Source organism: Numida meleagris, chromosome 2 (genome assembly GCF_002078875.1).
Source record: "Numida meleagris isolate 19003 breed g44 Domestic line chromosome 2, NumMel1.0, whole genome shotgun sequence".
Lineage (NCBI taxonomy): Eukaryota > Metazoa > Chordata > Aves > Galliformes > Numididae > Numida > Numida meleagris.
The window spans coordinates 117,173,016-117,245,104 of record NC_034410.1 but is presented as its reverse complement, the minus strand read 5'-3'; the positions used below and the strand labels follow the sequence as shown (position 1 = coordinate 117,245,104).

At 37.9% G+C, this 72,089-nt stretch overlaps 1 protein-coding gene and 1 long non-coding RNA gene across 3 annotated transcripts in view; one reads left to right on the top strand and one right to left on the bottom strand.

Moving 5' to 3' along the window:
• Positions 15,007 to 56,731, bottom strand: CRISPLD1 (cysteine rich secretory protein LCCL domain containing 1). 2 transcript variants are annotated; one of them, XM_021388464.1, is made up of 15 exons: positions 56,476 to 56,731; positions 55,267 to 55,589; positions 34,701 to 34,819; positions 34,439 to 34,571; positions 32,804 to 32,919; positions 32,103 to 32,203; positions 31,326 to 31,505; positions 31,173 to 31,233; positions 30,958 to 31,024; positions 30,218 to 30,348; positions 26,925 to 26,968; positions 26,762 to 26,834; positions 24,864 to 24,939; positions 18,342 to 18,472; positions 15,007 to 16,494 (listed from the first exon to the last, which is right to left on the bottom strand). In XM_021388464.1, the coding sequence occupies exons 2-15, from the start codon at positions 55,522 to 55,524 to the stop codon at positions 16,443 to 16,445; spliced, it is 1,542 nt and encodes a 513-aa protein (XP_021244139.1). In that variant the 5' UTR covers positions 55,525 to 55,589; positions 56,476 to 56,731; the 3' UTR covers positions 15,007 to 16,442. The 2 variants fall into 2 exon arrangements, with proteins under 2 accessions (XP_021244139.1, XP_021244140.1); XM_021388465.1 differs by lacking the exon at positions 56,476 to 56,731 and having other exon boundaries at positions 55,395 to 55,506.
• The window catches only part of LOC110394634, a 22,131-nt gene continuing 18,307 nt past the window's right edge, over positions 68,266 to 72,089 (top strand). Inside the window, exon 1 of the long non-coding RNA XR_002435764.1 lies at positions 68,266 to 68,714. This is a non-coding gene — a long non-coding RNA (uncharacterized LOC110394634). The remainder of the gene's footprint in view (positions 68,715 to 72,089) is intronic.

The following is a 72,089-nucleotide window of genomic DNA, read 5'->3' as shown; positions in this document are numbered from 1 at the left end:
AATAAAACCAACAAAGCAGAACAAACAAACAAAACAAAACAAAAAAAAAGCCAAAAAGTAAAAATAAAAGAAATCCAAATGAGTTTAATGAAAAATTTATTAAGGGTGTGGAGGCCATGGATAACGAACATGACAAAATTTCCTAGAGTGGTTACCACCAGTAGAGGCAGGAAAGTTCAGTGGGTTAATATGTACACATATTTTTGGTATTAAAGAGGGTCTTTTATCTCATTATGGAAGTACTGGGAAACTTTGAGCAATAAATGAAACAAGAAATAAAATCTTAAACAGTAAGGGGAAGGACAATTCTGTTAATAGCAAAGGACATTAAGAAAATATACAGCATTATTTTTCAAGTTAAAAAAGTCCATTTTTTTAGCTATGCCTCAAATAGAGAAAGTGAGGTATAAATTGGGTAAAAGTATCATAAATGTTGTATTTGTTTTGCCTTTAGATTTGAAAGTCTTATTTTTACATTGGCTTATGTCAGCTCTGTGACAGTCTTGGACTGATGCAGCTTACTTTATTACAGTTAGGAAAAAAATAAAGATTTTCTTTTAGTCTTTGGGAAACACAGAAGTTCATAGATAAGAGGTTGTTCATTAGAAATCCACTAGCAACTCAGAACGTTTTAGTCACTGTAATATTTTTCACTCTTTAAACTAGTATGGTCCTGTACACATTGCTTTCCACTGTATATTTGCATTAAATGACCAAGCACTGCCACAGGTTGCCCAGGAAGGCTGTGGTGACTCCTCATTAGAGATCTTCAAAAATCAACCAGTCATGGGCCTGGGCACCCTGCTCTGGGTGACCTGCCTGAGCAGGAGTTGGGCCAGATGGACCTTAGAGGTCCCTGCCAACCTCAGTTGTTCTGTGAAGGTGTGAAATGTGATGGGTAATAGAGCTTCTGTAAATTATAATATTCCATGTACAAAGTTTTAACCCAGATTTGAAACCACCTCAGCAGATGACAGTATAGCTTTCTACAGTGGACAGATGGTTTGGTTTCAAATAAATTAATGCCAGGCCAATTGTTGGCTTTTATTTACTGTTTGGATAGAAAATGTTTCTGCTTAACTGAGGAAAATCAATAATCCTTAGAAGTGTTAAGCTGCCTCAAGTATTAGGTTGCATGAATCAAAAAAAAATCTCTGCGGCTGAAGGGAAGGAATAAGAAAAATATCAGATGCCGAAGAGAAAGGGGAGACAGGTTCCCAGCTGCAAGCTTCATTCAGGAAAAGCAAAACTCGGAGGTAAAGTTTCACTGAATTAATGGACTGCCTCTTGGAACAAATCAAGTGTACAAAGAGCCATTATTTTCCCTCCCATTCAATTTTTGCATACCTGTCTCTAAATCTACCAATGACTTTGTTCACCTTTGTATTGTAGCATACATATTTCCTTGTGCCTTTAGTTCTACCTGGTGTTAAGGTTGACTGGCATAATCACAGAGATGCTGCTCCTGGATACGGAGGGACTTACAAAACTGGCCTACAGGCTACCCAGGCCTGTTTCACATACCAGTTCTTTTAAAGTTGTGGAGTGCTGTTTTCTTCTAGGCTACTCATGCCAGGTGTTATGATGCAGTGTGAGACAACACAATGACAATTGTTAGTTGGAATTTCACTGCTGTGTTGCATTTTCCTGACCTTGGTAAGTATAAGAAATAAAAATTCATCTCAGGTATCAGGTCAGCCTGCTGTGATTAATTAATATATGTACAGAAGTATTCAGGACTACTCACTATCACTGTCCTATTTTTCTGTTGTCTTGTTGAAAGACAGTTATAGAGTAAAAACCAAAGGGAAGGTTTGGAAATAACAGGAAGATCAACATTTGCTCACAAAACATTGGGGGAATTCCTGAGAGGAACAACCATGGTTACTGAAAATCATTAGTTTGTGGTCAGTTCACAAAAATAGAAAGTGCAACAATTATCAGACATTTTAAAATAGAAATAACGTTGTAAGTATATTAAAGATAGATTTTCTTTGTTTCTCCTTTTCTCCCTTATCCTCCCCCTTTCCCTCACCCCTAAATGTTTCCTGCCAGAATGTGTATATTTATATATATATATACTGGTTTGCTATTACCAGTAAAAATTGTACAGTCAATTAAGGCTGATGGAAATGAACAGGAAAGAATATGGCTACCACATTGTTCATTTTGTTTCTAAAATGTAAATGTGTTCATAATTTGGTAGGGCTATTTTCTTCCCAGAAGGATGAATTAAAATGACCAGGTTTTCAAAACGCTTCCGATCACATCTATTGCATGAACAAGGGAGAGGTTTTCCAATGAATTAGGTGTTCTTTTATTCTGATGTTATGTCCTGCAGTTTATAAACCTATAGTCCAAAAATTGGACTTTTTTAGAAAATCTCTCCCTAAATGTACAGGATGTGATCTATCAAGAAATATGTAGAGGTATCTATTTAAAACCAAAATAAAACAAAAAACACCATTGGTGATTGATTAAGGTTCCTTCAGGATCATTTGCATCACTGGATTTTGTTCTGTCTAATAGGAAACAATAAATGTATATTTTGTCTTCTTGAGTACTTCTGAAGCTGTGCTATAGATGAGAGGTTTAGATTTTTACAGTTTCATACATATCCATAGAATGTAATCTCTATTACACCTAATAATAGCAGAGAGTAAATCTACACAACTAATTTAAAGAAGTCCTTGTTCAGTCTCCATAAATATACATAAATAAATGCAGACGAAAAATCAGAGCATTCCTATGGGATCTGGGATGCTTTTGGGGCCAGGCAAAATATCATTGAAAACTGACTTAACAGAGTCCCTTATGTCTATAAAAACAAGTACCTATTAGTTTGTGTGAGACTGCTCTAAATGGCTGGCCTTTTACATTATCCATTATTTTTACTGTGCTTTGGCTACATTCTAGCTTTGCATTCAGCCCACATAAATAGCCCATGTGCTGGGGCTCTGCAGGGGTTTTTGAAACAACTCCACTCTCACCAGCAAAGAAAAGTAATGACAGTAAAATTGTTTCATGGTGCAGGGTAGAGTTTCCATCCCATCCATGAAGCAAATTCAATTCTCTCCTCCTTCGTTTCCTGAAATTCCCATCCTTGAAGAGGTATGCCCTATTGTATAACCAGATAGTATGAAATGTTTATTTCATTAGTAGTAAATCTTTTAAAATATCATCATTTTAAAGAGGGCCTGTTTTGCTTCCTGTGTTACCATTTTGTGTTGTTGGCCAGGAAATGAGTCTGGGAATGGAAAGTCATGCATGCTCTGTTTTTTAAGTTTATGGAGGTGACAGACTATGAATCCAAATTAATGCCCTTTGAAGAAACTTTGTCAAAGTTTATTTTCAGTTTGTTTTTGAAGAATGTAGACTACACCATCAGCTTGTATAAATTAGCAAATATCCCTTGAAGTCAAGTGATCTGGCCTGATTGACACCAGCTGAAAATCTGGCTGAGGTTTTAAAAATCACTATGATTAAATGCTGGTGCAATTTTTCTTGAGTAATATGTTTACCAAAGTGGAAAATGAAGCAAAACTTCAGGGATAGAAAAGTTTCAGCTATGCATCTTGAAAGCAGCTAGGACAGTGGGCCACTACGAGGAGTTACTTCTGCGTGACAGTAAAACCAGTAGATCTTATTTTCCTAAAATCGTGTCCCTTAAACCAAGAATCACAGAATCGTAGAATGGTTTGGGTTGGAAGGGATCATCTAGTTCCAACCCCCTGCTATAGGCAGGAACACCTCCCATTAGACCACTAGGTTGCTCAAAGTCCCATTCAGCCTGGTGTTGAATGCTTCTAGGGAGGGGGCATTCACAGCTTATCTGGGCAACTTGTTCCAGTGTCTCACTACCCTCACAACAAAGAATTCCTTCCTAATATCTAGTCTAAACCTACCCTCTTCCAGTTTAAAACCACTTCCCCTTGTTCTATTGCTGCATGCCCTTATAAAAAGTCCCTCCCCAGCTTTCCCTAGGCTCCCTTCAGGTACTGGAAGGCTGCTATAATGTGCCCTCAGAGCCTTCTCTTGTCTAGGCTGAGGAGTCCCAGCTCTCTCAGCCTGTCCTCATAAGAGAGTTGCTCCAGCCCTTTGATCATCTTTGGGGCCCTCCTCTGGACCCACTCTGATAGCCTGATGTTCTTCTTGTGGTGGGGGCCCAGAATTGGACACAATACTCCAGGTGGGGTCTCACGAGAGCAGAGTAGAGGGCAGAATCACCTCCCTCAACATGTTGGTCACACTTCTCCTGATCCAACCCAAGATACAGTTGGCCTTCTGAGCTGCAAGCGCACATTGCCAGTTCATGTTGAATCTCTCATCAACCAATGCCCCCAAATCCTTTTCCTCAGGACTGCTCTCAAGATATGCTCCCCCCAGCCTGTATTTCTGCTTGGGATTTCCCCAACCCAGGTGCAGGACCTTGCACTTGGCCTTGTTCAACTTTATGACAATGGCATGGGCCCACCTCTCAAGCCTGTCCAGATCCCTCTGGATGGCATCCCTTCCTTCTAGCATGTCAACTGCACCACTTAGCTTGGTGTCATCTGCAAACTTGCTGAGGATGCACTTGATCCCTCTGTCCACGTTGCCTACAAAGATGTTAAATAGTACTGGTCCCAGCACTGACCTGTGAGGAGTGCAACTCATCACCAGTCTCCACTTGGACCTTGAGCCATTGATCACAACTCTCTGAGTGCGACCATCCAGCCAGTTTCTTATCCAGCAAGAGGTCCATCCATGAAATCCATTTTTCTCCAATTTGGAGACCAGGGTGTCATGCAAGAAGAAACCCTACTCATTATAACAGAGCATTTCTGCTGGTCGAAAGAGATCAAGGGAGATATCAACTGTGTCAAGCACAAAGAGTGACTTAAAGTCAAAGAAACTGTAACTTCATCCCAAAAAGATTTGGCATAACAGGTTAGAGACCAGCCTACATAAGAGAAGGCAGGGAATGCCATGTTCAGTGAATATCCTGGGCAGAGAGGCAGTGAATTAATTCCCCTGTCTGCCTGTTCCTTTATGCAAAGTAAATTCAACCTTGTCTGGAAAATATTCTTGTGCCTTGGTGCACTAATGTTATTCACAGAAGTAGGAGGTACAGGATTAGTAAGGTTGCCATGTTAAAAAAGATGGTATCCAGAGGGCAATACATAGCACCTCAAGAAAAAGGTGTGGTGATAGCACTATCAAGAAAATGCGTCTAGTAGAGAGAATGGAGTAAAACTGAGAAGACTAAACCTACTTTTAGGATTATAAATAGTCCTGCTCAGTTTGTTCAAAGTAAAATGAGAGGCACTGTTATGTTAGACAGAAATGATTTGCTTCCAAAATAAGTATTTTGAATAATCTGTATACCTCTTTGTTACTTTTATTTTTTCTCTGAAAGAATCTCCCATTGTGTTGAATGATCTATAATTCATTCCACTTCCTGCAACATTTCTAACCCTGAATGCTTTACTTCCTCTGTTCCACACAGAACTGTTCCAGGGAAATCAGACAAAGAATATTTTCTTACATCAGTTCATTCATCACATTCAAATCTCTCTGACTTGTTTGTGGAGCTAATGTAGAAAGGATTTGCTTTTTGCAGAGTATTATCTCATCTCATTGTATTGCAAATGGCTTCACAATTTTACATTAAATCCTCTGAGTGGAGCCTTCAGCTGATGTACATTGGCATGAATAAACTGACAGAATACTTTAGGTCTGAAGAGGTCTGCCAGTAATTATGATTGAGATGGAATTACATCCATCCGAAAAGCAAAACTGGTCATCACATTCAGCAGACTGTTCCATTTTGTAAAGGACACGTACTCAGGTGGGATTTTTGAGTTCCTGACAGTGGAAATTGGAGATATTGTTTAGAGCTAGATGAAGGTCACAGGCATATATCCAGTTAGAAGAGTCAGATGATTAAACTGAAATCTTTATTTATGGAGAAAAATCTGGAAATACGATATTAGCAGAACATAATGAGTGTTGTTTGTCACTGCATATGTAGACTGCCTGCACTTACAGAATGAGAAACATCAAATAATTCCTACTAATCTCTGTGTGAAACTTCTGAATCTGTAGCCACTGTGTCCTGGTTTCAGCTGGGACAGAGTTCATTTTCTTCGTAGTGTTTGATATGATGTCATGTTTTGGCTTTAGGAGAAAAACAATGTTGATAACACAGTAATGTTTTAGTTTCAGTTTTTCAGCTTCTCGTACTCGCCTTCCAGTGAGGGGCCTGGGGGCACGAGGAGCTGGTAGAGGGCAGAACCAAGACAGCTGACCCAGACCAGCCAAAGGGATATTTCATACCATATGACACCATGTGAAAAAACTATAAAACTGAGGGGAGTTGGCCTAAGGGACAGCTGCTGCTCAGGGACTGGATGGGCATTGTTTGGCAGGTGGTGAGCAATTGTATTGTGCATCACTTCTTTTAAGTATATATACACATTTATGTAGAATTATCATTAACATTATTTCTCTCTTTCTTGTTAGTCTTACTAAATTTTTTTTATTTCAACCTATGAGTTCTACCTTTTTTTCCCAATTCTCTTCCCCCATACCAGTGGGAGTGAAGGGAGTGAGCGAAAGGCTGTGTGGTGTTTAGCTGCTTGCTGGGTTAAACCACAACACACTGATTGTGCAGATTACTTGCAGACTGGTAGGAAGCACTAGAGGCAAGGCATAAAGAGGACACCTCCTGTCAGTAGATCAAATCTGTCTCCCATAACATCATCACACAGAAGCTAGTATAGAGTAGGCTGGATAAGCAGGCACTGAGATGGATTGAAAACTGGCTGAATGGCCAGGCTCAGATTGTGGTGATCTGTGGCACAAAGTGTAGGAGGAGGCCAGTAACCATGGGTCAATACTGAGTCAAAATCTGTTTAACATCTTCATTAATCACTTGGATGACGGGGTAGAGTTCACCCTCAGCAAGTTTGCTCATAACAAAGGACTGTGAGGGGTGGCAGACACACCACATGGCCATGCTGCCATCCAGAGGGAAATGAGCTGATCAGAACCTCATGAAGTTCAACAAGGAGAAGCACAAAGTCCTGCACCTGGGGAGGAACAACTCCAGGCACCTGTACATGCTGGGGGGAATCTGGCTGGAAAGCAATTCTGCAGAAAAGAACCTGGTGGTCCAGGTCAGCACCAAATTGAATGTAAGTTAGTAATGTGCTCTTGACATGAAGAAGGCTAATGATATCCTGGGTTCCATTATGAAGAGCATTGTCAACAGGTTGAGCGAGGTGATCCTTTCCCTCCACTCAGCACTAGTGAAGCCACAGTTGGAGTACTGTGTCCAGTTCTGGGCTCCCCAGTACAGGAGAGACCTGGAAATGCTGGAGAGAATGCAATGAAGGGCCATGAAAATTATTAAGATACTGGAGCACCTCTCCTTTGAGGAAAGGCTGAGACAGTTGGCACTACTCAGCTTCGAGAAGAGGAGGCTCAGGGAGATCTCATCAATGTCTGTAAATACCTGAAGGGAGGGTGCAAAGAGGACAGAGCCAGGCTTTGTTCATTGGTGCCCAATGCCAGGACAAGAGGCTGTGGGCCCAAACTGAAACTCTCTCCCTGTGAGCATCAGGAAACACTTCACTGTGTGAGTGATTGAACACTGGCACAGGTTGCCCAGAGAGGTTCTGGAGTCTCCTCCTTGGAGATATTCGAAAGCCACCTGGACATGGGCCTAGGCACCCTGCTCTGTGTGTCCCTCCTTGAGCAGTAGTTGGACCAGATGATCTCCAGAAGTCCTTTCCAACCTTAACCACTGTATAATTCTGTGATCATCTAAGACTTGAATGTCCCAGTGAAATGGATTGGCTACCTTTTTATAAAGTTGCCTCCTTACTAAAGCATCTAGTACTGAGATAAGACATTCAGAATAGGCAATGCTGATCTTTCTTTGACAAAAATGCTTGAAACACTGACATAGGTAAAATTTTATCATGCTATAACAATCTGGTGAACACATTGCTTCTTTTAGAAGTATTCTTATAACTTGGAAAAGCAGAACTCTTCATATCCCTGTTTTTAAGGATCATCACAGGTATTTATGAGATTATTCTGTTAACTGATTTACAACAGTTTAACTGAAAAGATAACCCAAACTTGCATTTATCAAATTTTGAGCATTTTATCTAACAATAAACAGCTTGACTGCTGCATAATATGGTTTGTTAAATTGCATAGAGAACAAAAACTCTCTGTTAGAATTGTCACTGTGCTGAAGATGCCTTTATTACCATGCTTCCTCATACATGCTCATGTTCCTTCCTCCCTCCCTCTCCTCTCTGATTTCACATGAACATTTCCAGTGACAGAGCCCTGCAAGGAGTCTGCCATCCCTCTCACCCCGCTGTGCAGTGCAGTGCAATATCACCACAGACATCCTCTCAAGATTTTCTCTTTCTTTGTAACTCCTACCTTTTACTAGGAAGGAAAAGAGGCATTTATGCCTTGCTGAGGCTCAAAGCAGCTAGGTTATGTGGGAGGAGAGACACGACTTCTATTTCACAGTCACTTCTGTCACTAGGCATGAGTTGTGAGAGTGAGAGTTGGGTCGCAACTTCAACTGTGCAGATACTTTTAGTAACTACAGGGTCAGAACCAGAAGTTGTACTGCATAATAAGTATTTCAGCTAACTCATACCATTTTGTCAGTATCTGGAAGGAAAGAAGCTATATCCTTTACATCAGCTTTTAAGGCACACAAACTGTATTCCCTGTGTGCAGATTATCTTCCTTGCATTGTGAGGCTAATCCCCATATTACTGCATCCTTTCTAACTCTTTACCAATGTGTAATGCTCTGGATTTTCACTCCTAACACAATGGTGCCTGGGAATTTGTTTGACTGGGGAGTATTTTGTGATTTTATTGATCAATGATCTGGTGGAAATCAAGGAAAGGGAAGAGTTTTGAGCTGAACAGACTACAAGAATTTAACATCATTTTTAAGTTCTTCCTAATTCGTTGAAAATAAAATGACTGGTTTGTACCTTCATATCTCCAATCTTAAATAAAGATTAGTCCCAGAAATTATGAAAAACTTGATCACTGTTCATTTTAGAAAACGTCATAAATACTCGCAAACAAACCTAAGCAGTTTGAGAAGCCTTCTGTGACAGTACTATGGAACACACCCTCCATCTTGTCTTCTCCTTACTGAACATTTGTTCTGTTTTCTGTAGAATGTGACCTTATCTGAAGGTTATTTGATTTAGGATAGTAATCACACATTTTTAAAGTACTGAAAACAATCTTTATTAAGATTTATTCTTTGCATTCTCCTATGCAGGGATCACGTGCTAGGTACAGTCATCCAAGTTTATCTTCTAATACACCACAATACCCTGCTTTTCTGTAAAAGGCATTTCCCATATTCTCTGAGGCCTCAGGTGTTCCAGCCTCTAGCTGCAAGCTAGTCTCACTTTACTTGTTAAAGCCTAATTCTGTGACAGATTATGGATGTTATTTAGTATATTTTAAAGGATATTAAGTACTTTGCCTATGCTTTTGGTTAGTGCTAAATAAGAAGCTGAGTTAGATACTTGGCCTTCTAGGGAATCATAGATTTCAATTTATAAAGGAGTGGTTCTGGGTTATTCTGTTCTGTACCAATGTAAGAAAAATAACAGCTGAAAGTACTCTGAGAGATCATGGTAGAGATGGTGGTTTTCCTTAAGTGTATTTTAGTTGTTTTGACTGGACTGCACTTCTCCAGAGATAGTAATGAAAACTACAAACTGAACTGAAGCATTAGCAGAAAAGAAGTCTTAACCAAAGAACAATATGTATATTGTGTAACAGATGCAACAACACATCTCATTCTATGTATAACTTCCTAATTCCTAGGACAAATCTGTACATATTACAAAATAATTAAAAATTACAAAATAATTGCCTTGTAAATTATGGAAAATTGCTTTAAAATAACATGGGCTTTGAAGCTGCTGGAGAAGAAACTTCCAAATATGAATGAACATTAGTGCCAAGTTAAAAATGACTGTATCTGCACAATCTGCACATCAATGAATATGTGTGATATAACATGCGTAAACTCTCAACCGGTGGCAGAAGGGCAAGTCTTGATTAGCAGTCCACCAACCCTTCTGTGCAGTTATTCCTTTATTTTCGAAATGCAGACTGATCTAATTTACTCTGTGATTCTTACTGGATAAAAGAGTGGGGCTTAGCGCATTGCACAAAACTATTCCTCGTCTCAGTTACAGCCGTGCCAGAGTAGGACTATCACCTCCACTATAGCAAGCACTAAATCAACTCATACAATGTACTTCTTTGTGTATGGAACTGGGCTAAATCCAAAATCTGAGACTAAGTCCTTTTGCATAAAACGATTGCTCTGTTTCCGTGCTTAGCGCAGCCTGCAGCCCAAAGGTCTTGGAGTCGTTCTGACACAACAAAAGAAACGCTTATTCAGAAGACATGATCTTTCAATATGAATAAAGAAAACCGCCCACCACCAACAAGAAACAGATGGATTTTAACAGATAAATAAGGAATGGAGATTGAACTGACTACAGGGAGATTTATTTAGCAACTGTTTCCAATTTGTGTTTGGGATGTACAGTAGCAGTAATTTATGACACGTCAAAGCCAGCTTGCTATTTACATTGCATATAAACAAGCCTAAGTGAATAATTAAGCAACTGAAGTACTTGTTTTTCAAACTTTAGGTTAAGTTTAGGAGATTTGGTAGCTCCTAGCATTTTTTTGCTTCTTGAGAATAATAAAAATAATTTGCATTACTGCAAATCCTCTGGAGTCTCTGAGACTTTGGAAGTAATTGCAAATAGATGCAAGAGCAAATCTAATGCTAGTTCTTGCATTTATTCTATGCTGATACTCCTAATAAGGATATTGTCTTCATAAACAACATTCATTCAGAGATATCTGCAAACACACCAAATAAAGTTTGCTAAATGTCATCTAAAAGCCAATGCAGAGTGCATGTCTTATGTTCAACAAAATTTCAAGATTATTATTAATATTGTTGGTGTTTGTTACAGCAATTCCTGTTCAGGTGAAATGACTTTCTGAACAGCTTACTTAACTGTCGGCATACGGTGACATTTTTATTTCCTTATAATGCTTACACTTTAAATGAAATCATTGAATTTAAAAGCCCAGTTGTTACAGGCATTGAAAATTAAAGTATTTTCTGTGCAAAGAAATGGAGTACTGCAAACTTATTCTAATTGTTTGGCCAGTGTATCTCAGTTCTTAACCAACAATTTCACTGCTGGCCTTCAGACATTCACACCATTGTTAGTGAAGACAAAAACAATATTGGATAAATCACTGGGGCAGATACTGGATTGAGTAACTAGGGTCATTATTGCAGAAATCAGTGTGAGTGGTAAGACATGGAGCATCACTCCATGTGTGGCCACTTTGTTCACATGCTCTTTACTTTCCTCCCTTGGTCTCATATTTTACTGTACCTTGTCATACCGGCTGGTCTGACGTGGACTCTCAGGTACTGCTAGCTTCTGAACATTTAAGGCTCATTACTAGCACTTTGTGCAAAATGCTGTTATGGTTTTATGATTTGGACATCCGTCTCCCAGCAACCAGGCTAAGATGAACAAGACATTTAAGATGGATCATTGAATAGCTGATGGCAAATTTCAGGTGTCACATTATCATCCTGTGTTAACATGGAGCAGGAACCACATTCGATTGCATTTTCACAGTGCATGGCAAGGACCTCTGATTTAACGAGAACAGTGTCAATAATATCAATAGTGACCATATTTAAAATACAAGTTTAATCATTTATTCATGACAGTAAAGACAGGTGAGAGCTAAGGCTGACGGCATGGTTACTTTTCCCATATGAACAATTTATGTCTTTATAAAATCATATGCAATTTTCTGAACACTGAAGTATGCTCTCATCTGTACATCTAAAGCCCTGTAAGATGCATCTTATACAGTGAATAAAACAAAACTCTCCAGGCTCTTCATTCCTTTTTTAATTCCCTAGAGTTTCACAGATGCTATAAAAGGCCTTAAGATAGAAAGTGTGACAGTACAGCATTTCATGCAGTATTTATATAAATTTCCAAACAGAATTTTGCACTGTATGAATAATCTTCGTCACTTCCAAATATTTACATTTCTAAATCTGACCCTTTGTATTACTACAGAAATTGCAGGAAATAAACCTTCCGTTGTGTATTCACAGGAAGCTGGCTTATCTGAGCTTTAAGCCAAATTCAAAACATACTTCAGAAGCAAATGCCACACAGAAGATACTGCTTATGTGAGTAACTTAGTTACATCTCTGCTATATGAAATAAAGTGCCATGCATTTTCCTGAGCATATGCATCAATACAAGAAAAAAAAGCAGGTATTATTTTTCTTCTTTTATTATTATTATTATTTATTGTCTCCTGATAATCCATACAAAGCTGACAGTCGGGTATTTATGTAAAATTTGAGACTGGGTACTTCATCAGTTAAAAAAACCCCCACAAACTTACATACAAATTATCCTAACCCGTGTTTCAGGCTTAGTTCCAAAAATACTTTATGCATGATTTTTAGATCAGGCTGTCCCCTACACAGAAATGAGACACTGAGAAGTCTGTAAGCTCTCTAATATTCTTCAGTATTCACAAAGTGTAGGAACTGCTTCTCACGGTCCTTAGTTTATGTCTGGCTAGTACTGTGAGCAGTCTTCTGGCATAAATATGGGTCCCAAGTTCCCTAAAACTAAAGTATTCTCATACACTTATCAAAATGGTGAGACTCTCATTAAAGAATGATTTGTTTGTCTCTGACCTCTTTGCTTTCATACTAATTGCTGTTTAGTCATAAAATTAGCCACTCCATCTGGAAGCAATGCAGCACAGCAGAGAGACTACAGCTGATGTGTATTGCTTCATCAGGCAGGTGAACTATACTTGACAAATACTTGATCCCTATCCAAATGATTCATATGGTTTTCTTTTGAAAAGATTGCAAGTTGTAATTGGAAATACTCCACGATCGTAGGATGAGTTTCATAGTATTCTTCTGTACTTGAGATATGCTTTTAAGGGCCTATTGCATTCATTGGTTTGCATTTCTTAATGTTTAACCCTTTCAGGTTCATAAATGGCAGATATCAATGTACTAAAACAGCTTGGGTATTTTGGGGGGAGAGTGGTTTATGTATTTTGGAAGAGGATTATTATGGATCAGTGGTAATTATTCTTGGTAGCTATTCACTGGTGTTTTCTGGGAGGAAGCTAAAATTTTTGAATAGCATGAATTAAGCTTTCTTATTGCTTATGCTTTTTATTTCTTTTAATTTCATACCATCATTTTGTAACTTTCTGATTAACCAAGAAGTTCTTCAGAATTTGAAAACTTACTTTCTCCAGTACTTTTGGATTATGCTGTAACGTGCTCTTACTACTACTAGTTACTCATTCAAATTAGTTGTAACCATCTGGCATATAGTTGCTTTGTTGCAGACAAAAATAAAAATGCCTAGCTCTCACTCTACAACTGTTGGGAAACAGAAACTTATTGACTCATTCTTTGACAGTTCTCAAGAGGCTGAAATTAGCTGGGGATTTCTATTTTAATAGGTTAGAATCACTGCATGCAAAAAAGCAACCGGGCTCCCAAATTTGTGGAACAGATATGAGGAGAGTTACCTCCCTTTCTTCTTTTAACAGTGTTGGAGAGCTGCTCACAGTAACTCACTGGAGGTTGCCCCCAATTTTTTTTCCCACAAAACACACCTGACCCCTTGCACAGGAACTCCCAACAGACACAGATTGCACTTCAAAGATGAGAGAGAGGGCAGAAAGCAGACATGTAGAACAACAACAAAAAAAGACATCAAGAACAACAACAAAACTGTTCAAGAAAACAAATATAGGAAAAAGGCAGAAATTTGGTGTAGCAGCTGCATTTCCATCTAGGCCCCTCTTCACACAAGTAGTGAAAGGAAGGAAGGTGTGGTTATGACTGAAGGCTTGGCTGTGGTATCTCTCCCTCTACCTCAGGCTCTGCTCTACCCAAAGAAAGAGAGGTATGCTATTTGCCTGGTCAGAGAGCAGGGAGCTGATTCACCACCAAGGCTCTGCAGCACCAGTAACTCATGGCAACAAGGTTGCTGCTGGGTTGTATAGCCAAGCTGTAGGAAAGTCTCCTGTCTGTGAGGAAAAGGGCACTGTGTTTGCTTTCACACAGTGTTGTTTCAAATATCTTTACCTGGAGGTCTGCTTCTCCTTAATTTCAGAAATTGTCTTATTCCATTTTATGTTCTGATAACCTCAACTGTTTTTTTTATTTAAAGAATGGTGGTGCAAATCTGCCTCAAGCCTTGGAGTGATTTGGTGCCCCATCACAGTCAAAGTCTACTTGCACTATGGCATCATTTCTGAACAGTGGTTAGTGACGTTACTGCCCAATCTACATAAAGCTTCTTTCAATGCCGCCTCCCCTGCCAACACCACGTTTCGTCTCTCTCATCAGTTAAACAGATTTCCCAACTAGAACTTACTAGGAACATTTCTCACCAGAACCATTTACCAGAAGAGCAAAGGGTTGGATTGAGATGGAGAAAGGTGGCAGCTTTTGGTTTGCTTGTTTGTTTTTATAACATTGGCTTTTGACACAGTTCCCCTTTAAAATGACAAAACAGTCTGCTCCCAAATACCCTGACTAGAACTTGAAAAATGACTGCAAGGCTTATTCAGAGAACTCTGAATGTAATTAACAGAAGTTGTGTGCCTACATTGCCTCTACAACTTTTGAAATTTCAGACTATGTCTACTGCTTGGTTGTACACCTTGAACAATTAGTTGAGTAGAAGAAGTAAACTGTGTGTGGTTTTTCTTCTTGAGGCAGGGGAAACAGTCGAACAATAAAGGCCATCAAATGAATTCTAAGTAAATTATTTTTATTCAAAACAGATTAAAAAATACTAACAAAGCTTGTCTAACTACATGAGGTAGTACATGTAGCAAAACAGAAGGCAGAATATAATATTCTGAAGTATGAAGAATACAAATCAGTTTACAAGTTGAAAGGAAATAAATTCAACAACAGAAACAAAAAATACCAAAAATAAATTTTAACAGCTTTTCAGTCTTAAAGCACAATACACTTTTCATAGAAAGAAACATAGTATCACCATTACATGTTCTTCATATACCATAATATGGTAATATTAATGCACAAGGCTGTTCACCATAAATGAATTTCAAAAAATGGTGAAGCAACAAATGACAATTGTTACAGGGCTCCGCACCACTGTACCTCCTGGCCTGCAGGAATATTTGCCAGGTCATGAGGAATGAGATTGCTATTTTCTTAAAATTTACCCTCATAATTTTGTATAGTGTACGGATACCATGTACAGCTTAAGCCCTCAAGGTTGCAAATAACTATGCACGTGTACAATTCTATGTTTTTTTCTCAAACCCAATTTAGGTAAATTGAATGAGTCACATGGTGAAAGTAAAGCGTATGTATGCAGAACTGCACCGCAGATCTGATGGTTTATGCCTTAATTTCAGGTGACTCCACTTCTCAATATGAAAATTTACTTTTAGATTAAGATCCTTCAAAGTTTAATACATCTCACTCAATATGCCGTTCCAAGGTAAGAGAATATATGTGAAGGACTGGGCCATAGTGAATCGGTACCTTGAACTAAAGAGCTTAGCAGCATCCAATAAACATTTGATTTATTAATGTATTTAAGAAATAGCAAATATGAATGGACCTCTCTTGTAGAAATATTTGTTTAGAGGAAAACATACTAATATGTTTTCTCTATAGGACTTCTCTGTATTTTCTATTTTATTTAAAAATTGTATTTGAACTTGTTATGATTTGTGTGAAAGTTGAAAAACAGTCTAGCTCTTCATTTATGCTTGCATGGCTAATGCTACTGTAAATCATCAAAAAGTTATATATATTTTTATTTTACTTTAAGGCATGATTTGTTATAATGAATTATTGGGATGGCTTCTTTTATGTACATTGGAAATAAAAACTAAGGCCTCCCTAGTTTTAAGGGTACTGTTAGTGGCATATATAAAGCACCATACAATAATATACTCAGATGAAGAAAACACAGAACATTTATGAGCTTTGAAATAGCTGTATAGGAGTAACTGCTAAGAAAATATAGCAATATTTAACACAGGATTCAAAATACTGTTATATATCAATATAGATTTTCAAATGGATTTTTCTCCCATGTTTAAAGATTTTTTCACTAAAATTTATATGTAATTTAAAGTTTTTTGGTGGGAAGCAGTATATATCTTCTGTACAACAATGTTACAGCTTTATACAAATTTTAGCAATGATAAGAAATGGTCTTTAGTATTCTCTTCCAAGTGCTGTGGCTTCACTTGCCTGTTTTTACAGTCTACTTGCTAGATTCAAACGACAGCAAATACTCTGAATGCCTTGCTTCCAGGAGGATTCTGTAAACTGAAACATTAAGAAAAACAAACAAACAAACATTGCTGCTGTTATTTTTAAGATTATGACACTCCAATGATAACTTTTTTGAATAGTTAAATACAGTTCTAGGTTCCTGCAACTCTTCCTGTGACTACATAACTTTTAATATCTAAAATTTTTTTTTAATTTGTAACAAAAATGATAAAAAATTCAGATGACTTTTTCTCCCAATATATTTATTAGAAACAATTCATTACGTATGAATTTCAAGTAATCCTAGATTTTCCTTTGTAATGAGGGATTCTGGATAAAAGAATAAAGCTCTAATGAAGCAAAATGCTAAAGAAAAGTTTATGGGAAAGCATGTATCTTATGTTGACTATTTAAAGAACTATATTCAGATATAACTTGCAGATCCAAGAGATCACTTGCTCATTGATTGTTTATATGCTAAAGGATGTATTGCTAAACAGAACTTATATTTTACAAAAAGGAAATATATTTAAAGTACTGATAGCCAGTAACAGATAAATATCTGGCTTCAAAAGAACAACAATAAAAAATACAATGAAATTTTGTTAGAATAAACATTTTTGTAATGAAAACTAAAATAACTTGTCATATTTAATGGTCTCATTATTTCCCTTCTGCAAAACCTATTTGAGGCACATCTGAGAAAGATGGGGAAATGGAGTGAACATAAAAAAGGGAGCAATTAAATATGTTGTCTCCACTGGCATTGCAGTCTTCATTACAGTTCTTCAGTTTCACAAAAATATTTCATGAGAATGGTCTCCAAAACATTGACCAAGATGGTAAAGTACAGATAATGATTAAATTTGCAATGCTTTTTCTAACTACTTTTCTACTCAGTGAGGGAATTTAGAAGGGGAACAAAAGAGACAATAAAGAAGCATTCTTTCTGAGGGAACTGGAGGATAATCAGGAAAAGGCCAAAGAATATGTTCATGAAATTATTCACGAAGGAAATGAAATACGTATTTCACAAGTTTCTAGGTTTGCTCAGAGGTTTCTGAAAGAAAGGGGCAAGACTGCCTGACAAGTATAATAAAAAATAAGAAAAAATCTTTATCTTTCTCCTATCTCCAGGTTCTTGAAGAAACTTTCTGAGATTTTACAGAGGTAACAATCATTCATAGCTTTACAAGACTGAGAAAGTTTTTCTTAAGGTTATATCTTTTTCTTCCTGTAGCACCTGGAGAGCTCTATCAGCAATTAAATTTGATTTGCAGTGTTCAGCCATGAATTGTCATTATAGAACTTGCTAATATACTGAGTATAATTAAATGGACTTTCACAACACATCTCTGTCTTTCAGAAAAGCTGATAAAAAAAATTAAACCATTAAAAAATAGAAACTACAAACTTTTAAAGATTTCTGTGCATCATTCATGGACCAGGCTCATTGGTTTGATATTGTATAAATCTGTAAAGACCACTTCAGAGTGAATGAACGAACCTGCAGCTAAATGCTAGTACCAGCCTACTGCAGAACCTCTAACTCAGAAAGAATAGATCACTGATATTAATTTTAAAAAATCCCAAAGAAACTAGAGGCATTTTTAATTAAATATTCTGTTGCAACATAACCAGAAAAATAAACAAGAGGGTTATTATTTTTTTTTTCATAAGCAGCTTTTTAGAATAATGATTTATCAGCTTAGAGGAGGCAGGCAGCTCTGGTACCACAGCTTCTCCAAAGTCACCACAGCTGTTACACAAGCTCTGTAAATCACCCATGTTAGCCTAATTGGTTACTAGCTGTGCCCCAGGTACAAACAGACATAATGCAAGACTTTATAATCTTATCAAGGTGAAGGGTAAACAGTAATATTAGAAAATGAGCTCTGTACCTTTCTGAAAATATGCCATTTTGGAAGGAAGCAATGTACACCTTTCTTTTGTCTACTGGCATAACATCAACGTAACCGCCCTGGTTGCGGACTACACCAGCATGTACAGCTGCCCGACAGATGCTGGATATCTAAGAAAGAATGAGGAGAAGATTAGTTTACATTTTTTTTATTTCAAATTTTTTAGAAAAAAAAGAAGAATTTCTAAACCAAATTCTAGGAAATGTAAAATAATTACACTCATTGCATGACTGATTTTATTAATCTTTACAGTACTTAAATCAGTTACATATGGATTAAGCCAATGTATAGGAGTACAGCCACTGTCTCTTCAGCAAAGTTTCACAGCATGACCCAAAAATCATTTATTTCAGCCTATTTCATTTCAAGAAACATAAACATGTTTAAATTCTTGGGCTTTTCACAATGAAAGGCTCTATCTGCCTTCATTTCAGTTGTAGAGAGGTAGTGAAAACCAAACCCATGTCCCATGAATTATTACAAATCAGAAGATTCTGTTTAATCTCCAGTCATAGCCAAACAGTAGAACAGCACAGTAGCAAAGGCACACAGCAGTCGTATGTTTCTAGGAAGAGATGTCCTACTCCAAAAGTAAGAGACAGAGGACAGTAATTCCATCTCCAGCTGAAGAACCTCAAACAGCAGTGAAACATTCCATATTCAAGGGAATATTACAATTTTTCTATCCAGGCATGGGCTAATATTAAAAGCTAATTAGATTAAAGTTATAATGCGAGCATCAAATAGAACAAAGAGATCTAAAATAAGGAATTTTAGACATGATAGTTGATTAATGCCAGGCTAATGACTTTAGATCCCTAATTCTGAGTGAGGAAATAGACTTGGGATGTGAAGTCTCTTCAATTGCTTCAGAAGAAGAATTTTTCTATCACAAACTTTATGCAGGCAAAACTCTCTGTGAAGTTAACAGCAGTTTCTACTGGGTGAAACCTACACTCTCTGGCCACTGATTTTCTCTCATGAATCTATGTAGCACAAATAATATTCACAGAAGGAGAGCTCAGTGACAATCTTGAAAATGTTAACTTAAATAATTGATTTGAACTTGCAGATTACTTATGCAAGCATATTATCACTTTCAACATATTTAAAATCAATAGCCATAACTATGAAGCTTCTTATATAACGCAGAATGAAGGTCCCAGTCTTCTTCAATACACAGTGCTGCAAAGCATAGTTCTAGTTACAGTGAATCTCCACTTAAAACCAAGCTATTTTGTGGAAAAAGAAAAAAATCCTTGCTGCAATAGGCCTCTCCTCAACCAACCTTAAATTTGAAGCCAATATAAATATCAATAGCTGGTCACACAGACCACTGTTCAAACAAGAGATGCATTTCTTCCAGTTGTAACTGGAATAATTTATATCTGTTACTGTAGCTATTTTGTAATCTCAATGCTATACAAAATCAGGAACTTAAAATACTGGTGATTTTCCTACTCTTATTCCAAACACAGACGCTGCCAGCTTCAATGTTATATAGTTTGTCTTTTAATGTTACAGTATTTCTGAGAGTAATGATTTGAAACTGCTTGTGTAGAGAATCTAACAAAGATGCTTTAAAGTTTTTCCCTCCGTACTGCTGGCTGCATTTTTTGAACATGTCAGAAGGGATGTCATTTATGTACTCCTTCAAACTTATCCCCTTCCCAAATCCACCACTTTCATTAGTAGTAGTCAGTTTAGTTTTAGGATTTCAGCATCCTTTATATACTCATAGTATGAAAGTATCTATAGATCAGATTGCTGCTGTGTGATTTCTAATATAGAGGGGGACAAATGGCATCTGCAAATACAAGATTAAAGTCTAAGGAAACAAAAGATGAGATTTACAAGCAATTAACTACAGTGAAGAACTAGAGGAATACTATTAATTACTAGTGCTATAATATAGTAACAAATTTAATTTCAGTTCACATTGGAGATATAAAATAAGCCAGAGGTACAATTGGGTAAAAAAGAGATCATCTTCATAATAGTAACCAATAGACTACACTGTGTATATTATTAGACAGGAAATATTATTCATAATTGCATTTGAAGGTGGTTGAGATACTTACTGTTTCAATATTATTTGGAAGTTTCTGGTCAAGTGAAAAAGAAGGAAAAGGTAAAGGGATGGAGGCTTTTAGAGAAGAGAATGACTACTTGCTGGAAAAAGAGTCAGTGCTAGGGTTGGTCATACACTTGGATACCAAATCACTGAAGAATGGTTAGGCAATATTTTAAAGCTAAAGTCAAGACACTTATACAGGATATGTGAAACAGAAGGGGAGTTGATAAGGTGAACTCAATAAATTATTTTCAGATTAAATTCTAATACTACTTTACAGATGAGCATGGAGCACAAATGTACATACCTTATGAACAATTATGTATTCTCATATGAATGCAAATGAATAAATGCATAAGGTTTTTATAATTTTTGAAGTATTATCTGTTTTGAGTTTTCAATAACTTTTCATTGGTTTGGTGTTCTTCATCTAAACTAGATTCCAGTATTGATGCCATAAAATTTTCTACTCAATAATATTACATCCTCATCACATTACTTAGAGATGTATGGTAACTTATTAAAGTAACTTTAGCAGAATAGGATTTCACAACTTAATCAAAAATTCAGCGCATTATTGGTAATTTCACATTAGCAGACATAACAATTTCTGGAAAACTTCAGGGGTTTGGGTTTTTTCTTCAATTTTCATGAATTCACTCTGAAGGATATATAAGGCAGAATTCTAAGTTACCATATTAATAAATTTAAGATAATATAAACATTTCATAGAGCATATGACCTGGCTGTATTCTGAACCCTCTGACATTCATTAATATTTAAACAGCTCATAGAATCTGAACGCCAAGCTGCTTATTTTCCTTCTTCAATTCCTCAGCAAATTACCAAGTATCTAACACAGACTAGGAGTACTCTGCAAAGGCATTTTAACCATAAGCCTGTCTCCCTTGCCATTGAAGGGCTATAGGACTACTTAATAGTGGTTTTGTATTACAGTGTTTCAATTTTACTACAGTAGAGAGTTACTAATATTTTTTGCACAAGAGTTAGGGAAATATTTCCGTATATGGTTACTGAAAAAAAAAAAATATTGTCCAGATCCACAGATGGTCTGAACTGATAAAACACCATCAAATTCTTCAGATAAAAGACCTTTGCTAATCTGTAGCCACCAAAATTAGGCTCACTTTTTTTTTGTAGAATTACTCAATCAACACTCATAATGAAGAGTTATAACTAGTAAAGAGTCTTTGGGAAAATGCTTCCTACTGTGAAAACGACAGGATAAATATAAGTAATGTAATATAAAACTTAATGTCTTCAGAAATTCTTACAATAATTTTTTTGCAAAAAATCTACAAGTAGAATTTTTAATTTAACTACTATAGCTACTTCAAAAGGCCTCTCTTCTTTTGTGTAAAAAGATTTCACAGAATTGCAGGGGTTGGAAGGGACCCTTGTTAGTTATTATTATTTGTTATCTTGGTACCTTGACAATCCAAGAGTTAAGAGTAACAGCAAAAGACAAACTTTGTATAGGCAGGTCTTGCAACATTATCTCCAACAGAGTTTGGACAATCACATTAAACCTGATATAATTTAGTTATTGAGAAAGTTTTTATTTTACTTCACAAATGAAGTCAATTGAAAAGTGCTTTAAAAACACAGACACTGTTAAAATGCTTGCTGACGTGACATGACTCTGAAATATCAGGAATAAAATTCAAAAAGTTTTAGACAAAATGGATTAACCGAACTTGAAAGGTGGAAGCAACTTCTCAGCACAAGAAAGTAGGAAACTTTCTTTTTACCCTGCCTCCCAACATGGAAAGAATTGCCATGTAGAAATTCATAGCAGAAGGACCTCACAAGGCACAAAGGTGTTTGAGCCATGTGAAGAATGAGTAATTTGTACTTCTGTTTGTGGAGAACAACACATACTCCAGGATTTTTTTTACACTGTAACAGCTCTTTTCAGAAGAGAATCGTATTGTACCACAGACATAGAATAAGAGATACTTTTGTTTTAAAGAACTTACAATCTACCTCAAGATAAGAGAAACAAATGGAAGGTACCAAAAGTAGAGTGCTTAGAACACAAAGGGATTAGTATTAGGTGAAAACTCCATCCACAACTAAGTTTATAGACGTTGACTATATGAACTGCAGTTGTAATTCATCTGTCACAGACAAAGTGACAATAGTTAGTAGACTGGAAGAACGGAGGATGAAATAATGGATGGATTTGCTTTAGTTATATTAGGCACAGTCATTACAATATCAAAGCTATAAAGGATGGGAGAAATAAAAGAATAAAAGTTCTGTGTGGCACTACTGACAAATCAGAGAACAATCCCTCTCAGGAACAGGGGAAAAAGGAGTAGCTGTAAAACACTACATGAATATAAGAATGTGTATATGATCAAACTGAAAATAGAAATGATTAAATAATGATTAAATTCTCATCAATACTACCAAAATCATTTTCTAAATGCATATTTTTGAAATGACATTTGTTAATTACTTGTTTTTAAAGAATATTTATATAAGCAAATTCTTCAACATCTACTGAATGCAAGTGGCCTAAGCACTAGTGCAAATAAATAGTCGTGCATATATGAGTATGTACATACATTCTCATATGTGGGAGGAAAAAGAATTTGCGGGAACATCACAAAAAAAAATATTGGTTTTCTGGAATTAACCAAGAAGATCTCTGACTGCAATTAGAAATACATTTACTATGACAAGTGCAGAAATGAATTCCCTGTATCTATGGACAAATCTGTGAATACATGAAAATCTGAAAAAGAGGACACACTTGTTAGATGTTCTCTATAAATATTTAATGTGAATCTAGTTCAGTCACAAGTGTAGTGTACAAAATACACAATCATATTAGATAGTAAGAATTTCATTTAAAAGCATCTTAGCTTTAAAATACTTTAAATTATAGCAACAAAAAAAACCTGCAGAAGATCATATAATGACAATACTATCAATAGAAACATCTGTACAAATATAGGTAGGATGCATCTGTCTACATCTGAGCTGAGTGCCTTTGGAACCTTCTGTAGGAAATGCAGAAGAATAGACATCTCTACTAGGTTATTCATCTCACACAGAAATAGACACTCAGAAAAGGTCAAATGAATTCTCCACTGCAGTTATCTATTTATCTTCTTTACCACTACTGCTGCAAACTGCTGTAAAATAACCTAGAGGTGCAGCTTCAGTGATTATATCTACTCTAGCAACACCTGAGGTTGGTTAAAAGACTCCCATTGCTGGCTTCTTACCTGTATTTATGTACATTTTTTCCCTAAAAACAGTATGGCCGTACACATTTCTATACAATGGAGACGAATAATGAGAAAGTACATCTAAAATATCATTGAAACACAATTCCGTAATACTAATAAAAGCCATCTAGGATTTTTCCAGCCAAAATAAACTTATACTTTAAGATGTCCTCTTGTATAAGTTAAACTGAAAGGGGTCTTCCTTCTCTCACAACAAAGCCTCATCTATCTCATTGGGAAAATTTGACTGCAACCTCAAAACTGAAAGAAAATTGTCTTCCACAAAATGAACCATCAATTAATCTATTTTCGCTCCCCTCTTAAGCACATTAAGGACCAAGTTGCACGTGCATAAATCAATGTTATTTGCTAAACTGGAAGGGCTTCTCAAACAGGTAACACTTTCATCAGCAAGTACAAGTGTTTTCAGGATAGGGACTCAAGTTACACAAGTAACCCAGCTGGCTGCAGTAGTACTCCTTGTGACAGCTAAAAGACAGTGAACTGCTCTCTCTGCCTCTCCATCCTGGCTTCTCCATAGAGGGATGAGAAAGGTGGTGCATGAAAAAGAATATTCATTTAGTTCTGGCTTGGGAACTAAACACGATGTACAGAAGACATGGCAGAGAAAACTGGTGACTAGGAAACAGGACAGAAAAGAATGCAATATAAGTCTCTTAAAATAATATAACATGAGATACTTTATACAAATATATCATAATCCTTCTGCAAATATTTAGCTATCAGCACAGATAAGAAATATCCAAAACAATAATAGTGTGGACATTTATTTTCAGAGTAATTTTGGTTAATTAGACAAAAAATATGGTTGCCTTATGGTCTAAAGGGCAAGGATTTAAAGGAGCATACTTTGTCAGTGCTAAACAAATCAATGGGAATTTAGATCAAAACTTGAAAACATGGTTCCACAAACTTCTGAAGCCTACTCTGAGTTTTTAATAAAATTTCCATTTAATCACTGGAGTATTTAAAGAAAAAGAACTTCTGAATGGACTGCTAAGTACACCTTTTTATGATATTAAGTGTAAAAAATTAGCATGTGGAGGAAAATTAATATTTATCTATTAGCATTATCTTTACACTATAGCTTTTCACAGGACTTTATGTTTCATTACATAATGCAATATAAACTACAGTACTTACATCACAATAAATTCGTGTTCCAATTACACGAGCATAGTGTGGATTTGCCTGCATACAGTTGTGAGGACAATACACTCTGGAATATTGAAAATAAAGCACAGTCAATTAGGAAGAATGATAAAAGTGTACTACTATAACATGTTCAATAGCAGCACTAGTGAGTATTGATCAGTTTGATGGTGCATACACAAAGGTCCATACTGATGCTAAAAGGCTAACAGTTTTGAGATTTTGATAATACTGATTGAAAAGGATTCCTAAAGTAACCTGTGGTTCATAATAAAGTGCATGAAAACATACTTCAAAGCTCTGGTCTTCTTGTTCACTTTGGATAAGTTTACGATCTTGTCATTTGACATATTGGAGCCCAGTAATAAAGCCAGTGTATTATTATTGCTTCTACAGTATCCTATCTAAATCGTACAGCTGCGTATCTTCTCAGGAGATGAATATTTGAATGAAGGCCTGCTATAGTGTTAATGCCACAAGAAATTTAGCAATTAATGAGGGTGAACACTTAAAATCTGTGGATAAAATAGAAAATTCTGGAAGGTAATGAGATTCCTAGCTGATTCCAGGGGATCAGATGCTATCCATGCCCTTGTTGATATTTGACATGTCACAGCCCTTGGCATGCTATTATCAGTATTATCAGACGGATCACCAAAATAAGCTGATGCAGCTGTGAGAGAGATTTTTGTCTAAAGGAAGCAAGATGTCAAAGAATCCTTTGAAGACTTCCTGATTTATGGGTAGGGCATGAGGAAAAAACAAGGTTGCACAATCAGTGCCATAGACGATCACACTTTCAGAACTATGTTAAGCACGTATACAGATTCTTCTGTCTATCACCGCTGTTGAGAACTTCCTGAAGTTGATACTTCACAATTAATTAGTCATTTTTGTGTTATTTTTATTTCTATTTTTTTTAATGACAGACACTATTTTTCCTCTTAAGGTAGTTTCAGTTTTTGATTACGAAAAAAAATAAAGGTAGAAGTATGAGATTTTATCTGTCCATTCCTGCATTCCACTCCTTTACTTACTTCTCCACATCCTCCAGCTAAAAAGCCAGGAGTCATCGCCAAACACCAAACAAGTCCACGGACCCAAGTGCTACATGAAGGGATGTTTTCCTAGCAGTTCTGGCTTTGTACTTGCTTCCTGTACTGGCGGTAGGACTGCTGTGAAAGTACTCCTGTGGATATCTCGGGCTTAGCTTGCGGTAAATCATGCTACAGTGTATTTACCTTTGACTCATCTATGGTTTTAAGAACTGTTACCGATTTCCTTCCTCAAAATATTGAGGCACCGGCTTCTACCGATGAGGTAAAACATAGGCTTCAAAGAAAAGGAGCATATGTTTGACTGAAAGGTGTTAACTGACCTGCAGACCACACCTTACCTTAAAAATATATACCTCAATATTTTGCAAATATATTTGCTCACTGTATCCGCCAAGACTCCAAAAAAATTGATTACTTCTTTTACAAATATCTGCATCAGTTCCTTTCAATTGATGTCTTCCAAGCAAATACATTGAAATAACGTATGTTTTGCTCAAGATGCATAGATTTAATAATGAACAATGGAAAAGAAAAATAGATTTCCCTTTGCAATCTTTAGTCTAACAAAAAATTTACAAAGATTTGATTGGAGACAAAAGAAAGATCTCAACAGGCAAAAGAAAGTGAAATTCTCCTTATGAAAAGAGCCAACAGATTATCTTCACCTACCCTACCATTTATTTAGACCAAAGACTAAAATACCAGAAAAATACTTCTGCCTTCACATTTACAGCTACTGCTGTCACCTTTGTTAATGTGAACTCTAGATTATCAGTATCTGACAGAAAATATGCAGCATTTTGTGCTAATAAAAGATTCAAAGAATTTTACCTTGGACAGTGTGAAGCTGGTTTTTGAAATGGGCACAGTTGTTCCACTGTTGTTTCACAGGTGATAGCTTGAACTGGAAAAAGTAAAACAGAAACCAATAAGTTTGTGCTATTTAGAAAATCATAGTTTAAAATAACTGAGTTTATAAAAGATAAATGCTAACCTGTTACTTTAGAGACTGTGAAGGAGTTAGCAGATTGGTATTTTCTGAAGAAGATACAACAGAAATAGTCAGTAAATAACATCTCTTAATGTTTCCAGTCTTCTATGTCTTTTTAGTTAGGAGAATTTTCATTCATAAATCTAAAAATAAACTTAATACATTGTCCTCAGTCAATTTTTACTCATTAAACCCACCCTACCCAAATGTGAATCTATTTATTACAGTGGCACATTTACTTACTACTCTCAGTAAATCTAATTGGAAACTAGGAATGCATGTTAAACTCTTTCAGTAATTTAGTTTGCTAAGAGACTATGTGTGCTAACAGCAAATTATGCAAACTCTTTGTCCCTCAAAATCTAGTAAACAAAAACTATAGCTGAGGATTTCTCAGAAACACTCATCTACTAGAAGGGATCATTCACTTCCCCCCAAAGATCCATTCCTACAAAAAGCTCCAAGCCTGAAAAAAGTTTCTCCTGGCAGCTTTTTTGAAAAATATCAATAAATTTTACTTTTGGATCTTGAATCTGTGTTAAATTATCACCAGTAAAACTATAAGCTCAGTTTACTACAAAAAAAAAGTTGTTTGTTTTTTTTCAGTACTACCAGATGTATCCATTTCCCACTGTTAAATAAAATCAGGTATATACATTCTGTATATATTATATATATAAATTAGAATTGCTGAACAATTCTGCTTCACACCTCTTTCATTTTAGCCCAGTTTCTTTTATTCTAATATTTCCCATGTGCAACAAAAAAAGCTGATAATGTTTTTGGCATCTATAAAATAATTTATTAAAAAATAAAATAATTAAGGGAATGGTTCCCTACTCGCCTTGGAAGCAAATTCCTCCTGTGTGACCTATAGCACTGCAATTTCTATTTGAAAACTGTTTGCTTGGGTTGGTTCACATAGTTGCATGGCCCACCAATTCCATATTTGTTCCTCTACTGCCTTTCAATTTGTTTTCACTAAGTTACCTCATACTTTGGTTGCCCTAGCATTGCCAAACACTGATATAGGGAACAGTTGACTGTATTCTTTTGTTGATTAACTTGTAGAAATATGGTTTAAAATGTTAGCCTATACTCTGATAATAGAACAGCTGGATAAAAAACAACTGTATTAGCAATCCTGAATATAAATCAAAGAAGAAGACTGGGAAGTTTGCTGTATGTTATACTGAAATTTCTTTTTCTAAGTTTTGGAATATGCACTAGGAGTGAAATTGTCTCCACTTCATATATTCATTGAATAGATGTGTAGCCATGCAAGAATCCATCTAGAGACACTGGTGAGAGACAGATAGCTGCAAGGTCTCCCTAGTCTTTTTGTTTGAAGGTTTCGTCCATTAACACTAGAGAAAGCCTAGTCAGGTAGTAAATAGGCACCTTAAAAAACTCTGAGAAATCAACTAATACAGAATTTGCAGCATAGCCTCGTAGAAGGGACATTTACTAGATGTGAAACTTCGGCAAATCTTCTTTATTTATCCCAAAGACACCAATTTAGGAACTGACTTACTGTGCTGATGCCGGGTCACAATATTTTATAAATTCCCTCTAAAGTGTGAAGTCATAAACAGTGTAGGACATTAATGAAGAATTATGTCATCTATACACATATACAGCAGCAGAAATTTCATGAAATATACGTATAGAGAGGAAGGTATAGTATTGGTCCTCTAACAGTATTTAATCCATAAGGCCTCTAATACATTTTTCCCAAAATGCGAATAATAAAAAAACAAAAACAAATTAGCCATTACTGTTCAGATGCAATACAACTTATATGTGCCCTTAGAAAACAAAACTGAGAATTAGTACCTCACTTCTGTGTTCTAATTCTCAGAGGATAAGTGCCAATTGCATAGACTGGTCTTCTTACGATTTTGTCTCAGATGACACAGAAACACAGACATCTCAAGTGATAGGAAATCTACTCCTTCCACTTTGAAAATTTTCTGAAATTTAATTACCACTACATTTGTGAGAGAGCTGAGTCCAAAAGCAATATGGATTTGAGGGTTGGAACTAGCTGATCTTTAATTTCCCTTCCAGTCCAAGCCATTCTGTGATCCTATGATCTGTTTATCTCTTTGTCTCAAAACATTTAATGAAGAGATAATTATCTATATCTTCCTTTTAAGGATCAAACTCAGATCATTTGACGACCAAAGAAACAGTTTAATGTCAGTGTCTGAAGTGCTATCTAGGTAGCCCAAATTCTAGGCCACTGAACTTCGTCTATCTGGACAGTGTTTCTCTCTATTCTGGATTATGTAAATCTGTTGAAAAGAGAAATTATGTCAGATTCTACAGCATGTGGAATTGGTTAGCATAGCACATAGGCAGAGCACAGCTTCTAATGGTTACACTAAGCTCATACACAAAATAAATACATCTTTTAGCAAAATGCTGTTTTCTTTCAGTTTGATATTACTCGTACATGCTTACACATACAGTACTATTACACATACACTAACTACATATAGTAATGTACAATTCTCCAGAATACATTAAGATGTAGAGTAGTGTAGATTCCAGATACTATTAGTATCTTAGATTCCAGCATACTAACGTTGATGCTGTTCTAGCAATGGATGATTATGCATTATATACTCCAGTTTTATATAGTACTTTTCTCATTTTACTTTCAGCATGTCAGGGAGTATCTGGATTTATATGTCCGTCTCAGGACAAGCACCTGAACAGTGTAGTTCATGTCCAAATGAAGTTTCCACTGCACACAGTATCATCCCATCATTGGCCAATGCAGATAGTGAGCAAAGTATTTGTGCAAAATATCACTGAATTGTAATGAAACTATCAGAAATATAAGAAGAGATGCATTTTTGCTTGGTTCAGTTGTTTCTATGCACAGAACAAGATGACCACTTCTAAATACAAGCTTGGACAATTTTTGCCTTGTTAGCTATCATACATTACTGTGTAAATGGGCCAACAGTGGATAAAATACCAGCTTTGTCCAAAACATTTAAAGCAATCTACTTTAGTTCAGTATGTAATATTTTTCTGCAGTAAGTCTATACAGTTACAAATGAATTAATTATTCTGTCACTTTTCTATACACCATTAAACACTGGCTAAAGTTTCAAAATGGATATAATACCTATGTATCCACATACACTTTTATAGAATTTTCATTTTTTTATGATAAAAGTATGAGCAAAATACTACTACTGTTACACAGTTTGTATGAAATAACAACAACAACAAAAACAAATGAAAACTGTTCCACACATCTTAACTTTAAGGAAGCTTACCCAATTGACTGAATGCCATTTCTGTAAGATTTGATGAAGTAATTTTTTCTTCCTTGCCTAGTGACATCAACCCAACCACCTTCGTTGTCTAGGATTCCATAATGTATTGCAGCTTTACAAATACTGGATTGCTGAAAAACAGAGTGTGAAAAGCAAGTCCATGTCAGAGAATGACACTACTTTCCATTGTAATTTAATTCAGTTTTTAATTACGTCATTAAAAACTTGGAAGACAGTCTATTAAGTTTGAAGTGGTCTACGCAGATATTATTTCAAATGAAGAAAATATCACTTCGCTTTATTCAGAGAGAAAATATACTCATTTACAATGTATTTGTTCACAGTAGCTCTTTTTTCCTATACTGTTTTTCAGTTATACATAATAAATCATACAGCAAGATATTAAGCTTACAAAAGTAGATCTGTCTTACTGAAGTAACTTGTGCCCACAAATTGCTATATTTGTCCTGAATTTGCATCTTCACAAATTTGCACCCAAACATTTGGGCATGCAAATTTTCATTCTGTTCATGTATGAAGTACAGATGGACAGTAAGTGCAGAATAGAGGTGCTAACATCGTCTGATGCTATTTTAAACATTTGATGTAGGCTTTTATTTACACTGAACACTGTTTTCTTCAAAATCCATTCTTAATACAATTTTAACAAGCATTCCAGAAAAAAAAATACATTTCATTGAACATTCTATTTGTACAAAATCTTATTTTAAAATGGTTACCATTTCATAATGTACACTTCCAATAACTTTGGCTTTGCTGTCCAAACAGCCAGCAGGACATTCATACCTAAGAAAATAAAATACAACTTGGTCTTAGAACCTGAGATTACATAAAGGGAAAGTATTCCAGTTTACATACTTTTGGAATAATAGCCTTTTAGAATACTAACAACTGTAACACAACATTGTAATGACAATTGTAAAATTGACCATACCTATTGCAAGTTGTTCCTTTGCACTGATCTCTTAGTCTTACTTCACATGAAACAATCTGAGCTAAAACAAGGAAAGAGCAATTTCACTGGAATTAATTTGATACTATATAATTCAAATTTCTTGACCACTTGAAAATCAGTTAAATTACTTACACATTTGCTGTGTGCTTATTACTTCATTTTTCTCACTGTCCTCACTGCCTGTGGAGCCTGAAGGTGAATGAGTTCTTGGCCGGCTTTGTGCTGCTGTGTCTTGGGCTTTGGATCGTTGCCGTTCAATCTCATTGGTTTCCTCTTCCGGCTCATGAGGAGAATAAGGCCTTTCTGAATCTTCTATTTCAGAAAGCAAGTGAGAAAAGACTTCTCAGACAAAATGTGTTTGTGAAACGTAAAGCCCTTATCATGTTTTCGTAACACAGTTTTGTTTTCATAAAATGGTCATTGAATATCAGCAAAAAAGCAAGGAAAGCTTTCCACTGTTTCATAGGAAGAAGAGTTCAAGCTTCATAATACATCTCAATTGTCTTTTGTATGCTGACAAAAGGTAGAATTTTTCTAGCAAAAGCAGCACAAAGGAGGCATGAAAATGACCCTAATGCTCTTTTTTTTACTATCTTCTTTATGCCATCAGTAAACAAATAGATCAAAGGTAATAATTCTAATAGACATCGAAAAATTTTACCATTTTACCAAATACATAAATAGTTTGTAATTAAAGAATCTGATTTTATAAAAATTTGCACCTGAAAATATGACACATAATGTAAATAATTTTGAAATACTCATAACTAAACCTACATTTTTCACTTAAACAAGAACCATAGGGAAGATATTTGGACACTGGGACTTTTATGGTCCATATGAATAGATAGTAGCTTTCAAAAGCTAAAGTTTCAAAAGCAAAAGTTGTGCTGTTAAAATCCTACATACCTCTGTAACAAAGATTTTCTCTGCATCCTCCTCCAAAACTAGGGGGACATGCAGAACAAGGACGGCCAGGCTTATAAGGAGCATGACCCCACCAGTTGCCTCTTCAAACAAAACAAAACAAAACAAAACAAAAAAGTTACTAAAACATGCCATAATAAATTAATACATTAACAATAAGCATCATTCAATATGTGGACAAATATGTGATGAAGTCCAACATTAACGTAGACCATAGCATTGCTTCAATAAATTGAACACGCTATAAGTCATTTAGAAGTCCACCAAAAATATCAGAAATACTGCCATTAGCTGCTCTAATGTGTGTGTATGTGTCTATGTTTTATATCAGCATAGCAATGTAAATCTAAATTCCTCAATTACATGAGAACTCTTCTAAATTGAATAACCTATGGGATCAGATCTTAAACAGCAACTTCATGTTACACATTCTTTAAGGTCAGGATGGGGAGATACATTTATTTTACAAAAAAAAATGTCACTCTGCATTGAAGGCCAGAAAACCAAAGTTCTACAGACTCACAAGAGTATTTGTGCAGCCAAGGCTGCCTTGGGAACAATGCTCTACTTTGTAACAGTACAAAAAAAAAAAAACTTAGACTGATTTCCTTTCGGATTATTTCCTGGATTACTATAAAGTATTTCCCCCCATTCATGATATTTTTGGGTGTCAGACGACTTACTTAGGAGAATAATTGCATACAAGATAGACTGCTTTTGGCCAAATCTGTCCCCAGATGTTCATGTTATGACACAAATTAATTGCACAACCTATTCTGCTACTTGTAGCCCAAACAACCTATGAAAAGAGAAAGAGAAAGACATGTGGAAATCAAAGCTAACTAACATGAAAACACAACTTCAACATATAGAACTCAAATCACAAGAGATGCAATGTTCTCCTCTACTATGTATGGGTTGAAGCAACCCAGCTAAAACTGACAAAAGGCCTCTTGTGATATAACTCATTATTAGAAAGAAAAGCTTTACATTGGTAGAAAATATATGACGCTTATTTTAAATTAATGTTCTAAGCATGTATTTGAAACTGCAGCAAATGCTTACAACACGTTATCTGAAGAACTGATTCTTGAAACTAAAATGACCTATTATAACTCAGTGTTTTCTGTTCAGGTTCCTGTGCCTTGGAGTTCTCAGCACAAACTAAGAAAGCAGAAGGATTTGGATTGCCTAGACTGAGAGAATGGACACTTGTCAGTCATGAAAAAATGTGACAAACAATAAAATTATTCAAAAAAAAAGGTCATACATTGATAAGATTCAGGTCATAGATTTTAAATAAATATGCTTTCAAGTTATTGCAATCTAAGGTGTCTATGCTCCTTTATACATCTATTGAAACAATTTTTTTTGCAGAACTCAAAATAATCTGAGAGATGAAGTTGAGTGTGTTCAAAGCAGACAAATACAACAGGTGATAGTCTTGTATTAAAGAGAAGTCAACTATGTATTTCCTTCAGGACTTCTGGAGTGGAAAAGGATATATACTGTGAAGAAAACAGTAACATAAGGAAGTATATATATGTGTTGTAGGTCTTGTATGTGACAGAGATATGTAATTATAGTTATTTTTAAAGAAATGGTAAACAAAAATATGGGAATAATTCTCTTTTAAAATTAGATACGATGGTAAATAGTGATAATAAACAAACAGAAAATAATTTTTTTTAAATTAAACATTTTGCAATTTTCTAATAACATATGAAAAATCTTACATGGATTTTAATGTAATCTAAGTATCACGTATTTCCCATTTACTGAAAACATGACTGGCTCCGCTCAGAAAAAAAATCGTGGTTACATACATAGACTTCATGAGTACAAAATAAATTAGTTCTTGTGCAATTTCAAAATCTTGCTGAAGTTAAAGAAATGTGTTATAAACTGTACTTAACTGTTATTTGACCTGAGGAATTCACCTAAGAAAGCTTTTTTCATTTAAGCATGCATATTCCAGAAAGGAGTACCAGCACGCCAGCTGGCACAGAAACGAGATTATGCAGAGTGCACTGAGCAGCCACACTCAGTACTGGGTATTGTAAGCTTTTTCCTTAACCCTGCTAAGGAAGTGATATTTATGAGAAAGAAATCTAAAGATCTGCATGAAAACCCTACTCAATGTCACCAGTACCCAATGCTTGTAACTACAGAGTCTAATAAAAAGCTCCTTTCCTGCTGTAGTGCCACTTTATACATGGTAAGACTAATACATTCTACATGTCATGCAGTGACCTAACAGGCGGTTAGGACTGCTCATTTCCTTCCGTAGCTGACAAAACACAAACCAACCTACATACCTGTGTGTAATGCGTACAAACAGGACCAGAGCATTTGTAAGGACAATATGGGTTGCACTCATGAGGATGTGGATATGTGAAATCTCTCACTTCATCATACCATGCTTGAACGTGAAACGTTGGAGGTCTGTACCTATGAAAACCAGCAGTAGTCTATTAGATCACTAAACAGCTGTAAGTTCTATCACTGTTCCTTAAACCAATAAGCAACTTTTTAGATTTCAAAAAATGATAATGGAGTATTTAACAATGTCTTAAATACCTTCCCCAGTGTGCCCCCAAATTCTGTCCAATGGACGGAAGGAGGCTTGCAGGCCCATGCTCCCACAGACACGTTTCAGCCCATGATTCTGCAGATCTCTCCAGTTCTGTATCCCATGTCTGAAATTCGAAATAAAAGAAATCAACACCTTCTCAGAAATACTTGATGGATACCTTGTACACGTTAAAACAGAAAGACAAACCAAAAAAAACTAGGAAGATTGTTCATTTTTAAAGCTTCTGTTACTGAGACAGAAGACTGAGAAAAAAGTGACACTACAGTTGTGTGCCTATTATATAAGAAATATAAATGTTTCCACAAGGAGAAGAAAAAAAAAGTTTTAATCCCTTCCCAGCTTTACTTTTTAGAAAGCATGTGCAGGCATTCTGCAGTGAATAAAAGACAAATATGAAACTGAAAGGCTTAGTTCAACTTTCCAAGCTAAATTAAGTGCATTTTCTGTCTTGTGAGATTTAACAGGCACTTTTCTCAGCCAAAAGAGTATTATCTAACACGCTTTCAACATAAGGCTTTATTTCCTCTAAACCAGTAGTTTATTTGAAATGAAAGTGATTTTCTCTCTCTTTTCTATAATCAGCTTTCATTGAAATAATACACAGTGCAAACAGAAAATATGGAAATCAGAGCAACATTGTCAGTCATTGGCTTTATGGCTAGGTTCGTAAAAAAGGAGGCATTCATGTTAGTAAAAAGCATGCTTAAGACAAGTTAAATAAAAAATATCACAATTGTTTATCCTTTTCTATTCTTTAAGAGATATGGAAGAACAGGTTTGTAGCTGAAAGGCAAATGTAAGTTTATCTCTTTCAAAAGCATACTAAAATTCACTCATCTTTAAAAAAAATTAAACCATACTGTGTATGTTTAACATATTAATCTGGGGTTTACTCAAAATGGTCCTTGTTAAGCAAAGTACCCATACTGCTGATTGGCCTTTTAAATTTATTGATACTTGCAGAAGAATTTTCTAGATACCTGACTCACTGATAATAATAGTCAGGTTAGGAAACTGAAATATATCCAGGAAGGAAGAAAACTGCTTGATAAAAACACAATTATTTCATCATATGTTCAGACTTAATTTCTTTCCATTAGACTGGGTTATCTAAGCAACAATAATTCAATATTTCCAAACCCAAATTCCCATGTAGACACTGTAGATCATGTCTACAAATTTTTGGCAGAGACTGAAGGTAAAAAAAAACTCTTAATACAGCCAAAGAATACAGAAATATAACAGACAAATTCTATGTGCTATAATTTATTTTTCTATTAATTTTGATATGCAATTTTCACCTTATTAGATTACTCATTAACAAAAGATATGTTCTTGGTTATGCAAGACGATGATTATGGAAAGACTACTATCACTCAGTTTAATCCTAGTTTATTGATTCTTGGTTCTCTTCAGAAGTCTCCAGTGCTACTGCATTTCCATTTTGTCTGCTATTATTAGTAAAAATTTTACAAGATACATTTTGACTCTCAAAATGCAACGTTTATTTTGACAGAATTCTCAAATATAATAATGTATAATAATGACATAATAATGCTCTTAACCTACATACAGATACAAAACTCACCAACTCCAGGATACAATAGGAATTTTATATTCATATGACTGGGCCAGTATTTAAATGTCATAAACCACAGTTCTAATCTCAAATCAGAAAGTTTTATAAGAGTTTGGATAAATATTTTCCTTTTCCTTGTCACACTATCATAAACAGTCCTCTTCCTACATTGTTAAAAAATAAAGATTAACACATTTCTTCCATATATACACTCTTTTCTCATAAGCAATAGTACAACTGCTTTGTCATTCTGCTATAGAATTGCGACACTGTAGCACTTTAAAATAAATGCCGTACAATTTGTCCTTGTGTACATTGCACAACATGAAGTCAGCTCAAAATCTTTTATCACTTAGAATGAGTTCTGAATATGAATACATCTAAATGTAAAGCTAACACACATACCAAGAAATTGCTGCTAAGAATGGTTTTATCAAATGGATCTTGAAATATATATAATTAGAGTAAATGAGACTTCAGCTAGACCAGATGTGCCCACCTTTGCACATTTGGAACTTCCTATCTCCAAAGCCAGGTAAATTTTCTTACGGCTCTTATGAACCTAAGAACACCAAAATATATTCTCGTGTAAAGCATCATCCTACAATTTCATGAGACCGTGTGGTGTTATGAACAGGGCTTCAGCTAATTACACCATGGAACTAGCTTGAGAAATCTGGTCTTCTGGAGGCAGATGGGGTTCATTCAGAGAAGAGAAAACCAGGAGGATCCTGGGGGATCCTCAACCCACCCCACTTTGAGGCTGAGAGCAATGGTTGCCCTGGGCCTGGAGTTGGATGACAGGTCAGGAAGATAGCACCTAAAGTGCAGGATAAGGGAACTCCAATTGGTAAATCAGCCTCAATGGGAGACCAACTCAAATGACTGTACACTAATGCACGGATCATACGAACAAGCAGGAAGAGTTACAGAGATGTGCATGGCTATGACATCACTGGCATCACTGAGACATGACGGGATGGCTCTCATGACTGGAATGTAGGAATAGATGGGTATAAACTCTTTAGAAAAGACAGGCAGGGGAGAAGGGGAGAGGGTGTTGCCCTCTACATCAATCCCCACCTGAGGATGGATGAGGAGCTGACAGAGCGCTTATGGATTATGGTTAAAGGGGAGGCAGGGGAAGGAGATATCATAGTGAGGGTCTGCTACTGAGTGGATGAGGCCCTGTATTAAGAGATGGGAGCGGCTTTGTGTTCATAAAACATGGTCCTCAAGGGGGACTTTAACCACCCCGCTATCTGCTGGAAAAACAACACAGAAGAGCATCAACAATCAAATTGGTTCCTGGAATGTGTTGACAATAACTTCCTTTTCCAAGTGGTACAGGAATCCATGAGAAAAGGTGCTATGCTGGACCTTGTCCTCATCAACCATGAGGGTCTCGTGAGTAACATGAAGCTCAAGAGCAGCTTTGGCTGCAGTGACCACAAAATGGTGGAGTTCAAGATCCTTAGGGCATCAAAGAAAGTGCACAGCAAGCTTGCTACTCTGAACTTCAGAAGAGCAGACTTTGAACTCTTCTGAGAACTGCTTTGCAGGTTGACATGGGATAAAGCCCTGGAGGGAAGAGAGGCCCCAGAAGAAAGTCTATAAGGAGTGGAAGCAGGAATGGGTTACCTGGAAGGACTACAGAGAAGTTGTTCGAGCAGCCAGGGATCACGTTAGGAAAGCTGAAATCCACATAGAATTAAATCTAGAGACATAAAAGGGAACAAGAAAAAAATCTATATCAGTGATTAAAGGAAGACTAGGGAGGATGTGGGCCTTCTCCTGAAGGAAACAGGAGACCTGGTCACGAGGGATATGGAGAAAGCTGAGGTGCTCAATGACACCTTCGTCTCAGTCTTCACCATCAAGGGCTCTAGCCGCTCCACCCAAGTTGCAGAAAGCAAAGGTAAGAACCGGGAGAAGGAAGATCTGCCTGCTGTAATTGAAGATCAGGTTCAAGACCATCTAAAGAACCTGAAAGTGCACAAGTCCATGGGACCCAATGAGATCCATCCACGGGTTCTGAGGGAACTGCCAGATGAAATTGCCAAGCCACTATCCATCATATTTCAACGGTCACGGTAGTCTCGTGAAGTTCCCACTGACTCAAAAAGGGGAAACATAACCTCCATTTTCAAGAAGGGAAAAAAAGAAGATCCAGGGAACTACAAGGCAGTCTCATCTCTGTGCCTGGCAAGATCATGGACCAGATCCTCCTGAAGGCCCTACTAAGCCACATGAAAATAAAGATGAGGTGACTGGTGGTAAACAACATAGCTTCACTAAGGGTAAATCGTGCCTGACAAACTTTGCAGCCTTTTATGATGGAGTTACAGCATCAGTGGATAAAAGAAGAGCAACTGACCTCATCTATCTGGACTTGTGCAAAGCATTTGACACTGCCCTGCAAGGGCAAATTAAGGTTGCCAAAATTAAGGAAAAATGGATTTGATGAAGGTTGCCACATTAAGGAAAAATTGATTTGATGGCTGGACCACTTGCTGGATAAGGAATTGGCTGGATGGTCACACTCAGAGGGTTGTGGTCAACAGCATAATGATAAACTGGAGACCGGTGACGAGCGTCATGCCTCAGGGATTGGTTCTGGGACTAGTGTTATTTAACAGCTTTGTAGGCGACATGGACAGAGGGATCAAGTGCACCTTTAGCAAGTTCACAGATGACATCAGGCTGAGTGGTGCAGTCAACATGCTAGAGGGAAGGGATGCTATCCAGAGGGACACGGACAGGCTTGAGAAGTGGGCCCATACCAAGCTCATGAAGTTCTACAAGGCTAAATGCAAAGTCCTGCATCTGAGTTGGGGCAATCCCAAGCACAAATACAGGTTGGATGGGGAATGGCTTGAAAGCAGCCCCGAGGAGAAGGATTTGCGGATGTCAGTTGAAGAAAGACTCAAAATGAATCAGCAATGTGCACTTGCAGCCCAGAAGGCCAACCATATCCTGGGTTGCATCAAGAGAAGTGTGGCCAGCGGGTTGAGGGAGGTGATTCTGCCCCTCTTCTCTACTCTCCTGAAAGCCCACCTGGAGTACTGCATCCAGTTCTGGGGCTCCCAACACAAGAAGGACATTAAGCTATTGGAGTGGGTCCAGAGGAGGGCCACAAAGATGATCAGAAGGCTGGAGCACCTCCTGCTATGGGAACAGGGTGAGAGAGTTGGGGCTCTCTCAAATATAATGGAATAAATTCTGGTAATGGTATAAGTTCTGGAGAAGAGAAGGCTCCAGGGGACCTGACAACAATCTTCCAGTACCTGAAGGGGGCCTACAGGAAAGCTGAGGAGGAACTTTATATAAGGGCATGTAACAACAGAACAAGAGGAAATGGCGTTAAACTGGAAGAGGGTAGATTTAGACTAGATATTAGGAAGAAATTCTCTACTGTGAGGGTGGTGAAATTTGTGAACAAGTTATTTAAAAAAAAATTTTGAAAACTGATGGTAGCTATGCATGACAGACATCCAGAACACTGCAATAGTCTTTGATAAAAAACTTACATTCATCATTAATCCTCCTGACAGATGTACACCCACAATTCAAAGTACAATTGAGATTGGATACTGTCTTCGAGTGTTTCTTCAACAATTTTGTTCTTTTTTCATTAACTGATTCTTGCCTTCAGCCATAGTATAAAATAATGTCATTACTCCTCTCCACTTGCTGAGACAGAGATAGTCACACTTTCCAGTTTCCAGGCCACAGCCTTAGCGCAGCAAAGAAATAATCTTTGAAACAGAAGATGGGCTGCAGTAAAGCTCTTTGCAGGAAGCATAATACAGAAGACTATTCTAGCAATGAGGAGCTTGGGCTCCTTGGATATTTTTGCCCGTTGCAGTTATTCCTGACTACAGAAAAGGATAGTATGTGAGCCAAGGAGGAAACTCTGTTCTTCCCAAGAGTATGTACATGAGATTGTCTCAGACAGGAATTTGCACAATTAAGGGCAAGACGTTCTAGCTTATGGCTCATCATGTAGTAATCAACCTATTTCTTTTTACATTTTCTGTACACATATACACATCTTTACATCATTTATTCTGTCAACTGTTCCTTAAAAACAGCTTTGGCAGTTTTATAACACTGGAAAAAGAACAAAAATGTAAAAGTTGAGCAATTCATATTATAGTACCTTTGTAAAATGCCTGAGATACTATCTAATCGGAACTGTCATAAATCAGAATTTAAACAGAAGCATAAAAAGAAATGTTTATCAAAAATACAGTACAGAATTTCAACATGTATTTCATACATGTTAATTTTAAGTTTAATCAGGAAAATTCTGATGAAAAGTTATAAGAATTTTTAATGAGAAAATCATCAGAAATCTGATAGCAAAGAGTTGGTTCTATGTAAGGATTGATTTCTCAGTTAAACAGCATACTCAAACATATTGTAGGATGACCATTCAACAAATAACTCCATCTTCAAAATACTGTGAGACACTGTGGAATTAATCATGTATCAAAAAGCTTGCATATACATTTTAGTTTTACAACAAACAATTCCATGTCTTATTTTCTCCCTGATGTGTGTACTACACAATGAAGTCACTTCAGAACAGTCAGCTGTTCAGGAAATTCTCTGTGTGTGCCAGAGAAGAAAGGACTCATTCATTTGTTTCTCAACCTTTAATACCTAAATCCCTTATTTCTAAAGCCAGACATAAAAACTACCTGGCATGGATATTGCGCATATATAGCTAGCATGGTTTATTGTCAGAAAATGCTGCTTATTATCCTTCCAGACAATATTAATTAGATCCGTGGTTGTTTTTTGTTTGTTTTTTGATAAGGAGATCATGAAGAAATATCTACCTACACTACAATTTAACATTGCTGCTTCTTCATCATGACTACGTTTGAGTTCAAATATACAGTAATTACTACTGCTGTTAATGGAGACAGATATTTCAAACCTAGCTCAAGTATCTCAATACCAAATTCGGGCATTTTACATAACGCAAATTAGGGTTCGTTGTATGGAGGTACACCAAGCAGAATATAAATACACACAAGGGCTGATCCAAAAGTAATGCTTCCTATTTAATTATGTTGGCCCATGAAGTCAGAGGCGGACGATGGTGGTATAGCAGTAGAGGTTGAATTTTCCCACCAATATTCTATTACATTTTGTTGTCATGTGGCAGATGGCAGCAGAGACGTAGTCTGACAAAATGGTGTCTGACATGGAATTGCATATGAAGCAAAGGTGCATCATCAAATTCCTCCATGCAGAAAAACAATGGCACACACTGACATTCATTACACTTGCTGAACATTTATGGAAACCACATAGTGGATTTGTGCACAGTGAGGTGGTGGGTGATTCATTTCAGCATTGGTGATAGCAACAAAGGGTCACGTCTGTTGGTGCAGATTTTTATGAGCGCAGCATGCAGGCTCTTATTCATCACTGGTGAAAATGCCTAGCTAATGGTGGTGACTGTGTTGAAAAACTGTTTTGTAGCTGAGAATTTGCTTATCAAATAGTTTTACTGTGCTCTTTATTTACATGGAAACTACACTAGATAAAAATAGGAGATGTTACTTTCAGAGTGATCTGCATAGATCTTATTTTCTTATCTCTTCCTTGTATTATACATATGTATTGAATCCTTCTTAATTCTGGTTTTCACTGAAAACTATTTGTATGTAACAAACTAACTTATCACAGTCCTGCAGATTTAAACTTTATCAACTTTACTAAGTCATGTACATCATACACAGCTTTTACAAGACATGTACCAGTTTTACAAGTTCATTGACCTAACCTCAACTAGAGAGATATTAATCTCTTACATTCCAGGGTGTTCCTGACAGCAGATAGCTGGAACACTCAGTACACACATATTCCTGAGAACTGCAGCTACAACCAACATCAGACAGGTATGTTCTTATGAAGGCAATGGATGACGTTCTTCTCTCATTCTGCCTCCCATTCTGGACAGGAAATTACTGCGTAATGGTCTTGTTCCAAGTGATGGGCAGATTCATTAATCCAACTCTACAAAATTCTCTACAGAAACAAATCATGCTATTTGTGTTTCATTGAATGAACGGAAATATTTGGCATAGGTTTTAGTGGTAGCTGAACATAATTTTAGAGATGCTCACTGTGCTTCAGTTGTTGATATAAAAATTGCAAAATTCAGAAGTATGAAAAGAAAAACAACAAAACAGGTGTAGGTAATACAGAGTTTGCTGCTACTCAATCAACATCCTGCAAGGCAAACTTCCTCAAGCAAATGTTTTTTTTTTAATACTTAATCAAGACACTATCTCTTGGCTTTTAACCTTGCCAAATTTACTCTTCCTAAAACCCCCCAGGACACACAGACATAACTAAGTTCACAAGCAATCTGCCTCCTTATGACAAGCAAACTTTTCTTCTAGTGAAATATCCACATTCAAAACAGGAGATCTCAAATACTGGAAATCAGTTTCTTGGCCATTCAAGAGAACATACATTTCTCTGTAGAAAATTACTAGCATAAGCACTTCCTTTTTACTCTTATATCCTCATATGTGACAGAAAAAGTCTATAAACTTTTCAGGCACCATTGCTGCGAAGCATGTTCCTCCATATACAAAACCCTTAGCTGAAGGTTTAGTGATGCTCTAGACTTGATTTCATTAAGTATTCTGAATAGCTTACCACTGACAAAATGGCATGGTTAGATGCTTCAGCTATCCAAATAAATATGCTCAGAGTAAAACTTCTATCCCCAGACTTGTATGAGAGCTAGTGCGCACAGCACAGGCATTGGCTGAACTTCCAGACTCTGCAAGCATTTACTTTTCAGTAAGAGGAGAAAATATTCAGCTCTACATACTTCAACCTTACAGTCTCGGTTGGGTTGTTTATTTTACTGTCTTCTTCTTTTAGATTTGGAAAATAACTTGCATATCATCCAACTAACACGATTATTTACAAAATTTCTGCATTATTCACACTTATCTACTAAAACATTCCCATCCATGAAGTAGACAGGAAACAGTGGTGATTTTTTAAGACTGTAATACCATCACCTACACTATGATGGAAGTCAGACTGGATTAGGATTTTTCAATGGCAGGATTTTAATTTAGATCAGGAATGTGATTTTGAAATGAAACTCCTGATCACTCCCACTTAGTGTACTCTTGGAGTACACACTGGATTCCTTCCAGACAAAATGCTAGGAGTTGTGTTCCAAGAGTACATCTAACGCTTTACAGTTGTTAATGGGTTTTCAGTCCACACCAACAGATAAGACCCAGATCAAAACAGAAAACCCTGAAATGTAGAGAGCATGCATGTCAGGCCCTCAGCACCAATTCTTTTGCCCTACAAAACCTGCTGTTGTAACACAACACTTGCTGACACAAGCACTGCCCTTCTCAATATTTTGTTAAAACTGTGTGTGCCAATAACAATCCTACTTTGCAAACTTTATGCTAGACTAACTGTGGCTAGCACCAGGCTGGTTGATTAAACTAAATGGTGAGAGCAGTTACTGATTCCAGTTGCTAATTTTTCTCCTCAAGAAAGTTACAGGCTTTGCAGGAGGGATGTCACATGCAATGAAGATCTTTTAAATATTCCTAGTTTACAACATATCATACTAAAATAAACCAAAGCTAACACCAGATTAACTGGACTACAAATTGTGGTATTTAACCTCTGTCAACATGGGGTTCAAGTAGCATGTATATTGAAACCAATGCTCTGGTTATTGAAAAGCTGTTTCAGAAAGGATACTGCATCTTACAGTACAACTCAGCAACAGCCAAACCAATCACATGGGGTAGGATTAACCTCCCTTGAATTTAAACAGGCTCAAAGTAGATACAGGCATTTGAGCTAATTAAATTACTTTTGTAGTTACATAGACAAATAAGCGTCTACAGGAGATAATTTTATCTATCCATTTTTAACTGAGAGGAAATGTGTGCTGGAAATTCTCCACTAATTATAAAAGAGATTAGCTCAAATGCAGACATCTACACCAGACAACAAAAGCTTGGTGAGATGAATTCCATTATTTATATTACGTGAGTGTTAAATCAAGAGGAAATTCTCTACTCAAGTCAGACCAGCATAAGTGAGTCCACCAATTACAGCGACAGGTGTTGCATCAGAACCAAGAAGCCCAAAAGTTCAAAAACACAGTGATAACATTTTAATTGGAGAGGTATTTGTGTATGTAGGAAAAAAGAAAAAATTGTATGGAAAGTAACTGTATGAAAAGAAAAAAAAATTGAGCTAAAACTTAAGCTCAGTAAAGATGGAAAAGTAAGTACAGTGGGCACCACTGAAAGTAAACATTTACCATGGCATAGTATAAATACTTCATTGCTGTATACATTCTAAATATAGGGAGAGAGTAGTAAAGTAAATACCACAGTACAGTATGGGTATTTATTTACTGTATTCTTTAAGACTAATGATACTAAGAAGGAAAAAAAAAGGAAAGATGAAACATTGATTAAGAAATGTCAAGAGCAAATAAGCAGAAATACACTTAAGAACCAGAAATCAGCTGCATGGTATCAGCATAGAATGACAGAAAGATACAGCTGAAAACTACTTCAAGAGATGGATCTCGACTACATTTTAGCGTCTTTTACTGAGACAGAATCAAACATTTGTGTGTTGTCCAGTTTTTAATAATTAAAACTAATAATGGTAATTTCTGAATAGTATTTATTTTCTTTTTCTTCTGAATTTTATGACTGTAAGAGTAAAGAGGATTTTCTTCCTATGCAATCTAAACATCTTGCCCTGCAATTGTAGCTGATGGTTGTTGGGTTTTTTGTTTTGTTTTTTTTTCTTTTTTAATTTGTTTTTGTTTTTTAATGAGAAAAACCAAACCAAGAAATCACTCTCTTTCCTGCAACAACCTTTATTTCCCAGATTAAAATTAAACAAACTCAGCTGTTTCTCTCCTTCAGTCCTCCTCATCAATCACACATTCTGCATTTATAATCAATCCTATTAATCTCTTTCATTCACTCTGAAGTGGCTATACCATTCCTAAAATACGGCCAAAGCTGGACATCACATTTCAAACTCAGTCTCACCAGTTTCACACAAAGAAGTCACTTTCTTTCATATATTGTTGCCGCATTAATTTCTAACTCAGTGAAACTTATGGACTGGGTAGCATTACTCCTACCTATTACTTACTCCTTGTGTTCCACCTATTTGATACTCTACTTACTCTCCATCTTGCAGTTAAATATACTGTATTTCATCACATTCATTCCAGGACATTTCCTGCACTTGTCAGGTTCTGATAATTTTTAAATTTCAATTCTAAAACAATCCCAACCTACATTATGGTTACTCTATTCTCATTTTTAAGTGCATTCCTTGCTCATCTTAGTCATAACCTGCATGCTTAACTGAAAAGGGACATGCTCTGACAGCATCAACATTTTTGACCCCCTGCCTGTTTAACACCAAGCTTGTCACCTTTACCTTGTGTCGGGTAGAGAGCGTTAAAACCTTTCCAGAGCCAAAAACATGACACCTACTACTTCTACTAGTACACTATGCTAGTTAAGTACCAGGTCAGAAAAGTAAAAGAGACTGATTTGATATGATCTCTTCTTGAGAGATACTGGCAGTGTTCCTTGGCTTCACTTTCACTTAAGGTGAGGTAAGGCATTTTCATCCATACCTAGACTGCTGAGGGAAGTCCATAAAAACTAATGATAATCAGCATCTTTGAAAAGTCACTTACTAGCATGCAACTGAGACAGTTACCTTCAGTCATTTGAGTCCAAAAATATCAAATTCTGTGCTAGCCTGAGCTTACTTGCACAATATATAGCAGAGTGAGTACAAAACCCCAAGAGGACTGAAACACCAGACAACTCTCTTTGAAAATACAAAAATGACTATTCTAGTAAGTACTGATATACTCCTTAAACACAGAGAAAGGATAGATAAAACAATTAAATTTTCCAATAGCAGGAAAGCTAGGCATCCATTTTCTGTTGGAGGAAGAGAGTCTGTCTAGAAGTAAAAAGGTAACAACCTTACACCTTACATGCTACCACGTGGTAGACTGGAGTTTATAGAGCATTAAGCTGGGCAGAGATCCCTGAATAGACCTTGAGGTTTCAGCTACTCTTTTGGAAAAGAGTAGAGAGCAGGAAAACTGCGGCTTTTGCTGGAAACAGGAAAGCAATATGAGGCCAAAAATATTGTTCCCAAACACTGAATAAATTGCACCAATATTTAGAAGTATCTCTCTATTACAGTTTCATGTGTTTGAGCTTATGTGTTCAAAAAGTAAAAACCAGGAATAGGAATGAGCAGACATGACTAATCACATTTAATTCTGTGTGTACTCTAAGAGTGTTAAAAACACCCTTGCTGGAATAGTCAGGTTTCCAAGGTGTTCTGAAACAGTACATTTACTTTGCTACTTTTTAAAAACAGTGCATAAAGACTTTCTATTAGAAGATGACTAAAAAATCATCTATTTGCTTCTATATTCTGACATGAATGGAAGAGAAACAACAGTGATCATACATGTGCAGACTGATCTTGATTTCTGCATTTTGTCCATTGCCAAAGTATGAATTACACATTCATTATGAATAGCATTCATAAATATGCATAGCTAATTATAAACTGACCACAGCACAGCTCCTTACCTCAAATCCTAATACTCATTACTACTATAAACTAGCTGTAACTGATTGCTTTCATGCAGCAGTTTAACAGATTCTACAGAATTTCCTGGACTTTGAACAGGAATTAGCCACAGTATCTCAAATACGTGTCACAATGAATGTTCGCTTTTAAAAGGTGACCACCGTAATTTGATATTAGTACAGCAGAAGTGAATTGAACTTATTGTCAGAGATCACACAGTGATCATATGTGACATGGTGCTACTGGTGGAAATGTTTAAATAAAATTTAAATGAAGGGAATTGGAAAATATGTCTTAAAGAAAGAGTACTTGACCATTCAGGCAGCCAACGAGGCATCTGGGAGGTATCTACTGCATTATGTAGTAAGCATCATTCTTTCTTGAAACCTTCTTGAAACACAGACAAAATTCTGGATTTAAGGCAATCTTCCTTCATAATAAAGTAAAAATTGTTCAGATACAAGATAGTCTTCTTAATGAATTATGCCTTTTTGACTATTATAGTCACTCTACTTCATGCCAAATCTAAGTTTGAAGAGTACTTTTATAGATAACAGGCTGAAGACATATCAAGCTTTTCAATGACATTATTTAAGAAATAAATATATTCTTTTTTTCCCCTCAATTAAAAAATGTTAAAGAGGGTGTCATGAAGATGAAAGACTACATGGAGTTACTTTAATAAATCTCATTGATTCTTACTGTGTTTAGTCTATTTTATTTTTAAGCTCTGATTCCATTACTACTGATTAATAATTTTTTTTTTGTTTAGGAAGGCAGTGACGGAGTTCTCTGGCAGCAAAATAAAGGATGAACAATATCTGTTCTATGTTGCTAATTATTTTCATTATGGGAAGGCTCACAGTAAGCCTTTCTGCTACTTTCCACTTTCAGTTTCTTTACTTGGAGTTGCTTAGTTGTTGTTGGCATTCTATCAGTAAAAGTCATAACATGGACTTATCCACTCGCTTTCTTGGCCACTTCACATTGCACAATCCTTTGCTAAAACAGCCAGAGAGAATAAGAGGGTAAGCCAACGTCACTGAGCGCTTTGATGCAGTGTCAGTAAGCTCTGAGCACAGGCAAAATAGCTGAAGCACTTCCACCAACCTTTGAAGTGGAGCAGGAAAGTGGAAAACCAGAGAGAAAGCAGACAGGTTCACTCTGAAAAAGGCTGCTCTCTTCTTGGCACCTATAGTGCTCTCTGGCCATTTAAGGGATTGCACAACCCAAGGTTTTCTTCTTGAAGGGAATAGAAATTGTTTTTAACCAAGCGACCCAGACTTTCTGCAAAATGGACAAGACAAACTAAATAGAGATGTGTAAGACTGTTATCAATAAGGTCTAGGAATTTTAACAGGAGACTGTCATTCAGCACATAAAAATTCACTACATCTACTGCAAGGCCTCTAAGTTTCCCAATGCTGATTCAGTTCTCCACACACTGAAGCACTGAGACTGACTCTTGAGCAAATTTCAGTTCTGTAGCTTCACAGGTTATAGACTGAAAATCTCAGTTGGGAGCTGACAGACATGTGCAGAAACCTGCTAGATCCAGAGTTATGCAGATCATTATAGGAAGCAGCATAAAATTGCTGAAATTATTTCTATCTCTATCAGAACAGGGATTGAAATCAACCATTGTGATGACATGAAGACTGTTTTTCTATTATTCATGTAAGACCTGTGTGCACAAGTGGGTTCATCTGATCCAAAGTCTAATCATACGTATTTAAAAACAGCAGGAATTTGCTTGAGGAAAATTAAGAAAAATCCAAATTAAAACTATTTATAGTCATCCTTCATTTTCTCCTTCTAAAGTCTTCCATGAAGTTACTGAAATCAAGTTGGAAGTTCTCAAGACCCCCAGAATGAAGCCCCATGGAAGCCAGGAGTCAGCCAGAAGCCAGTTTTGTAAGGAAAGATACAGTATCAGCACTTACAACACAACACCATCATAGTTTTCAGAAAGACAAGACCTTCTGAGGAAACAGAACAAACTAAGTATATTTCTAGTTCTCCCATGAAAAAAATATGGATGCAGTATTGCTGTCAGATGCTCATACGTGATTGTCCCTAAGAACTATGAAGCTATACCAAATAAATACACTAATCTGAACTTTCGAAAAAAAGTACAAGAGTTTTATTTCCTTCACAAGGTTTGCAGAAAAAAAGAACTTCTTAGAAGCAAGGCAGGGGCTTTGTGATGACATCCATAACAGGTAATGGCAGGATCTGGACAAAAGACCACTAAAAATAATTAAATACGAAAAGACTTCCGTGCCTAGAAAACACTGATGTTCCCAATTACTTTAATTACAAATTGCAGTGTGCGGCTAGGTGCCAAGAAACACCAAGCTGAAATACCTCAGTGTCTATCAACCTAGGAAGCTGAACACTTTTCAGTACAGAAAAAGGACACACAAGAAATGAAGATCTCACATGAGCTATTCAACTTGTTTGCTTGGGAAAATATGTATGTATTTATATGAAATCAATGACTGAATATTAAAAGAAAGGTTTAAAACAGAATGCATTACAAATTCAGTACTCAAAATTTCTTTTCTAAATTTTACTCGCGTGGGTCCCAGTTTCCAGAGTGCAGCTTTCCAGAATATAAAGGAACTAACAACATCCCTTATCCATCTTACAGTGACTATTTTTAAAGTGTTGATCACAAAAAATAAATCTCAGCTTTCGTGGATATGTTCAAATGCATTAAGGTACAATGCTGACACTGAAATTATCCAAAAATACTATTTCTATATGTATGTTTTTATATGTATTTACTTTTACATTATGTGTGTCTCTCTCCATGAGACACACAATTAAAAAAAACAAATAGGATTAGGTTGTAGGGAAGCTATAAGATTATGATACCTAAAATATGTTTTTCAAGTTTTATTAACACTTCGCAATTTAGTAATAATTTATTAACAATGCAATAAAAGCCTGTCTAACTAATTGAAGGTAGAATAAGGCTTTTCATGTCACTCCAGTTTCAAAGGACAAACCAGTATATTGATTTCCTGATTTGCTGACAGTCTCTTCTACAATATTGATGACAGGAGAGCGTAGAAGTCTGTTTAAAGTCAATGTACCAAATAAGGACAGAAAAAAAAAATGTGTTGCCTTCTATATTCCAAGGCTATTGCATACATTGGCAAGTGTATGAGAAATCATGGCATTTTCCATTTTTGTCTTAAACAGTAGGCCTGTGCCAAGGGATGCTGGAGGCAGACAGCAAAGCACAGAACAGGAACTGGGAGGCACACCAGACCAGCCTCAGAGCAGAAAAGCCTTACTAGGACACTGTTCTGGTCAGACTCACGACTGCCATCAGAAGTTTGCTTCAGTTCCCTATACTACCACAGACATCTTTTCCACAGTTACCCCAAGTGACTGATGAGAAGGCCACACTGGGTCAATGGCTTGGGATAGGAAATGTTGAAAGCATCATCTAATTTCAGCTCGGGTGCCTTGGAACATTAGCAGGGAAACGTCATCCCTTACTGCTCCCTTAGCAGTGCTGTTAATCCCTGCACACATCATGAAGAAAAAAGGTCCTTACTCCTTTCTGCATTAGGAACCACTTGTTAACTGTACACAACAGGATAAACATCCATAGAGTATGGACTTGCCATATATTTTCATAACAAGCTGTTCATCATAACCTCAAGACTTTTTTTTCCTACTCTCAAATTGCAGTGTTGACAATTCAAAAGGTCTCAGCGCTGCAGGAAGAGCTCTAGGAAAGAATGATCTAACATGCAGTCATAAGATCATCTGCGGCCACTGCAGAGGAGGTAACTGAATGTGCTGGGCTGCTACACAGGAGTTTAGGTAGGTTCTCACACCAGAAACTTTCTATACAGAGAAAGAGACAGAAGGTCCACCTACGTCAGAATTAAGCAGGAAAGAACAACAACAAAAAAAAAACGGAAACTGATAATTCTAACAGCACCAAGTTGCACAGCCTGGATAATATCACTCAAGAATTTGGAAGAACTTGATTATGAAACTGCTGAATTACTGTGTGGCATACAAATTCTCTTCCAAAATGGCCTCAGTACTACACTAACAAAAGACAGTATATGGGTGCTAATATTTTAAAATACTTCCAATGGATTCTGAGAAACTGCAGACCAGAAACTGACTTCCACTTGGATGATTTGATGGGCTGAGTTGTAAAATAAATGCCTGGATAACATGGGTTCCTCCCAAATCTATCAGACTTTTTGAAAGCATCACAAAGATATGAAAAAGTGTAGTTAAGTTTTTTTGCAAAGTCTCTCACTAAGTTCTTAAAAAAAAATGAAGAAAAAAAACCTATAAGGAGATAAAGAAGACATAAGGAAATAGAAGATCCAGTTTAAAGGAAAAACATAACCGTAGTAACTGTTCCCATAGCATACAATTACGTAGAGAGCTCTGCAACTTTTTATCACAAAGATATGTATGGACTCAAGCATTCAGATTCATAGAAAAAAGCTCCTTCTGAAACTACTGGGAGAAAAATAAAATAAAAGTGCAGATTTAGAAAGTCCCTAAGCTGCTGTTTGCTCGAAGCTGGGAGTTTTCACTGCAGAAGTTTCTCTGTTTCCACGCTCTACTCTTATCCTCTTACCCTAGGAATCCCCTACTGCTCACCACTAGAGCCAATTACAGGGGAAGATGAACTTTTCATCCGGTTAGTTCAGCCAGACAACCATGAGAATGTTCTGTTTATTACACATAGCCACTAAACTTTGGTGCAGTTAGTAACTTTAGGTCACTGAACTGTTATAATCTCCTACCCTTTTTCTTTCACAAGGCAAAAGGGTAAAGTTTACAGCTGTACAGAAAACCAGTAATTCAACCTTTTTTCTTCCTTTATGAAATCAAGATCTTACATGCTGAAGTCCCCAAATACAAGGGAAGTCAACGGCATGCCAAAGAACTACAGAATTCTGTACTAGAATACCACCATACACATACTGTTTTGTATCACTACATGTTCCTGTCACAGAGGCTACATCAAAACTGCAATGTGCTGCATAACATGGAACATTATGTCATGGTCTATTCTTTTCAGTCTTCATGCTGTATCATCTACCTGCTGAATACATTATACAAAAGTACAATGGACAATACAAAGTGTAAAAAATTTTTCTCCTCCGCACAACTCACAACAAAACACGGTGTTAGCCCTGCAGTTTTCTCAGAGATATGGCTGGACATGGCAAGCAAGGTACAGAGGAATGCTTCTACCCAAAGTGCAATTCTTCATTTCTCCCAATCCTTAGCTATTCACTCCCATCCTCTTCTTTTATCAGCCATGTAGGGAACCAGTTCCAAACTCAAACTGGCACAAAATCAAAACTACTGGGAAAGAAAAAAAAAAAAAAAAAAAGAGAGATGTTTTTGATTCTTTAATTAGTTAACCAAACTCATCATCAACTCAGATATGTATCAGTGGCAGGAGCAGGACAGAGACATTTTCAGGTAAAGCTGCCTGTTAGTTTAGCTCAGTTGAAAAATATGAACTGAGGAATGAGAGAACACAGCCCCCACATACTTTTTCCCAGCTCCAAACACACTTGAAGATTTTAACCTATATAACAGACTTACAGAGAAATAGGCATATCAGTGAGGCACCTGAACCTCAATCACCTCCTCTTGGACTCTGTACACTGTTAAAACTTCATTTTCACCAGTAGAGCCAGCTCTGTTTTCAAAGAAGACCTCAACTAGTACAAAGTGCTGCTTATAGCAGCATGGCTGTGCCCATAGCAGGAAGTTTTTTTGCCAGGAGTTCTATACTAATAAAGCACTCCAAAAGTAGACAAAAATATTTCAGCTGTACTTATCTAGCTCACTAAATATCAGGAAAACAATTAGAGGGATTTTTGAACTTGCCTTTGTAAGACTTCACATATCTTAATTGTATTGTGAAGATTTTTTTTATTTAAGACCTCCAACAATATACATCTTTTACTCTACAAAAAAAAAAAAAAGACAAAAAGACAAAAATGTAGCCAAATACAGTTATAATTCCATCCATTCTTGGCTCTTTGATCTTTCTGTGATTCACAGAACTGACCCAGAGGTCACAAAGCCTTGTGAAACTAGATCTAAGAGTGCTTATCTCTTTGTCTGGAAAGGCACCATTTGTGGGTACCTTAGTATGTGTCTAGAAAAGTGAAGTGTATATTAAGTGTAATATGTATCTGTTTTCATTCAACTGTGGACAAGAAAACAGCACTAATAATTATACAGCTACAATATCCATCAGAAGTTATGACAGAATGGACTTTGCCTCTACAGTTTCTTTCTTGCATATATGCTCTGTAATAATGACTGGACATTAGGTTTTCCATGATATTTTTTTGTTTTGCCCACTAAAATGACAAATCAAGCTTCCTTGATGAACTACCATGTTTACTGCTACTTCACTTCTCAATCTGGGTCTACCCATCTCATTTGTAATTTCGTACTCAATTTTTTGAGCTACTAAGCAACAGAACAAGCTTTATGACATCTTATGTAGAAAAGGTACACAATCACAGTCACAATCTGTATCATGAAATGTATCTTCCATCATTCACAAATTCAGTCCCTACCTTCTTCTGCTCAAGCGGCAGATCTGTGCTTTCCTAAACCATCCTCTTGGTTCACCATCCTTGCTTCTGCTTGCTTCCTCCAGCTACAAACTCCCTTCCCAAACAATCCCAGGCTCAGTCTTTCCAAGTAGCCTCTTAGAAGTGCGCTAAAACTCCTCCTCTAAACTCTGATTTCCCAGTTTTTTCTCCGCCTTGAGAGACCCAGCTCGTCTCCTGACTACATGTATTCATTAAATGCTCTTTCCCTCTATGCCACCAGCTCCTCAATACCTCCACAGCCAGACGCAGCCTCCTTCCAGGCCCTTCTCATAGCTTCCCACCCCTGAACACATCTCCATTCCTTTGGTCAACCAGTTACAGACCCTTTATCTTCTCTAATTTAATAGTCTTGCCTAGTGTCATTTTACAAAATAAAGGCCTGACAGCTTCTTCTTAAGTTTCCCAGAAAAAAAAAGAAAAAAATCAACCTGCATTTTTAGGGACAAAAAAAATGTAATGCACACTATTGAAAGGTTTAAAAAATCCTTACAGAAAATAAAGTTTAAGGTCACGTGCAGATAATTGTAACTGAAAGGGTTAAAGAGGTTTAAGATACTATCCTCTTTTTGTTTGGAGATAGAATATAATAACTAATTCTTTGAATACTCTCTGCCTAATATAAAATTCATATAGTAAATTCAAGTTAAACTACCTTTATTGATGACAAGCAAACATGGTTTCTCCATGACACACACATTCTCAGTTCAATCACATCTACAAGCTAAGAGAGACATCATTCCAAGCTGGGAAAGATATTTAAGTCCTGAGATGTGCTAACACGATCCTCTGTCATAAACTCACAATGAAAAGTGTTATATTTGGTGTAATGTTTAGTGTTAACAACTTTATCTATAGTAACACTTGCTCTGATAAAGATGCCAGATAAATAATACACACTGTGGATACAGGAGTAAGATTTGAGTGTTTCTGAAGGAATAAAAATACAGAAAAAAAAATGTGCCCGTTCTTTTCAAAAGCTCTAATAACCTAGTTTGATCTAATCAACAAGGAGAGAAATAGATAGTGTTGAACTACAGTATGAAATTGAAGTTCAAAAACAGGAAATTTAAATCTACAAACAAACTAAAATATATAGACATATATGTCTGTATATTTTACAGAATACAGAATAAAATACAGAAATTATGTATTACGTTATTAATCTGTTAAACATAGGAACATACAGAACTCCAGCACGTGCCAACTCAAATAGAAGACTTTATAGGAGCCTCTTTTTGCTCAGAAATTGCATCCAACCTAGAAGTATGGGAGAGAATCCATGTTATTTTGAAGCTTCATAGTTCAGTGCTCTTCTCAGATGGTAACTTAATAGGTCACAGTCAACTATTTTGAATAATGTAGTTTTGGAGATTGGCCCCTTATCCTAATTGCCTCTTAAATTCAGGAGAGCTATGAGAGATTAAACCTATAGATACCAATAGAATACAACAAGATCCATATACAAGCATTTTTATCTCAAAGTTCACTCCTGTACAAAGTAAAAAATAAAAAAGAAAAAAGAAACAAAAAACAAACACTCTTAGAAGAAATCAGGCAAGCTAAGACTGAAAATATGTTGCTTTATATAGTGACAGTAACTATTCCAAAAACATTTCTTTCTGCATGTGGCTATCAGTTTTTCCTTACCATATATTCCATATTGGAAGCTGGTGGATACACCTGACCCCGTAATTTATTATGAAGATCCAAGATACTTTGCATATCACTGTCTGTGATAGCCCTTTTCCCTCTCTGCTTGGCGATCCACCACTCACCATCTTCATCCATGTATTTTTCCAAAAGTTCCTCTAAGAGCGTGGCATTGGGAAGAACCATTGCAGAAACTGCTTGAGCTATGAATAGCAAGGTAGTTACTCTGAGCCATTCCTGCACTACATACTTCATGATGAACGATCTCAGAATGCTCAGGAGTTAGCTCCAAGACAAAGTCTTTTTTCCAGGTCTGTTGGCTGCAAACGCATAAGAAAGAGTAATGTAATTTGGAGGTTGAAGCACTGGTCTGTATGAATTCATTAAGCAAAAAAAGTCAAACTGTAGTGTGTACAGAGTTGGCCACTGTTGATTTAGTGGGAGAAGCCAGAATGCTGCGCGTTATTTACACTAATAAATACAAACTGCTGTTTGGAAAGATCGCTTATCTTCAACCTTATGAACTTCAGATGTCCAAGTGCTTTTGTGTAGCACCCTGGCGTGCACATTTCAGTGTCTGCATGCAAGAAAGCATGCTTCCTGTAGCTACTTAACAGAAGCCAGACATCAATGAAGATTAGCTGGAGATAAATCTCCTAGGATTGGAATTTATAAACAAAACAAAAAAAAGCATTTAGTGTTAAAATGTGAAAGGAGAAACATAATGGAGTTGACATAAAATATCCCTTCTTGATGCATTTCAAAACATGACTGCGATTAAAGCTTTTATTTTATGATTTCCAAATACCTAATAAAACTAAAGTCACTCAGCTCTGGTAAGAAAACTGGGGGGAGCTGGGGGTTATCTCATTCATCAAACAAAGAAAAGCACGGACAACTCCTGAAAAAGTACTACTGCATCAGGAACGCAACATGCCAACGCCGCCTGTTACGTGACTGAGCGATGCGGGGAGAAAAGCCACGGTGCCTCCCTTCCCCTGCGGGAAAAAAGCGTAAATCCCGCCACTGCCCGAGCCGGACCCGCCGCTGGGAGCACAACAAAAAGAGGCGGAGGAGCAGCGCGGGGCTCTCCCAGAGCGGAGCGGCCGCCACGGATCCGCGTCCCGGCCCTGCCCAGCGGCCCGCGGGGAGCGGCCCCCTCCCGGATGGTGCCTCCGCCCCCGAGCTGAATGCTGCTGCCCTTACCCTCCGGCGCCGGCTGCCTCCTCTCTCCGCAGCCAGCTTCGCTCCGCCGCCCACCGCCTCTCCAGGCCCGCTCCGGGCTCGGGGCGCTGGGGAGGTGGCTCGGGCACGGCCTCGCCCTAGCGGTAGTTGCTGGGTTGCGGACGAGTCGTGCCGGCGAGGGGGGGTGTCGCCGAGTGCGCTGCCGCCCCTGGGAGCTCCACGCTTCTTTCTCCCGACTCCCGCCTCGCCAGGCATTTATCGCGGGCGGCGGTGACGTGAGGCGGCCACCCCTCCCGGCACCCCGCGGGGCGGGCCGCGATCCCGGCTCCGAGCTCGGGGCCCCGCAGCCACCCCCAGCTCCGTGCACCGCCCGTCCTCACCTGGACGGCCGCGAGCTCTGCCGCCCGCCAAAGCTGGCCTTGCTCCTGCCAAAGTTGTGGCCTAGAAAAGGTCGAGAGGGGGCCCTGCTCCCCTGCCACCTCCATCCGTGGGCAGCTGGCGAGAGGATGCTGAGCGTTTGATTGGCTTCAGCAAAGCCAAAAAGCTAGGTGTTCAGCTCCCAAAAGCCCAAGCCGTGTGAATGCAGTGAGAGGTATAGGGGCAGGAATTTTGAACTGTGGATCATACCAGCTGCATGAGGCTTCACTTCACAAAGTAGAATGGAAAAGCTTGTAACTTCTTTTTTCCAGCAAAACTCGGTATCAGAGGTGTAGTTTTGCATTATATTTACATCAAGGTCCTACAGCCTGGTTATTATTTTTGATCCAAACCACTAGAGACAATGTTTCATTTGTTTAGTATAATTTGGTACACTGAGCTAACAGTGGGATTGACCAGCTTCCAGTCTTCACAGGACTGCTGTACCGGCTTGCAAAGGTTTTCTGTATTTTCATTTTCAGCTATTGAGAGGCTGAGGTTAAAATTCATCAGAATCCAGCTGGCTTCAGACCGGCTCCATAAATCCTTCCAAATTTCTTGGACCCAAGAGAAACAATGCTGTGCAAGGAACACACTGCTTCTTACTGTACCCTCTCTTTCTCACTTTTAGTTATAATTTCCTTAAAAATTTTGAATGTAACCTGTCTTACAAGCTGCCATGGGTACTCTACTACTTATGTACCACAATATGCAGTATTTATTATGCTCTATATTCGTTGCTCTTTATGATTTTTTTTTCAGCGCTGATATATGGACTTCTGCACCCAAGTATCAGGAATAAATCATTTTCCTATCAATGCCATCCGAGGTAAAATCCCAACCTGCATTGAATACACAAATTACATGCAAGATTTTTTCAAGATTTGTGTTCCAGGATACCTTAACACTGCCAGCCGGTCAAGGGCCAGAATAGTCCCACTGCTCTGCACTGATGCAGCTTCACCTTGAGCACTGTGCAGCAGTTTTGTGTTTCACGATATAAGAAGGACATAAAACTATTAGAGAGCATGCAAAGGAGGGCTACAAAGATGGTGAAGAGTCTAGAATGCAAGATGTCAAGATGTATTTGTGAGGTCAGTGGGTTTGTTCAGCTGAGAAGATGAGACAAAGGGAAGGACTCATGGTGGCCCACAGCTTCCTCACAAGGGGTCTCTTTGGTGACAGCAAGAGGACCTTAAGGAACAGCACTGAGCTGCATAAGGGGAGGATCAGATGAGTTTTAGGAAAAGGTACTTCACAAGAAGTACTGGAACAGGCTCTGCAGGGCAGTGGTCATGGCACCAAGCCTGCCAGAGTTCAAGGAGCACTTGGACAGTGCTCTCAGACATAGGGTTTTGATTTTGTGTTGTCCTGTGTGGAGCCAGGAGTTGGACTCAGTGACCCCTTCCAACTTAGGATATGCTATAGTTCTATTATTCTATGAACATGGATTTGCTATAATTCTATTATTCTATGAACATGAACATCTGTCATTATTTGTATAGAAGAACAAGTGTTACTAGTAGTCTGTTCGTCCAAATGAGTATGAAGAAAGGGGAAGGAAACAAAAAATTAGATCTTTGATAGAGTTTGCACATCAGATCTGGATTTTTTATAGTAGTCATATCCTACTCATCTCATTTGATGTAGTTACAAAGACATCCAGAGTCCAAGACTTGGGTTGGAAGAGACCTTAAAGATAATCTAATCTAAAGAAGCATGGCCAGCAGGTCGAGGAAGGTGATCCTGCCCCTCTACTCTGCACTGGTGAGGCCTTACCTGGTGTACTGCATCCAGATGTGGAGTCCTCAGTACAGGAAAGAAGTAGATCTGTTGGAGCACATCCAGAGGAGGGCCACAAAAATGACCAAGGGGCTGAAACACCTCTCCTACGAGGACAGGCTGAAAGAGCTGGGACTGTTCAGCCTGCAGAAGAAAAGGCTCCAAGATGACCTGATAGTGGCCTTTCAATATCTAAAAGGGAGTCACGGGAAAGAAGGGGACAGACTCTTTAGCAGGGTCTGTTGTGACAGAACAAGGGGAAATGGCTTCAGGCTTAAAAAGGATAGATTTAGGCTGGATATAAGGAAAAAAGTCTTTTACAGTGAGGATAGTGAGGCACTGGAACAGGTTGCCTAGAGATGTGGTTGATGCCCCATCCCTGGAGACTTTCAAGGTGAGGCTGGATGAAGCCCTGGGCAACATGATTTAGCTGTGTGTGTCCCTTTTCATTGCAGGGGAGTTGGACTAGATGACCTTTACAGCTCCCTTCCAACTCTAAGGAGCCTATGGTTCTATGATCTAGTTCCAACCCTCCTGCTGTGGACAGGGTTGCTAACTGCTAGATAAGGTTGCCCAGGGCCCCATTCAACTCAGCCTTACACATCTCCAGGGATGAGGCTTCCACAACTTCTCTGGGCAACCTGTTCCAGTGCCTCATCATCTGCTGAGTAAAGAATTTCTTCCTAACATCTAAATCTCTCCTCCTTTATTTTAAAACTGTTCGTCCCTGTCCTATCACTATCAGATCATGTAAAAAGCCAGTCTCCATTTTGTACATAAGCTCCTATTAAATACTGGATAGCCACAATGAGGTCTCCCTGGACCCTTCACTTTTCCAGGCTGATCAAGCCCAGGTCGCTCAACCTTTCATCACAGGAGAGGTACTCCAGTCCTCTGATCATCTTCATGGCTGTCCTCTGGACCTGCTGGCCCATGACAAGCTTTTCATCCACCATAATTCCCAAATTCTTCCCTGCAGGGCTGCTCTCAATGAGTTCTTCTCCAAGTCTATACACATTCCTGGGATTGTCCTGACCCAAGTACAACACCTTGCACTTGGACTCGTTCAGTCTCATTAGGTTCACATGGGCTCACTTTTCCACCTTGTCAAGATCCCTTTGGATGGCATCTCTTCCTTCTGTTGTTTCAACAATACCGTGCAGCTTAGTGTCATCAGCAAACTTGCTGAAGGTGCACTTAATCCTGCTCTCTACGTTGTTGATAAAGATTTTGAAGAACATTAGTCCCAAGACAGACCCCTGAGGGACACCACTCATCGCCGTCCTCCACTTGGACATAGAGCTATTGACCATAACTCTCTGTGACCATCCAACCAATTCCTTATCTATCAAACCGTCCACCCTTCAAATTCATATATCTCCAATTTAGAGATAAGAATGTGGTGTGGGACCTTATCAAAGGCTTTTCAGAAGTCCAGGTAGACAACATGAGTCATTTGTCTACTGATGCTGTCACTCCATTGTAGAAAGCCTACTGGTCAGGCATGATCTGCCCTTGGTGAAGTTGTGCTGGCTGTGTTGAATCACCTCCATGCTTTGCATGTGCCTTAACATGTCTTCCAGGAGGATCTGTTCCACGATCTTCCCAGGCACAGGCATGAGGCTCAGTGGCCTGTAGCTCCCCAGGTCTTCTTTTCTACCTTTCTTAAAAATAAGAGTGATGTTTCCCTTTCTTCCAGTCTCCAGGGACTTCATTTGACAGCCACAACTTGGCAACTTCATCTGCCAGTTACTTCAGGAGCTTGGGATGCGTGTCAGTGGGCTCTGTAGACTTGTACACATCCAGTCTTAACAGGAGGTCTCTGACTTGCTCTTTGCTTACAGTGGGAGGGATTTGCTCCCTTGTCTTCCCCTTAGAGGTTCAGGTACTTGAGAGACATGGGACTGACTGCCAGAGAAGACTGAGGCAAAGAACTTGTTGAGTACCTCAGCCTTCTCCACGTCCATTGTTTCCAGTTCTCCCTTCTTATTTATCAGAGGGAGTACATTCTCCTTGGCCTTTCTCTTCTAACCAATGTACCAATCCCCTCTTGCTATTTTTCATATCCCTCACCAGGTTCAGTTCCATATGTGCCTTGCATTTCCTTATCTCACCTCTAAGTCATTCATACCAAACCTTTGTTCTTTGTACAGGAACACGTGGTGTATCATTAGAAAGCAGCACAAAAAGTTAATAGTTATAGCTGATTATGGATATCATCATATCCAAGAAACTGAATAAAAAATCTAGCCTAAAGGAGTTGATGATATTTATGGAGTTCTCGTCAGCCATTAGGAAGTTCAGTAGCTGTCCTTGTACTGGACGCTGTGCTGGACTGCACTGGACACTTGCTGAACTTGGTATATAATTTGTATCAAACATTTCATTCTCAGTGTTCATCACACTTTTTAGAAAGCAGTTGTTCATATTTGGTCTTTGTGAGAGTGAGGACCTTATCATAATATTATAATGCAGGTTTTAAAATGAATTAAACAAATACTAATACAAAAAGAGAAAGTTCTCACTGAAATTGATTTTTTTTATTGTTCAGTTAATTTATCAGTAAGTGAATAAACTCTTTACACTCTGTGACCTTGCCCTTTGTATTTGATTTATAGCTGTATGATTTGTGACCACGTAAAAGCGTTGTGACTTTGAAAAATGGGATTTTGGTCTATCCGCTAATTTTGTTTATATATAAATGCAATTGCTTGAATCTGTTCTTTTGATCAGCTTGGGTGAGATCATTTTTTCCCTTTGCTTTATTCTGGATTGGTTTAAACCTCTGATACTGTGGGTATAATTACCATCCATAATTTAATATTGATATAATAATCAGTTAGGCACCGTTACATCTCCTGAAACTAAAACTAACCATCTTCCCTTCCCAGAGGCACATGCAGACAGGAGTATATGCAGATTGCATGAATAACTGTTTTCTAAATAGCTGCCACAGAAACATAAAAAAAAAAAAAAAAAAACTGAAAAAATCATAAATGTGCACCAGCTTCATGCTGGATAACCAATAACAATATGTTACTGAAAAAAGCCTGGAAGGGAAGATTTTTAGAGCAAACTTTGGCTATAATGCTTTCAGTTTTGAAGGGAAGAATATCTTCTGCTGTTTGAGCCTTTCCAGCAGTCTGTAAATAAATGAAGGACTGGATGAGAGATACTTTACTTCATCATCAGTGTTTTCCTAATAGAAAAAATATACAGGGTCCTTAAGCGTGGATAATTAGATTAAGAAAAAGTAACATCATCAAGTAAGAAAGAAGGCAAGAAAGACTCTACTACATGTAATGCATACTTAGCAACTCTGCTAAATTATAAAAGCTGGGCTTTTAGTTAAAAACAGAAGGAAGACTCGAAAACCAGACCATCTTTCCTTTGTTTTTAAAAATCTTTGGTTAATATACCTTCTGGTTTTCTATTTGACACTGCGGTGTCACATGAACAAAAAATGCTGCTCTTTCAAATCAGGCCTGCCTCATTGGATACCATACCTACTTGTGCTCATCATGCGGTAACTGTCTCCAGACTTCCACAAAAATGGCGAAGCAGGTGACTTCTCAGCAGACCAGTCTTTAAGGTAGGAGACCAATTTTCAAATTTCATTCTCTGCTTGATGCGGAGCAGGCTCTTGAGTGCTCCTTTGTCGGGATATGCTCACCATGATTTTGAGTGATCTGATATGATTTTGCTTTTGGTGGCTGTGTTTAAATTTACAAGTAAATATAGATGAAGCTAGGAAAAAAAGAAGAAAAAAAAGTTTATTTATCTGTAAGTTGGTGATTAACATGTAGAAAATGTGCTCAAATCCTGGCTTTAAGCTTTTGCCCACAGTGCCTCTATGGGTTTTGAATTTTCTTCCTGAGCAGGTTTAAAACAACTGTCACAAAAGGAAAGGACAATGAAAGAAGTAAAGAGAGGATACATGGTGATAATTATGTTGTTCTGTGTGTGGTGGGAAACCTTTGCCCAAAACAAAACTATTCTAATGTTGCAGTATTTTTTGATAGCTGGTTTCCTTCAACTGAAGATGCCTCAGACAAATCCACTGTTGAGGACAGTTTTAATGGTGACTGAGAGGCAGAACTTTCCTATGGCCAGATTTACTAGGGTAAAAAGATGCATAAAGATCCCACATAATCTATCAGAAATTACACATGTGCCTGAGTGCTTTCCATTGTATGAGAAAGCATGCAAAACATTTCCTTTTAAGGACAAGCATTACTATGCACTATTTAGTACAGTTTTTGCAGCACGCTGTTTGGTAGTTCACCATCAGAATTCACAAAGATCATGGCTCCCCACTGTCTCTCAGAGGAGCTTGAAAAATATTTAAAAGATCAGCACTTAACAAAGATGTTCATAACGCTTCACTGTTATTTGCCTTTGGGAAAAGGAACCATAGCTTTATCATGAAATATCTCCATCGCTATGAAGGAGAGCAAAACTAGCAAAAATGTTTTTCTGTACTGTCTTCATTGCCTATTTCTCCTAAGTGAGTGAAAAATAATCACAGTTGTTTGTGAAAGTAAACAAAATAATCAAATTTAAATTGGATTTTAAAGGTTCTTAAAATAAAAGAACAATTATTTGAACGTAATTTTTTGTAAGTTAGAAATAGGTAGCATGAACATTGCACTTTAATGTTACCAGTTTAAAAGGTTTCATTTTCAAATTCGAATGCAATGATTGCATGAGGACAGAAATATGATTGTATCGTGGCATTATTTTGAAAAACATTCCTTTTTGCCTATTCACAATGATTGGAAGCAATTACTTCTACTCAGGGGATCTTCTACTTTGTTTCTAATTGAGATTAAGTACGGTTTATTTTTTCTGTTTTATTTTGTTCGAGATCAACAATAAACAAAATTTATCATCCATTAACATTCTGCAACTAATATGAAATCCAAAAAAGTCTTCAACCAATGGAGAAATCACTGAACCACAGGATCACGGAATGGTTGAGGTTGTCAGGGACCTCTGGAGATATCTAGCCCAACCCCTGCTCAAGCACGGACACTCAGAGCAGAGTGCCCAGGGCCATATCCAGGCAGCTTCTGGAGATCTCCAAGGAGGAGACCCCTTGGCCTCTCTGGGCAACCTGTGCCAGGGCTCCATTACCCACACAGTAAAGAAATGCTTCCCAGTGTCAGAGCTAAAAGCCTCAGGGGAGCTGGGATGAGAGGAAGGCAAGCTATCATTAAGAAAAAAAAAGTCTTGTGATTTAAGTTTCTGTAAAGATATGTTTTAGAAGAAAGGAAATTGTTTAAATTGCAGAACTTTTTTTTAAATTATGGAATTAGTGAATTTTTTCCCCTTGACTGTCAAGGATCGAAAAGTACATTGTTGACCAAAAAGAAAAAGTGCTGAAATGAAGAACAGTTACTTTCTCACAGAAGTAGTCTATTTAGATATTAACAAATATATTCATTGTTTCAATATGGTTATTAATAAAATATAGCAAAAGACAAACACATATTCCCTTTCTTTTTACGCAGTATCACAGGAGATAATCAGTCAGTGTCTGAAAGAGTATGTTTCAATTTCTACCCATCTCTAAAAGTATTTTTGCCTGCCTGTGCTTAATTAATTCCCCCCCAAACTGTACCTTACAATGTCAGGATGGAATTCTCTCTGTCACTTTTATTTCACAAAATAATCAAGTGTGCCTAGAACCAGGAAGATGTCTATTAATGCTTTAGTAACTCAATGATGAAGGCACTTCCGAAATCACACAGAAAACCCATGTTTGCATTTAGTTGATCTGAAATAAAGGATTAATTGGAACAAGCTTATTTTTTCTTGTGGATTTTCTCCTCTCTTTCAAGCTCACAGACACATGCTTCTCTCATGTTTATTTTTTATTTGCTTTGTTTAGTAGGTATACCCAGAGAGTTGCAACAAATTCAAGCCTTGAGGACAGTGTTTGCAGTCCTGTCTCAGAAACATTTTGTTCCAAGTACTTTGCTGCTGACTGATTTGGAATAGGACTGGGAACTTTGCTGGTGGTTTTTATTGTCTCCAGCTCTTTGCCACATAATTTAATAGAATAATTTAACACAACTAAATGTTGCTCTTGTGCTCACAGTTTGCTTCAGAGGCAGGATTTGAACATTTTCCCCAAAAAAAGCCTTTACTCCAAGATGAGTGGATATTGTCCTGAGAAGTTTTGAACAAAACTTAGTCTAAACTAAATTTACTTATAAAATGTGATTGACTGTTTAATTAGAAATTTATTTGTATGAATTATTTGAACTGCATGTTTGAGGAAGCAGCTGAAGTTTGCACCCCTTCCTGCCAGTTAGAAGAGAGCAATTAATTTCACTGTGGTTTAACAGTTAAATTGTAATGGCATGATCCTGTTTACAGTTTGATTCTCTGAGAGTCATTAATTCAGTCTTTACTCTGGAAAGGAAATGTCTTGATTTAGTCATCTCCAAAGCATGTTACACGTTCTGAAGTGAGGTGGGAATATCATCATTTTTCAGGTTCACTGTTAAATGTAGTACTTTTATCAACATATGAATTACAGCAAGCAGTGAAGATAAAAAGGGATAAAGATGTTTGAGAATGTATGGAGAAGTATGTCTTTGGACCAAGATCTTTCCAGTGAATATTATCTGAGAGATCTAGATCTTACGATTTTTGTTTTGGTTCTTCTCCTCCACCTCCACCCTGGGAGTAAATTCCATCTGCCCAAGAATCCAAATTGCTTGTCTTAGTTGGATGGCACTGAATCACAGATGTGTTATGAAGTTTAGGTATTTTAAAGCATTTACTTTCCTGAAAATCTAAATCTAATCATAGGAAATATCTGAATGGTGAGAATGAATGAGAAACATAAGGAGTGCCCTGCTGATACAAATGAGTGGTCTGTATAGCCCAGTGGTCTGTCTCCAATGCTAGCTATGGAAGAGGTTGGGCAGAGAGCATAAGTGAGCAAATTTCTGCTTTCTGTTTCCCTTGCAGGCTGAGCTGCAGCCAGCCTGGGGAGTAGGTAAAACACTGCCCTGCTGCCTCTGTTCATGGCAGGGCAACCTCAGTAGCACAGGAACTGGAGATCTTCACTGCCTCATCTGGGGCTGAGGAGAAAAGTCAATCACTGACCATCTGAACTGCTGCAACCTCTGTCTCTACTGACAGCACAAACATCATTCACACAGATTCACCTTCTTGGCTTTGAGCAGCACCCCAGCACCGTCCCACACACTAGGATCCACTAGAGTCTTGCACCTGGGGAGGAATAACCGTGTGCATCAGTACAGGTTAGGGGATGACCTGCTGGAGAGGAGCTCTGCGGAGAAGGACCTGCAGGTCCTGGTGAATAACAAATAGGCCATGAGCCAGCAGTGTGCCCTTGTGGCCAGGAAGGCCAATGGTATCCTAGAGTGCATTAAAAATAGCGTGGCCAGCATGTCTAGGGTGGTTATCCTCCCCCTCTACTCTGCCCTGGTGAGGCCACATTTAGAATACTGAGTCCAGTTCTGGGCCCCCCGGTTCAAAAAAGACAGGGATCTCCTATAAGGAGTCCAGCAGAGGACTACGAAGATGAAAAAGGGCCTGGAACATCTCCTTTATAAGGAAAGGCTGAGTAACCTGGGGCTATTCAGCCTGGAGAAAAGAAGACTGAGGGGTGATCTGATTAATGGTTATAAATATCTAAAGGGAGGTGGGAGGCAAATGGATGAAGCCAGGCCCTTCTCAATGGTGTGTAGCGTTAAGACAAGGGGTAATGGCCTAAGACTTGAACATAGGTTGTTTCGTACTAACATGCAGTAGAACTTTCCCAGAATGGTTGTGGACTTTACTTCTGTGGAGATATTCAAGACCCATCTGGATGCCTACCTGTGTGACCTATTGTAGGGTATCTGCATTAGCAGGGGTGTTGCACTCAATGATCTTTTGAGGTCCCTTCCAACCCCTGCAATTCTGTGATTCTGTTATGCAGGGGCTTTCCTTACAGTTGCATTTTCACCATCTCAGTGCACTAAGGCCCACTCTTGGTCCTTTTGTACAGCAAGGAGCAGCTCCAGGCTGTGGACAACACTGTTGAGTCATCTCAGCTGAAAGTTACTGTGCCTTTATAGCATTATCCAAAGAAGTTACCCAGTTACATCTAGTAAATCAGTCTGGAAATGACAAAGCTACAGGATACTTGAACAGGAACAAAAGACCACTTCTGGCATGGAAGAGGATCACTCACAAGGTGTGACCATTCCCTTCCCACTCCCTTCTGATTCTTTCTATTTTTATGTTACCAGTGGCCCTAACTCCAGATCCTCTAGCCAAGTGTCTCAGTGAGAGGGATAAAAACAGCAAGTTCACAGCACCTGCTATACCACCAGAGCCACAGGATACATCTATCCTTAATTTGGTGGTGGTAGTTTTGTAAACCTGGTGGGTGTACAACTTAAACTGTGCACAGTTGTAGCACATGCAAACTGCAAGTATTGGCCTGATACATTTTGCCAGTGATGACATCTGGAGAGCATGCAACTCTACTGCCTCTTAACAGCGTCTGGAAATGTAAGAACAATGACTGTTGGCATGCCTCATTTTGCAATGATTAATAGAGTGGAGAAAATAATACAGATGTCTGTGCCAAGCTCTTTTGACCACTGAACAAACTTGAAGACACAGTGACGGTGAGTAAGATACTATGGGTATCTGGAAGCCACCAACTCTATATAAGGACAGTATATTGCCAGTAAATTCCAGACTGGCCTTTGTTGTATGAGTGTATGTGAAATGTGCATTTTGCTTAATGGAAGGAAGGTAGACACCCATTTGCATAAGACCTGATGCCTTTTTAAAGTTTGCCTTCTTTATTCTTCACGGTTGCAGTAAGTAGGGGAATCAACTTTTTACTGGGGGAATCAACTTTTTGCTTGGGTAGGTAGTGATAGGACAAGGGGGAATGGTTTTAAGATCAAGGAGGAAAGGTTTAGATTAGATGTCAGGGGGAGGTTCTTCACAGAGAGAGTGGTGAGGTGCTGGAACAGGCTGCCCAGAGAGGCTGTGGATGCCCCATTCCTGGAGGTGTTCAAGACCAGGTTGAAAGGGGCCCTGGGCAACCTGACCTAGTGCCAGATCTGGAGGTTGGTGGCCCTGCCTGCGGCAGGGGGGTTGGAACTTGATGATCCTTGGGGTCCCTTCCAACCCAAGCCATTCTATGATTCTGTAAGTCCTGGCAGAAGGTGGCAGAGCATGATCTCAAGCAGAATTGTCAGATGAAATCAGCAGCTATATCAGCCTGCTAAACTTGTTGGTCCCTTCAAGCTGAGAATTGCTGTGATTTACATAGTATTGGTATGACTAAAGCTGTGAGGTACCTTGGTTAAATAGCAACACAGGTGCTCGTAATCCTCCTAGGTTTTTTTAGTGAGCTGGGAGAGATGCATATCTGGTTGAGAGGATGAGAAGTATAGCAAGTAGGACTGTCCTGGCCACAAGGCTAGAAATGGTGAAAGGCATACATTTGACTTTCCTGCTGACAGAAATGCTTGAGTCTGTGTGTTTGTTTTCTAAATCAAACATATATATCAAAAGGGCTTATGGAAGTGCATCTACAAAACCTGGTCAGGTCCCTATAGAATAATCAGAAGTTTTGAATGGCCTGTGAGTCAGTAGTGTACCCTGGCAGCCCAGAGGGCCAACCATACCCTGGGTTGCAGCAGGCCCAGCACTGCCACTGGGTAAGGGAAGGGACTGTCCCACTGTGCTCTGCACTGGTACAGCCCCACCTTGTGCACTGGGTGCAGGTTTGGGCACCAAAATACAAGAAAGACATAAGACTATTAAAGAGCATCCAGAGGACGCTACAAAGATGATGAAGGGTCTTGCGGGTAAGATGTGTGAAGAGCAGCTGATATCTGTTGGTTTGTTCAGCCCTGAGCAGAGGAGTTGAGAGGAGGCCTCATAGTGGCCTACAGCTCCTCACAGGGAGTAGAGGAGCAGCTCTGAGCTCTGCTCTCTGGTGAAAGCGACAGGGCCCGAGGGAATGACATGGAGCTGTGTCGGGGGATGGTCAGGCTGGGGACTGCGAGGTAGTTCTTAACCAGAGGGTGGTGAGGCACTGATACAGGCTTTCCCAGGGCAGTGGTCATAGCACTGAGCTGCTGGAGTTCAAGAAGTGTTTGGACAGTTCACTCAGATGCACGGTTTGATTTTTGGGTATTCCCGTGTGGACTCAGGAGTTCGACTCAACGACCCTTGTGGGTCCCTTCCAACTCAGGATATTCTATGATTCTGTGAATCTAGCTCTGAGAAACCTATTTTAACCTTGAGACGTCCTCTGCCATAATTGCAACTCTATCTTGGATTCAACTTCTGGTTCCCACACCACACATCTTAAAAGCTGTTTTCCATGGTGAATGTGAGAGATGTAGGGGAAGAACAGGTCTACTTCCTCACTTACAACTGAAATAAAATGCCAAACCAGGTTGATAGTGGCTCCAGTAGAGCATTTTGATCTGTGAAACGTGTTCAGGTAACTGATACTGAGTTGTCTGCATCAGTATCTACAAAACCTCATACCATCCAAACTCTCCCTTTTGAGTGCTTCTTAGCAGCAGCATTTCTCGTAGAGGCCCAGCGAATCCAGCATTTTTGCCTGAGTCAGACAATGCATCTAACATCTGTAACGATAAATAACAGATCCTGTCGTGAAATACATAACGATGTATTGGGCTTTGCTTCATTTTAATCATATGTCTTTTTAATTTGGGCAAAACAAGGCAGAGGCATCATAATTCTATTGATCCTAAGCATCATTTCCCTAGAGGAAGAATTTTAGGGGGCAGATGTCCCCAGGAACACCAGAAGCCAACAGAACAAAGGAGATACTGGAGGTTATGTCTGTGATGCAGATAGTACATCTAGAGCACAGGACAGTTTTAAGTCATTCCGCATAATTTGTATTATTTAGCTATTACAATTCTGAGTTGGTGCTAGTATTTCACAATATCATAGCTTAAAAGTCAGGTGGAATTACATTCCCCCACATTCCAATAGTATAAGTCGAACACTCGGTACAAAACTGTTCAAGGATCGGTAATAACATTTAATTCTGATTTTATTTTGGCATGACTGAGCATTCTAATTTTTCTGTTACAGTTTGTTAGTAATTCCTTCTTCTTCTCAATAAATTGCTCATACCCTGCTGTGCAAGAACAGAGTCTTTATAAATTATACCAGCATGGACAATTATGATCAATTTATTAAGAATTAATTTATGTCATCCTACACATTACCTCAATTTTCAATAGCAACTCATTCTAGTTGGAAAAAATCAACACAATGTTTAAAACAAAGAAATTAAAATTATTATATGTTATTATATTTTCTTTAAATTTCCAGATAAATGTAATTAAATATATAATTCCACCATATCAAAAAGGAAGGAGTGATTTAAAAATTGATTAATAAAGAAAGATTTAATTAGAATTACAAAGGACAACTAAACCCATGAACTTTGTCCGCTGGAATATGGCTCTTTCATAAGCAGATCTTTGAAGAAGGGGCTCGTTAGCATATTTCTATATTTTGCCCTAGAGCACTTCAGCCAGACTTATTCAAGTTTCATTAATATTTTAAAATTTCTGGCAAAAATGTAACTTTAATTATAGGGTTGGATTATTTGAAAATTAAAATACTGCCTTTAGCGGTACTAAAAGAACACTCAGAAGAGACCTTGTGAGAATCTTATTTCTCCCTAAATCCCACAAGATGGAATCAATTTCTATTTTAATTAATAGCTTATTTGCCAGTCATTTACAATTCAGTGTGTAGCCTTGACTGTTAGCACCTCTAAATACTCATTCCTAACACTGGGTAAATTATTTTGCAGTATCAGGAAAAAGTCTGTGACGCAGTGTCTGTTTTGGAGGCACTGACAGCTTTAGGAACCATTCCATGTAGCACATTTTGTTGTATCAAGGGGAAACCATGAAAGGGTAAGACTGTCAGGAAGAAATGTTCTTCCTTCATTTCTTCTTTAAACTTAACAGTGTCTAATGTTGATTTAAGGACATCATCCAATCACCAGATTCTCTTCTCCACTTCCTTCTGTCCCTGTCCTCCACATATCTGCTGTTATCTTCCACTAGCAACCAGGCCCCACTACTCCCCCTCCCTCACAGCAAGACTCAGCCCATTATATTCTGCCTCATCAGCTTTGCTGCTGTGTAATACCCACCTCACATTGGCAACTCCATTTCCACTCAGTAGCAGTCTCTTCACAATTCTCAAAAGTCCTACTCCATCTCTCAAAATAGCTGGACATATTTTTCTAAATAGATACACAATTTATTTGCCACCTTATTGTGTAGTATGAGTTATTGTGTAGTACATACTTGTGTAGTATGAGTTATGCATTATAAAATCTTTCATTTGGCAGCAGCACGGGCATGGATATACAGGTGTCTAGAAAATATAAAGAGATGTTTATTAGAGAACTCCTTTTTCCTAGTAATCTCCCATTTAATCGATCTTCCATACCATGATGTTCTGTACCCAGTAATTCCACATTTTACGTCCACAGCTGCTGCAGAGGACTGCAAAGCCACACAGCTAAAGCAGCTACAGCAGGAGGGCACGTGAGGATTGGGGTTGCTTTGAAGGCACAGCACCTTTAACAGAGTGCAGGATATTTGCGTCAAAACACCGACTTGTGCTCTGAATACTTAGGTTATAAAACAAAATTAATTGCTTACAGAATGTGGGGCCCCAGAAAAGGAAGTTCAAGCAAGTCGTATAGTAAACGTCTTGCAAAGAAGCTTTCAGATTTGCAAAGTCAATTGGCACTTTCCAAAGCAGTGTCGCCAATGTCAGCCAGGTAAGTGCCATTGAAAACACCACCAGGGTAAATACTGAAAGGTCAGCTTCCCTTTTGTGCCAGCTGTGTGTGCCTGTTCTCCAGCCTTCTCACTCTAAACAGACTGATATCTGTATGTGCACAAATATTAAAACATACATTCTTACACTGGTGCCAGTGCCTGTTTTTCTTAAAGAAGCAATATTTATATATGCAAACAAGACAGTTACAGATGGTATAGACTGCAATATTTTCACACCACAGTCCCTCCTTGCCTTGAAAAAAAGAGGGAAAAGGAACAGGTTTCTGCTGATGTGGATGAGAGCTTTGGGATTTTGGCATCTTTGCAGTAGTATGATACCGGACCAATCTGAGGATAAACTTTATGAGCCATACAGTTTTTTGCAACTGGTCCTCTGAGGATGTTATAAAATTTCATAGAATCATAGAATCCTTAGATTTGGAAGGGACCTGTAAAGGTCATCTAGTCCAACACCTCTGTAATGAACAGGCACATCCACGGCTAGATCACGTTGCCCAGAGTCTGATCCAGCCTCACCTTAAAAGTCTCCAGGGATGGGGCATCCACCACATCTCTGGGCAGTCT

Coding starts and splice junctions, on each gene's coding strand:
- CRISPLD1 (XM_021388464.1), bottom strand. CDS start 55,524: ATGAAGTATGTAGTGCAGGAATGGCTCAGAGTAACTACCTTGCTATTC. Junction 32,204..32,803: donor GTATGCAATTATTCTCCTAA/GTAAGTCGTCTG, acceptor TTTTGTTTGAAG/AGGCAACTGGTGGGGTCATG. Junction 30,349..30,957: donor GAAGTGTACATTATGAAATG/GTAACCATTTTA, acceptor TCTGTTTTTCAG/CAATCCAGTATTTGTAAAGC.